Below are 72,089 nucleotides of genomic sequence, written 5' to 3'. Positions count from 1 at the left end.
AAATATGTACAATTTATTTGTAAATGCTTTGTAGAGCTGTCAAATTACAAGGTATGTCTTTCGGTTCCTCGAAATATCAGTCCCTCTTTGAAATTTTAGGATCTCGCTTCTGGATTCCTCTGAAGGAGTCACTGTGGCCTGTTCTCTAAGCATTATATTAAATGTCTGGGAGCCCTACTCACTCGGATGGAGGAAGAACTAAAAAGAAAAAAAAATCCTTTTTTCCCAGAATTGTTTTCAGAAGTCTGGTGTCTCCTTTTCTGTATCTAATTTGAAACTCAAGATTAGTATTGGTTTAGTACCCTTTAAAGCCCTAATGTGTCTTCTAAGAAATACCTTCCCATCGTTCTTCTTAATCATCTTTTTTCGTTTTTCACTTTTCCAACAGCCTCCAGCTCCTCCCAATTTCCTAAGTAAACCTAAGTCTGATCGACACATTTTTTGAGCAACAGCTTTTAAAAATAACATCCTTGGGGCATCTGGGTGGCTCAGTGGTTGAGCCTCTTCCTTTGGCTCAGGGTGTGACCCTGGGGTCCTGGGATTGAGTCCCGCATCAGGCTCCCCACGAGGAGCCTGCTTCTCCCTCTGCCTGTGTCTCTGCCTCTCTCTTTGTGTGTCTCTCATGAATAAATAAATAAACTCTCAAAAAATAACAACATTCTTGACTGCTAGGTTTACAGTCAATTTAGTGACTTATTGAACTGCCTCATTTCAAGAAAAAAGCTGTATTTTGTTTATAATGAGCTACTGTTTTGAAGTTTTTAACGAGATAGAACTTAAAGGGAAAAGTACAGTTTTTAACATTGTAAACTTCTGGCAACAAAAAAAAAAAAAAATGGCAAATCTGGGAAATGGGCACACTGTGTAATCCCCCCTGAAACCGAATATAGACGATTCCCTCACCACAGAGCCCACTCTGCTTCTCCCTGGTCCATCTCTGATGCCCTAAAGTGAACTAGTGGCCCTGAAATCACACAACATTGCTGCGTCTGTTCTTAAGCTTCAGCTAAATCAAGCAGGAAGTACTTTGTCGTGTCTACCCTACTTCGCTCCGCGTAAAATTTGTGACTTTCATGCCTCCTTTTTCTTTCTTTCCCTGAGTGGTATTCTCTGTTTGCTCTATTTCTTTATGTATAATGAAGAATACCACTGTGTATAATTTATTATGTATATCTGTAGTTTTTGAGGATTCTCTCTATAATCTCGATGAAATCTTATTTCAGTGTAGGTTTGCTCATTTTTTAAAAATCATAAATGGCTATTGAATTCATCGAAGATTTTCTGCACCTACTGACACAGTCATATGATGCATGTTAATTTGAATATATTTTTGCTTTTGATTTGCTAATATTGTAGGTAGAATCTTAGTTTCTGTGTTTGTGAATATTCTGTTTTTTCCTTCTTATAATCTTGTCAGATTTTGGTGTGTTAAACGGATCTCATAAAATGAGTTGGGAATATTCTTGCATTTCTGTTTTCCAAGAAATTTTTGTAAGACTTGTATCCTTTCTTCATTAAATGTTTGCTATAATGAAGCAGTAAAGCTCTGTAGGCATGTAGTTTTCTCTCTTGGAAGTTATTTATTTAGTATCTTTAGTAAAAGTAGTACAATTAAGATATTGTCCTTTTTCAGGTGTATGTGTGTTTGTTTATTTGTTTTTGTAATTTGTGCCTTTCTATGACTTTTGTTCTTTTTATTGAATTTACTGGCAAAAACTTTGGACCATTTCCTTATTATTAGTTTCAGGTACACAGGGTTTGAAGTGATGTATTTTTTTCTATTCTCAGTATGTATAATTCGTATTTTCTCCTTGTGTGCATCTATCCATTCATGATAAGCATTTATCAATTTAATAAATTGATAAATTTTATTGTTTTTTAAAGCATCAAATTTTATTATATTTTCATTACTTTTCTGTTTTCTATTTCATGGATTCTTTTTCCTTTCATCCTTTTATTCCTTCTACCAACCTTTAATTTTCTTCAGTTCTAAGATAGAAGCTTTGCTTTTTGATTTTTGTAATTATATAAGCATTTACAATTATTAATTTTTCTCTAAGAACTGCTTTACTTGCATACCACAAATATTGACATACTGGGTTTATATTATCAGTCAGTTTAAAATTTTTTTTTTTCACCTGCCTTTTGAGGTCTTTGATCCAAGAAGCTATTTAGAAGATCATGGTTATTCTTTTCATTTGTTGGGGGAGGGGTGGTAATGTATTTTTTGCTCTTGATTTCTAACTAAATTCTTTCTTGATTGGAAAACATACTCAATGTGATTTCAATTCTTTTGAATTTATTGAGATTTATTTTGAGGCCTGGCATTTCTTTTCTCTTTTTGATTATCACTTGTACTTGATCAAAGTGTTCTGAAGTTGATTATAGAGTTCAATACAAGTAAGTAGGTTAGGTTGGTTAACAGTATTATAGAAGTATTACATTATGCTTCCTCCCTTATTTTAAATACTGTGGAAAACAGTCAAAATCTATAATTATAACTGAGTTTTGGTCTATTTGGCTTTCTTAAAACGATTTATTTATTTGAGAGCATACACATGACTGGGAGGGAAGAGCGGAGGGAGAGGGAGGGGCAGGTGCCCAGCCCAGTGCAGAGCCCATTATGGGCTCCCTGCCCAGACTCCATCCCAGGACCCCTGGATCATGACCTGAGCCAAAGTCAGACGCTTAGCTCACTGAGCCACCCAGGCACCCCTCCATTTGTCTCTAATTCTCAAGTTGCATTTCATTTAAAACCTTGTTAATAACATATATTTAGGATTTTTCTTTTTAAAATTGGTATTTTTAGCTTTTGAAATATCCTTCATTTTAGTAAACATATCTCTCCCGTCTTAGTCTACAATCAACACATTCGCATCCATCGTCTTGTATCTGTGCCTAGATCCATAAAATTCATACTGTGTATGCAGTGTGTCAGCGGGTGTTCCTGTTTTCAGCACCAAATTTTGGTGGTGGTCTGCTGGTCTCAGTCTCTCTCAGCTTCATAGCTTCACTTTTGCATCATAATTTGACTGGATGTAGAATTCTATTCTGACTGGTTTTTATTTTTCTCCTCTATCTCTCTCTCTCTCTCTCTCTTTTTTTTTTTTTGGTTTGGTCTTTGGTTTTTGATGGTGTTTCTGCTCTGCACATGAATGATTTAGTTCCTTGTTTTACGGCTATACTATTTTTGGATGAGAGGCCAGCCATCCTTTTACTTATTCCATTAAATATATTTTGTCTGTCTTATGTTGCTACTTATAAAATACGAGTTTATCTTTCATTTTCAACAACCTAATTGTGAATTGTCTTTGTGTCCTTTTATTTTTTATTCTTCCTTGTGGATTTGTCTATGATTCTTGAATATAAGATTTGACATTTTCTTCAGGTAAGTTTTATTATTTTTTTTTCAGGTATATTTTCTGCCTATTCTTTCTTTCACTCCTGTCACTCGAGGACTACAAATATACACAGGCTACATGACATTTCACACAGATACAGATACTCCATTAATTTTTTTTAAAATCTTACTTCCTCTATGATTAATTTACAATAATAATAATTCTACTATTTACTTGTTACCAAGTTAATTTAGCCATGGTTCTGCAATATCTAATTTGTTGAAATTCATCCAGTAAATACTGGTATTTTTTCATTTCTACTACTTCATTCTTGTTCTTGTTTATTTCAGAATACAAATGGAGGATCTGTCTCCTCACCCATTTACAGCCATCTTTTCCTATAAATTCTTCAAAATATTTGTAGTTTTTTTTAAGTTCTTGTCTACTGATTCTCATAATTTCGTCATCTGCAGTTTTGCTTCTATTGACTTTTTTTTTCTGATTATGGGACACATTGTCCAGCTTCTCTGCATATTTTTAAATTTTTCTTATTTTGTATGTAATGAAACAGTAAGAATTGGTGTTTATTTTTATCTTATTTTGTTATTTTCATGGGGTACAGTTTTTTTTTTTTTCCCTGTGTACTGTTTGGTATTTACAGTGAGTAGAGTAGTTCAGTTTGTGTCTTTAGTTAGATTGAGTTCACCTTTGATTAGCTCAGTATTTATTCTTCTAAGCCTTCATATTTTTAAATGTATCGGTGTTTAAGCAGAAAAAGGTTATCTACTGTTTCAATTATTTTGGGTTCACTTTCAGATTTTCTTCTGGCTGGGCCCCTGGATTCAGCCACTGTGGGAATGTTCATCAAATCATTGCTGTTTCCTAAACATTTATTCTTCCCATCTGCTTTCTTATTGTAATTTCAGCCATGTGGGAGATGAGGTGGGAGGACTGACTTTATTGTTATTGTTTTGTGTTTATATCTCTTCAAGATTCTAGTCCAACCTGCTATCCCATATTGTCTGCTAAGACTTGGTTCATTTTATATTATTGCTGTTATCTCTGTGTCTATGACAAGTACAACAGTTCTCAGACATGTACACTTATCTCCAGGGATGAAAACTTCCCTGGCTCTCTGCTTACCAATGAAGGAATTCTTTCTAGAATTCAGCACATCAAGACTTGCCTACCACCTTTCTACTAGCCCTGTAAAAAAGCATGAGTTTTATTTTGTCTAGGGTTTACTTTTTTTAATAACATGGGAATAGTGTTCCTGCAGATGCATCTACAGCCTAGTAAGAATTAGAAACTCCTATTTCTATTTTATTAATAAGATCATTTATTAATTTGGATGAATGTTGGGTCTTTGAAATCTTAACCCATGGGCAGAACTTGGTGAATTAACAGATTGAATCCCAACTCAAGACTATGTGTGAGATGATGACTAAAATTCATTGCACTTAAATTTAGTTATTCAGTGCTGCTTTCTGTTGGCCCTGAGGGCAATTCTGAATGGCACTTAAAATATAATGACAGTAGTCCTATATCCACAAAAATTGTACACTCTTTTAATTTGAATATAATTAACAAACAATATTCCATTGATTTCCCATGTACAACCTAGTGATTGGACATTTGTATGCTTTGCAAACTGATCACCATAAGTTTAGTTACCGTCTGTCACCATACAAAGTTAATAAAATGCTATATGCTGTGTTTACCATGCTATGCGTGGTGACTTACTGTTTCGTAAACAGAGGTGTGTTCATCCTGAACCCCCTTCAGCTGTTTTGTTGCAACCTCTTCCCTTCTGGCAATCACCACTCTGTTATTTGTATGTATGAGTCTGGGTTTTGTTTTTTGTTTTTTGTTTAGATTCCGCTTACAAGTGAAATCATGTAATATTGATTTCAGTTAGCATGATACATCAAGCTCCATCCGTGTTGATGCACATGGCAAGATTGCACTTCTCTTATGGCTGAGTAGTAGTTTAATGTGTGTGTATAAACACACATGCACCATGTTTTTTGATCCATTTATCTATTCATGGACACTTTGGTTGCTTCCATATTTGGCTATTCTAAATAATTCTACAAAGAACATAAAGGTGCATATATTTTTTTGAATTGGTGACTTGTTTTCTTTGATAGATACCCAGAAGTGCAGTAACTGGATCATATGGTAGCTTTATTTTCAGTTTCCTTAGTAATCTCTATGCTATTTTCCATAGTAGTTACACAAATTTAGATTCCCACTGACAATGTACAAAGATTCTCTTTTCCACATCTTCTCCTATACTCGTTATTTCTTGCTTTTTGAGTACCAAAAAGTACTAGCCATTCTGACAGTTGTGAGGCCGTATTTCATTGTGGTTTTCCCTAATAATGTATATTTCCCTGATGAGTGGCATTGAGCATCTTTACACATGCTTATGTCCCATTTCATTAAGATCTTTTTCTGAGGTTTTGTCTTATTCTTTAGTTTGGAACATATACTCCCCTATGTCTTCATTTTGCCTGGTTGTCTGTGTTTGTTTCTATGTAGTAAGTGACACAGCTGCCTCTCTCAGTCTTGAAGGAGTGGCCTTGTTAGATGATGACCTATGTGACTCAGAACCCAATTCATCCCCCGATCCCACCACCACTATCAGCTATTCAAGGGCATCCCCTATGTGGACTGTATGTGCCTTCTGACTATGGCTGATGGGTACAGAGCATGCCCAGTGGTCCTTACAGGTTAAAAAGAGATGACCAAAATGGTACCCACCAAGACTTCTGTTTTTGGAGAAGGTCCCAAGAGTTTCTTGCCTCTCCAGCAGTTGCTTTTAGATTAATAAGAGGGTCTTCCTCACATATCTATGGTCTTGCATTTCAAATTGTGGCTCTTGCTCTGAATTCTGGGATAAATCTCTGTGCATAAGCCTTTTGAGAGAGGGTTCTCTGTAACCTATAGTTGTCTCATTCTCCTGGAAGTACTACTCAGTTTTTGGGGACCAAAGCCAATGCCGAACATTTTGGGGACTCCTCCCTGGTGTGAGATCCAAGGGTTATTGTTCATAATGTGGGGGAATAAACCCCTCACTCCTCAGAGTGCTGCTGACATTGCTTCTGATTGTGAACCACCATGCCTGGAATGAGGTTTTTGGCAAGAGCCTGTCTGTGCCTCGTCTACTTGGTCTCAATGAAATCTTTTGCCCTTTGCTGCAGAGGTGCTAATTTAGTTTTTTTTAGGACTTTTATAGTGGAAGATATTCCATATATAGCTGTAGATTTTTTGTGTTCATGGGAGGAGGTGAGTTTGGGATTTCCCTATGCCTCCATTTTGAACCAAATCCCTGTATAGTTTTTCTTAATGTTTTCTTGAACTGTTAAAATAAAACTTATCTATTTTTCTCTAGTTTAAGTAAAATGGTAATAGCTAGTGCTTATCTATTTGTGACTTTTTAAAGTGCATTTGTGGCTTAACTCCTCTCCAAGCAGCCCTAAAGGTATTTAATATTGTTATCATCATTTCTATTTTAAAGATGAGGAAAATAACATGTCTTCATAATTTGCCCAAGGTCACAGTTCAAAATGACAGAACTAGAATTTGAACTCAGGCTGTCTCTCTCCAGAGGCTGTTATTTAAAGAACTCCACTTCCAGAATTTACCCACAAGACTGAGAAACACAGTAAATAAGTAAGCCTCATCATTATCTGCTTTTTAAGGAGACACTTTAATGAGACTGAAATGTTTATTTCCATTTAAATGTAATCTTCCTGAAGCTTCAGATTTTAGTAAAGCTCTGCCCAAGAATTTCAAGATAAGCTCCAGAGTTTGTAGTATAAAACCAGCTTGTACTTGTATTACCAAAGGCCATCTCTCATTGGGAGTCAAAATATTTATTCCTGCTTATATAAAATAGCCATTCCACCTGTAAAAACACAAGATTTTACCTTGAAAAAGGTGAACCGCATTGTACAATAACTGCAAGTTAAAATGTCTGCTGTTAAAGTTAATGCTTATGGCGATTGGTCCTGGAACTACTCAAGGCCTCTCCCTTATTTTGATTCCCACTTTCACTCACTGTGATACTAAAGGGTCCACCCTATGCCTAAGGTGTGTGGGTTTGATGCCCATATTTCCTACACAAATTTGGATCAACTAAGAAATGGATAAGAATCCAACAAATTACCATTATTACTGTTAAAGTCTGGGTTGAAAGATGATCTTTATGCATTTAGATTAATGGGTCTCCTACTTTGTAATCACAGGAATACAGGGAATGGCCCTCCAGTGTCAGGAAAGCCTGGGAAATGACAGGGATCCTCACCCAACTTGTGTTATACAAAGGCTGGCTCTGAAAAGCATGCACACAACAGCAGTGTGGAGTGTCTACGACCTTAGCAGGGTCATCCCAAATAAAGATAGGAAAAGATGAGATTACATAAGTAACTCTTCCTCTTGTGAGAAAAGAAGAATCAGGGTCAGGAAGAGTAGGTGTGTCATTCCAATGGAACTCCTCCACCTAAAAACAGTGAGAGTTAAGCATAATTCACAATAATCTTACATCTGTTTCACATTTGGCCTGCTTGATTCTCAGAAAGTTTCTTTTGGAAAAGCTTTAAAAAATATATTAACTTATTCCACTGGTATAATCCAAGGACATCGTTAGAACACATATAAAATACATACTGTGTGGGAATTGATGTCCTATTTAAGAATTTAGAAGATTTTCATTCTTTCTTTCTTTCTTTTTTTAATTCTTTAAGATCCTAATCTTTTCAATTCCTACTTTGTTACACACTTGACCCCAGGGATTCTAAGAAAAGTTGCCAAGCACTGAATTTCATGGTGAATATTTGCAGATTTTCTGGTTTGAACACTTGGAACTGTATATATCCAGATTATTATCCCAATTATTTCCTTTTAGGAAAGGATAAAAAATCATATTAGGCTTAATGTCTAATGCCATCTGAAAGTGTTAATCTTCTTAGATTTATTTGAATTTAAAAGAAGAGATTGATAGAAAATGGCATTAATTGGGAGTTTTCAGGCATCGACAGTAAATGAGAATGGGATTGTCTTCTTAACTTATTTTTAAGTATAACTGACGCACAGTGTTACATTCATCTCGGGTGTACAACATAGTGATTCAACATTTCCACACATTATGTTATGCTCACAAGTATAGCTGCCATCTGTCAGCATACAACACCATTACCATATTATTGACTGTGTTACCTATGCTGTACCTTTCATCCCATGACTTAAATATTCCATAACTGGAATTCCTTATCTCCCACTCTCTTCACCCATTTTACCCATTCTCCTACTCCCCTCCCCTTTGGCAAACATCCTAAGATATGGAAATAATCTAAATGTCCGTCAGATTAATGGATAAGGAAGATATGTGTGAGATATATAATGGAATATCATGCAGCCATAAAAGGACAAAACTTGGTTTTCTTGATCTCCACTAAATCTGAATCCTCTCCTCAGTCCTCTTACGTTTTTTGCTTTGCTATTTTAATAAAAGCCATAGAAGCTTTACACTTTTAACTCAGAAGTCTAAAGTTTAGATCTTACAAAACGTTTTATGGAGTATTACTTGGGTAACTATTAGCAGATTAGACTATTAATTATGTGTTAAATTTTAAGATATCACATATTTGGATACAATAATCTAATATATAACAAATCCTATTTAATTTTTTAAAGCTATAATTCAAGGTACAAATAGCTAAAAAGAGTGATTGCTCCACTTAGTATTTTCTTTATAGATGATTAGTGTAAGAGCTGTCTGGATGAACAGTGTTTTGTTTTTATTGCTATGTTGTTATAAATCTTCTGTAAAAATATTTGTGGTAGGGTTCTCTCTGTCTCTCTCTCTGTCTCTCTCTCTCTCTAACTTTCCATGGGATAATTTCTTGTTGAATTGTAGCTAAGCTTTTTTTTTTTTTTTTTGACAGATCAATGGATATGATTTATCTATGGAAAATAATATGTAATATAATTCAATGTCTCTCTTTTATAATGTCAGAAAATGTAAGATTTTTAATTTTATTTTTAAAAAATAATCTCCACACCCAACATGGGACTCAAATTTACAACCCCAAGATCAAGAGTTACATGCTCTACTGACTAAGCCAGTCAGGTACCCCAGAAAATTTAGATCTACAAATTCCAGTAATCTCTGGTGTTTAAGCAAATATACTTTGTGTGTGTATCTGTGAGAATGTGTTTGTGGGTCCATTAAATAGGCTTTATTCTATTTTACCTATTTACACCTGCATACATTCCTGCATTGTTTTAATCTGTATACTACCTTCCACCTTTTTGGAAGACAAAAGGGTACAAATTAAGTAAAATGATAAAATAAGGCAAAAATTACAAAAATTTAATTTCTAAAACTTATTCTGTATTTACAAAATTTCTAACTTGTGAGTTATTAGATAAGAATCAGTTCATTTTTACACTACTAAACCTTGAAACTATCAGACTTAAATGAATGTCTCTCAGAGATTATTATATGTAGCCTTTCAAAATGACTCTTTGTCCCTGGATTAAAAGCCTACCTGATTTTATAATATGCCATAAATTCAATTTAAAAAATACTACACATTCCCTCTGAAAAATTTACCCTTTGTCCTATAGCTTATTTCAAAAATCAAAACAATTTCTATATCTCAAATGACTTGTTCTTTCCTATATATGTGATAAAATGCTTTTAACTTTCTGAGTAATTTTTGCCTTTGTTTTTCATTTTTTCATTAGATACTCTGGGTAAATTCATATGATGACTGTTTTGACCTCAGTGCAATTTTTAAGGCCTCAGTAACCACTTTAACATTTCCTAGTACAGTACATAGATATGTGCAGAGAATCCTTCTCTGAGCTTTTGAATTAAAGCAGGGGGGAGGCTTTGTCCAGTCATCAAACCCGTGCTTAGTCCTTGCCCTATAGCACTCATAGCTTCTAAAACGCTGCTTCCATTGCTTTGTTTCATAGAAACCTGAACTAAAATAAAGTTGGAAATGTGTTTACATAATTCAGAGGTAATTACACTGAACATAATGGACTAAAAAACATGAACATATTGGATTCTGTGATTCCTTGACCTGAACTTATGTTTAAGTTGACCACACAAAATGTGTAGTTGAAAGATTTATATAACCAGCAACATGAAAGGCATCATCCCTTGCTTATTACTTATTTACTTAAAAGATTAAGGATGGTGGAGGTGTGGAAAAGTTCGCATCTTTAGAATTCTTTCTTTAAAACTAGAGACAAAATTCATATTCTTGTTTCCTTTATTGTTTTTTTAAACTTTCATGTGATTTACCATAACACATTGTGAATGGTGGTTTGAGAAACATTTGGGCATTATAAAATCAATCCACTAGACCGGCAGGACATTTTAAAAATGAAACAGAGTGAAACCCAAATAGAGTAGAATAGAATAAAATACAGTACAAAGAGTGGGAATACATGAAACATAGAATAAATATTTGGTGAACAATTCAGTTATGTGTGTTGATGCAGACTTTTGCATAAATGATCATGTACTGATAAAATATATCTCTGCATATGGAATAGAACAAGAATTAGAGAACTAGTGATTTACTACAAATGATACATCCTTGTGTTATATACTCAACCAGCAGTTCAGTGTCTTCAGAAGATATTGGTCTACATAATATATTAGCATTATCAGGATTATTTATCCATAGTATCAGAAATGCATCTAGTTTTACATAACATATCAATCATGTTCTTAGCTCTACCCTGTGCTGTAATCTTAAGTACTTCAGGTTTTAAAACCAGGCAGGCTAGATCTCTAAATCTTGCTACCTGAGGCTCTAGCAGGAGGGCTGGAGTAAACCCCGGGTTTGTATCAATGTTCCTTTGAAAAATATCGATTGAAAATATTCTTTTCAGGTACTACTTTAGATACTGAGAGTATAGCTGTAAATAAATCCTTGTCTTTATTGAATTTATAGTCTAGTGAAGAAGACAGGCGAATAAATAACACCAACCAAACTAATTCCTGATATGTATAGTGATATAAAAAATAAAGGTAATACATAAATATGCTACGAAGCAAGGTAATAGAAATGGCAAGTATTTTATTTTTAAAATATTTAGTTTTTAAAGTCTGGTAAAATTAGCGCACAGTGTTATATTATTTTCGAGTATACACTACAGTGACTAGACAATTCTATACATTACTCATTGCTTGTGGACAAGAATTTTAGATAGGATACTGTCTGTGTCTCTACAAAGATAATATTAAGATGAAAATATAATATCATACACAAGAAACCATACATACAAATGTCAAGTTTGAAGTAAGGATGATTTATTTAGGGCAGATAAAAACATAGACAGAACCCACAGCAAGTACAGTTTGCTCTAACTTGGAAAGATTTTGGAGACTTTGAACATTCTAGGATTGTGCTCTGTGTATTCGAATGATCTTCATGAAGATGGGAGGAACAGACCATGGAAGAGCAAGTGTTAAAACAGGAAGACTAATAAAGAGTGTATAAACTATCCAAGAGTGAGTAGAAAATGCTCTAGAATGAGGTGGGAAAAATGTCACGTTGAAGCCCTAGAAGTTGGGAGAAGTGCTCAGATTTGACATCTCTTGTGTGGGTGGAGCTTGATTTGGGATGAGAGGGGAGGATAGAAGACAAGAGTGTTTCATGTATATATTGACCTGATTAAATGGTGGCACAATTTATTAAGACAGAGAAGCGAAAGGTTTTAGTTTTTTAATATTACGTGATGAAGAAAAGACATGGAGTCAAGAGTTCTATTTTAAACTTGGGAAGTTGGAGATGTCACTGAGACTTGTAAGTAGAGATGTCAACTAGACAGTTTCGTACACGAGTAGAGATGATTTCAAATTTGAGAGTCAAGATTATATGCATACGATCATTTGGTTCCCAAGTTTCAAACTTTTGTTTCTGAATTATTCATCCAGAACTTCTTAAAGTAGCCTTTCTTCCTACTATCTTAACCTACGGCAATGGCACAAAAGTGACTTTTTGATTAATTCTACCTTAATTTCTTATTAATCTGTCCACTCATTCATTCGTGCATCAAATATGTATTGAAATGATATTTTTAAATGTGTGAAGAGATAAACTGAAAATGAGAGGAGAGAGAGAAGAGCCCTAAACCCTAGAGGACTCTGACATTTAAAGGTCCAAATCGGGGGATGAGTCAACAGAGAAGACTGGAAAGGATAAGCCAGTGTTTTAGGCAGAAAACCTGAATAAGGTAGAAAATATTTCAAGAAGACATGGTGATTAACTGTGTCAAGTGATTATCTAATGGTGGCCACTGGTGATGTTGACAAGATCAGTTTCAGTGGAATAGTCTTAATTGGGGTGAGTCATGCAGACGGTGGGCGGTGAGGCTATAGAGATTACTATTATAGACACATTTTTTTAAGGAGTATTACTCTTAATGCAAATGAAATCAGGCTTCAGCCAGCATCTGCAGAAAATTAAGAGGCCAAGGATCGTTTTTTCTTTAATGGGAGATTTAACATTTATGTTTTGCCCCACATTGTCAACATTTTCTTTTTCTGCTTCAGTGTTCCCATCGACACTGAATATTTTTTTTTAAAGATTTTATTTATTTATTCATGAGACACACACAGAGAGAGAGAGAGAGAGAGAGAGAGAGAAAGGCAGAGGGAGAAGCAGGCTCCATGCAGGCAACCCAACGTGGGACTCGATTCTGGGATTCCAGGATCACACCCTGGGCCGAAGGCAGGCACTAAATCATTGAGCCACCGCCACCCAGGGATCCCAACACTGAATATCTGTATTAAAATCCTCCAGTATGACTCCTCCTTTTTCTCCACTCACATTTGGCTGTGTGGCACAAAGTAGGGTTAAGTGTTGCTAGATGAGAAAGATAGGGGCAGAAAGGCCGAAAAAAGTTAAAGCTGCACGTTAAACACCACAAAATGTGAACAAATAAGTGAAGCGATTTCAAGAGGAAGGTATTGACAGTGTAAAAGAGAGATGGAGTTAACTTGAGGAAGGTAAATTTTGAAGGTAAAATTGGGATTTTGGGGTTCCTGTCGTAAGTGAACTGAAAAATTTGAGAATCACACAGTTGTGAATTACATGACTTATCGATAATGCCAAAATTTACATGTTGATAGAGATGTGAGCAGAACATTTCGTGACTGACTTGAGACTGAAGGAAAAAGGAAATTCTCTGGAGGAGACTTAGGGGAACTTAGTGGCTGGAGTGTTGGGTAGATTCTTCCAGATGTGGACACCTCCAGGAGTGCTGAAAAAAAAAAAAAAATAGAGCCAGAAGCATGGTGGTGATCTACGTGCTGGTACATTCCCAGGATGAAGGGTCTGTAAGTTATTGCACAAGAACAGGTTTGGTTTGGTACCGTGTGGAAGAGGCATTCTCCTTCCTTCCTTTTGTCCTGTTTGCCTTTGGAAGAGGAGACAGAGAGGCTCTGTACAGAACAAGGGGAAACTGGGACACCTTCTACCTCTAGGCCTTTCCATAAATGGAGTTTAGGAGAGAAACCAGAGAAGCAAAAGAAGCCAATCCTCAAATAAAATAAACTCTGGAGAACTAGTGCCCCCCCCCCTCCCCCCCGGGAAATCCACTTGGATTGATTTTTTTCCCACCTTTACAGGTTTAATTGATAAAATTGTAAGGTATTTAAGTGCATATCTTGGTGATTTGATATAGATGGTGAAATGATTCCCACCATCTAGTACTAGATAAAAAAAAAAAAAATCCATCACCTCTTTATTTCTCTTGTGAGAGCATTTAAGTTCTCAGCAAATTTCAGTTACAGCGTACACTTATCAATGATAGTCACAAGGTTTTCCATTAGACCCTCAGATCTTATTTGTTTCATGGCTGAAAGTTTGTACATTTTTACTAAAGTGTCTCTGTTTTGTGCCAACCCATGGCAACCACTTTTCTGTTATTTCAATGAATTTGTTTGTTTTTCTGATTCCATGTATACAAGAGGCCATGCAGTATTTTTTTCCTCTGTTTGGCTGATTTCTTTTTTTTTTAATATATTTTATTTATTTATTCATGAGAGACACAGACTGAGAGAGAAAGAGAGAGGCAGAGACACAGGCAGAGGGAGAGGCAGGCTCCATGCAGGGAGCCGGATGTGGGACTCGATCCCGGGACTCCAGGATCATGCCCTGGGCCGAAGGCAGGCGCCAAACTGCTGAGCCACCCAGGGATCCCCTGTTTGGCTGATTTCACTTAGCATATGATCTCAAGGTTTTTCCATGTTGTGGCAACTTGGAGAATTTCTTTCTTACTCACATATGACTAATTCCACTGTAGCGTGTGTGTGCACGCATGTGTATGCATGTGTGTTCATATATATGGAGATAGAGTATATGTGTGTGTGTGTGTGTGTAAACACACTTTATAAATTCATCTATCGGTGAACACTTAGGTTGTTTCCTTATGGTGGCTTTTGTGGATAATGCTGCAATGAACGTGAGAGTGCAGATAGGTCCTAGAGAACTTGTTTCCTTAGAATATATGCCCTGAAGTGAAATTACTACATATGGTAGTTCTCATGTGATTTTTTTTTTTTTTTTTTTTGAGGAGCCTGCATATTGTCTTCCATAGTGGCTGGATCAGTTTACACGGCCAACGGTGTACGAGGGTTCCTTCTTCTCCAGTGCCAGTGTTTGTTGGCTTTTGTCTTTTTGATGGTAGACATCCTAAGAGGTATAAGAGGATATCACACTGGATTTCATTTGTACTTCCCTGATGGTTAGTGAGGTTGAACACCTTTTTATATACCTGCTGGTCATTTGTACATCTTTTTCAGAAAAATGTTCATTCTGGACCACTGCCCACTTATAATCAGATTATTTGCTTTCTTATTACGGAGTTGTGTGAGTTTTTTGTTGTTGTTGTTGTTGTCTTTTTTTTACTTTTAAAACGTATTATATGATTTTCGAATATTTTTAACTATTTTGTAGGATGCCTTTTCTTTAAAAAAATAATTTCCAGTTAGTTAACATACAGTGGAATATTAGTTTGAGGAGTACAGTTTAGTGATTTAACACTTAAATAAAATACCTGGTGCTCGTCACAAGTGCACTACTTGATCCCTACCATCTCTTTAACTCATCCCCTACCCACCTCCCCTCTGGTAACCATCAGTTTCTTCTCTAGAATGAAGTGTCTGTTTCTTGGTTTGCCTCTTTTTTCCCCTGTATTCATTTGTTTTATTAAATTCCATATATGAGTGAAATCATATTGTATTTGTCTTTGACTGACTTATTTCACTTAGCATACTACTCTCTAGCTCCATCCACGTTTTTACAGATGGCAAGATTTCCTTCCTTCTATGGCTGAGTAATATTCCACTGTGTGTGCTGTTTACATACATACACACTGCTGCTTCTTTATCCATTCATCAGTCAATGGACATTTGGGCTCTTTCCATAATTTGGCTATTGTAGATCATACTACTATAAACATCAGGGTCCATGTATCCCTTCCAATCAGTAGTTTTGTATTCTTTGGGTAAATAGCTAGTAGTACAATTGCTGGATTGGAGATGGTTCTATTTTTAACTCTTTGAGGAACCATACTGCTTTCCAGAGTGGCTGCGCCAGTCTTCATTCCCAACAACAGTGTAAGAGGGTTCCCCTTTTTCCACTTCCTTGCCAATACCTGTTATTTCTTGTGTTGTTGATTTTAGCTATTCTGATGGGTGTGAGATGATTATCTCCTTGTAATTTTATTTTGTACTTTTTGCTGATGAGTGATATTGAGCATTTTTTCATGTCTGCTAGCCATCTGTATATCTTCTTTTGAAAACATTTTCTGCCCATTTCTTAACTGGATTATTTGTTTTGGGTGTTGAGTTTTATATGTTCTATATACTTTGAATACTAACCCTTTATGAGACATGTCATTTGTAAATGTCTTTCATTCCATAGATTGCTTTTTAGTTTTGTTGATTATTTCCTTCATTGTGTAGAAGCTTTTAATTGTATTTATTTATCTTTTTTTTTAAGATTTTATTTATTTACTCATGAGAGACACAAAGAGAAAGAGAGGCAGAGACATAGGCAGAGAAGCAGGCTCCATGCAGGGAGCCTGATGTGGGACTCGATCCTGGGACTTCAGGATCATGCTCTGGACCAAAGGCAGGCGCTCAACCACTGAGCCACCCAGGTGTCCTTAGAAGCCTTTTATTTTGATGAAATCCCAATAGTTTACTTTTGCTTTCGTTTCTCTTGCCGCATATATGTCAAAGATATTATTGCCTATATTCTTTAGGATTTTAATGGTTTCCCCTCTTAATTTAGGTCTTCCATCCATCTTGAGTTTATTTTTGTTTATGGTGTAAGAAAGTGGTCTGGTTTCATTTTTTTTGCAAGTTGCTGTCCAGTTTTCCCAACACTATTTATTGAAGAGACTATACTTTCCCTGTTGTATATCATTGCCTTTGTCATAAGTTAATTAACAATATATACAAAAGTTTATTTCTGGACCCTCCATTTTTTCTGTTGATCTGTATGTCTGTTTTTATGCCAGTAACAGACTGTTTGATTACTATAGCTTTGTACTATAGTTTGAAATACAAAACATATGCTATCTCCAGTTTCATTTTTTTTTTTTTGGTAGATTTTATTTATGAGAGAGAGAGAGAGAGAGGCAGAGACACAGGCAGAGGGAGAAGCAGGCACCATGCAGGGAGCCCGACGTGGGACTCGATCCTGGGACTCCAGGATCACACCCCGGGCTGAAGGCAGTGGTAAACTGCTAAACCACCAGGGCTGCCCTCCAGCTTTGTTTTTTTTAGGATAGCTTTGGCTATTTGCAGTCTTTTGTGATTCCATAGAAATTTTAAGATTGTTTGTTCTATTTCTTTGAAAAAAATGCCATTGGAATTTTGATAAGGATGACAGTGAATCTGTAGACTGCTTTGGGTCATATGGACATTTTAGCAATATCCTCAAAATTCATGAGCATGGAATATCTGTCCATTTAATTGTGTCTTCACTTCTTTCAATGTTTTAAGTGTTCAGTGTACAGATTTTTCACTCCTTGGTTAAATTCATTCCATGATATTTTGATGCAATGGTAAATGAGATTGTTTTCTAGATTTCTTTTTTGGAACTTATTGTTAGTATGAAAACATTTTTTGTCTATTACTTCTGTATCCTACAAATTTACTGGATTCACTTATTGTAAAACTTTTGGCAGAGCTTTTAGGATTTTCTATATATAATATGTCATCTGCAAATAAAAAGTTTTCCTTCTTTCCTTCATATCTGAATGACATTTTTCTTGACTAATTGTTCTGGGTAGGACTTCTTGTATATGTTGAATAAAAGTGGTTAAGATTGGTAATCCTTGTCTTGTTCCTCATCTTACAGCAAAAGCTTTCGAATTCTCATTGTGAAGTATGATGTTAGTTGTGAGCTTGTCACATATGGCCTTTATTTTGTTGAGGTTCATTTTTGCTGTACTTTTTTTTTTAATCTTGAATGAATGTTGAATTTTGTCAAATGCTTTTTCTGCATTTATTGAGTTTACAGGATTTTTACCTTCATTTTGTTAATGCAAGGTACCACATTGTTATGCAAATGTTGAACCATCCTAACATTCTTGGAATAAGCCTTAAATGATAAGTGTGTGTGATCCTTTAAAAATATTGTTGAACTTGGTTTGCTAATATTTTGTTGATGATTTGCCTCCATGTTAATCAAAGACATTGTCTTACACATTTTTACTTTTTGTGTTATCCTTTTTTGGCTTTGGTATGTGATAATTTTAGACTCATAAAGAGTTTGAAAGTTTTCCTTTCTCTCTCTCCCTCTTATTTTATTTTATTATTTGATTTATGGTAACAGTTTGAGAAGAATTGGTATTATTTCTTCTAATGTTTTGTAGAATTCACCAGTGAATTGGTCTGGTCCTGAACTTTTTTTGGGTAGGTTTTTGACTACTGATTTGATCTCTTAACTAGTAATTACTCTGTTCAGATTTTCTCTTCCTTCATGGGTCGGTCTTAGTACCTTGTTTGTTTCTAATACTTTATCCATATCTAGGTTTTCGATTTGGTGTTATATGATTGTTAATAGTAGTCTTTTATAAATCTTTCTAATTGTATATCAATTCTAAAGTCTCATTTCTAGTTTTAAATACTCTTTTTTCTCGAATCTGGCTAAATATTTATTTTGTTCATTGTTAAATAAAAACTTCTAACTTTAGTTTCATTGATCTTTTCTTTCCAGTCTCCATTGGTTTATTTCCCTTCTAATCTTTTCTTTTTTCCTTCTGTAGTTTTTTTTTTTTCTTTGATCTAAGTCCTTGAGATAGAAAGATAGGTTGTTTGAGTTCTTTGTTTTTGTGTAATGTAGGCTATGAACTTTTCTTTTAGAACTCTTCATCTTGCATCCCATTTGGTATATGTTGTATTTCCCATTATTATTATTTCCCTATTGATTTCTTCATTGTCTCATCAGTCATGCTGTTTAATCTCCATATATTTGGAAATTTTTCACTTTCCTTCATATAATTACTTTCTAGTTTCATATCATTGTGACCAGAAATGCTTTATATGATTCCAGTCTTTTAAAATTTATTAAGACTTGTTTTGTGACCTAACACATAATCTATCCTGGAGAGTGTTTCATTTTCACTTGAGAAGAATATGTATTCTGTTGCTTTTGGATGTAATGTTCTCTATATATCAAGTCCTTCTGGTTTAACATGTGATTAAAGAAGGATGTTTCATTATTGATTTTTCTCCCTGGATGATTTTTCCATTGATGAAAGTGGTGTATAAAGGTTTCCTACTATTACTCTATTGCTGTCTACCTCTCCTTTTCTGTCTGTTAATATTTGTTTTGTACATTTAGGTGCTCCTATGTTGGATGCATTAATATTTACAAGTGTCAAAACTTCTTGAAGGATTGGCCCTTTTATCACTATAAATGATCTTTGTCTCATTACAATTTTTGTCTTAAACTCTAGTTTGATATAGTATAACTAATCCTTCTTTTTAAAAATTTTGTTTACATAGAGTATTTTTCCATAATTTTACTATACTCTATATGTACTTAAAGCTGAAGTGAAATAGTTTATAGGTAGTATATAGTTGAGTCTTGTTGTTTCTCTTCATTCACGCACTCTGTGTATTTTAATTTTTAAATTTGAATATAGTTGACACACATTGTTATGTTAGTTTTAGATGTACAACATAGTGATTCAACATCTGTACACATTATGCCATGCTCACCACAAGTGTAGTTACCATCTGTCACTATACAACCTATTATGATATAATTAACTGTACTCCCCATACTGTACCTGGTAGTCCCATGATATATTCATTCCATAACTAGAAGCCTATATCTCCCTCTCCCCTTCACCCATTTTGCCCATCCCTCCACCCCCTTCCCTCTGGCAGCAATCAGTTTGTTCTTTATATGTCTGATTCTGCTTTTTGTTTATTCATTTGTTTTTAAGATTCCACATGTAGATGAAAATATGGTGTTTGTCTTTCTCAATCTGATTTATTCCACTTAACATAATACCCCTAGGACCGTTCATGTTGTCACAAATGGCAAGATCTCATCCTTTTTTATGGTGGCATAATATTTCATCATATGTATATGTATATACATGCACATATATACATACACATGCCACATCTTCATTATCCATTTGATGTATACTTATGTTGCTTCCGTATCTTGGCTATTTTAAATAATACTGCAATAGGCATAGGGGTGCATATGTCTTTTTGAATTAGTGTTTTCATTTCCTTTGGATAAAAATCCAGTAGTGGAATGATTGGAACGTAGTTTCTATTTTTATTTTTATTTTTTTTAAGAAACTCCATACAGTTTTCTGCAGCACTATACCAATTTACATTCCTACCATCAGTGCACAAAAGGACCTTTTTCTCTGTATACTGGGTAGTAATACTTGTTATTTCTTGTCTTTTTGACCCTAGCCATTTGAAGACATGTGGAGTAGTATCTCACTGTGGTTTTGATTTGAATTTCCCTGATGATTAGTGATGTTGAATATTTTTTTCATGTGACTGTTTTTGCTGACTACCTGTATGTTTTTGTTGGACAAATGTCTATTCATATCCTCTGCCCATCTTTAAATCAAATTGTTTTCTTGTTTTTATTACTTTATATATTTTGAATATTAATTCCTTATCAGATATGTTATTTGCAAATATCTTCTACCATTCAGTAGGTTGCCTTGTGTTTGTCAATGATTTCATTTACTGTATAAAAGATTTTATTTTGATGTAGTCCCAGTAGTTTATTTTTGCTTTTGTTTCCCTTTGTCAAGAGACATATCTAAAAAAACGTTTTTTTTTCCTGCTAAGGCCAGTATCAAAGAAGTTACTGCCTATCTTCTTTTCTATAATTTTTATGGTTTCAGGACTCACATTAGGGTCTTTAATCCACTTTAAGTTTATTTCTGTGTATGGTGTTAAAAAGTGGTCCAGTTTCAGTCTTTGGCATGTAGCTGTCCAGTTTTCCCAGGACTATTTATTATAGAGACTAACTTTTCCTCATTGTGGTATCTTGCCTTGTTATATGTTAATTGACCATATAAGAATGGGCTTATTTCCTGGGTTCTCTGTTCTATTGATCTATTGTCTATTTTGTGCCAATATCCTACTGTGTTTATTTTTTAAAGGTTTTATTTATTCATAAGAGAAACAGGCAGAGACACAGGCAGAGGGAGAAGCAGGCTCCCTGCAGGGAATCTGATGTGGGACTTGATTCCAGGACCCCGGGATCATGCCTTGAACCAAAGGCAGATGCTCAACCATTGAGCCACTCAGGTGTCCCCAAATATCCTACTGTTTTGATTACTATAGCTTTATAGTATATATTGCAATATGGAATCGTTATACCTCCAGCTTGTTCCTCTTTGTCAAGTTTGCTTTGGCTATTTGGGTCTGGTGATTTGTTAATTCCTCTGTTCCTTTTTCTTCTTTTCTTTTTCTTTTCATAATTTGCTCATTTTCAGTACTGGCAGGTTTGAATTCTTTTCTCTTTAATTTTGTGTATCTGTTATAGGGTTTTGATTGTTGTTGTGATGAGACCTATATATAAAACATCCTGTTTTTATTAGTCTAAGATCTAAACATTGTAAGTTTGAACACATACTAAAGCTTTATATTATCCTCTCCCACCCACATGTTGTATGTTTTGAATGGTAAAATTACATCTTTTTACCTAATGTATCCAGTAACAAATTATTGTAGTTATATTTATTGCTTCTGGCTTTTAGCCATCATACTAGATTTATAAATAATTTCCCTACCATCTATACAATATTAAGGTATTGTGAAACATATATTTGCCTTTACCAGTGAGATTAAGTTTTATATGCCTTCCTGTTACTCATTAGCATTCTTTTGTTTCAACTTGAGGAAGTTCCTTTAACATTTGTAAGGCTGGTCTAGTGGTGGTGAACTCCAGGTTTTGTTTGTCTGGAAAATCATCTCTTCTTCAATTCTGAAGGACCATTTTACCCAGTGGAACATTCCTGGTTGGCTCCCCTCCACCCCTGCCGCATTTTCTTTTTTATTTATTTTTAGAGATGTTATTTATTTATTCATGAAAGACACCCAGAGAAAAGCAGAGACATAGGCAGAGGGAGAAGCAGTCTTCCCACAGGCAGCCTGATGTGGGACTCAATACCAGGATCCCGGGATCATGACGTGGATCAAAGGCAGATGCTCAACCACTGAGCCACCCAGGTGCCCATCCCTCTACACTTTAATATATCATGCAAATCCCTTCTGGCCCACGAAGTTTTTACTGAAAAATTTGCTGAGAGTCTTATGGGGGTTTCCTTGTATGAAACAAGTTTCTTTCTTGCCGCTTTTAAGATTCTCTTTTTGTATTTAAGTGTAGATAGCTTACTTATAAAGTGCCTCAGTGTGGCTGTCTTTGGATTCATTTTGTTTGGAATTTTTTGGGCTTCCTGAATCTGGATGTCTTTCTCCAGGTTAAGGAAACTTTCAGCAATTATTTCTTTGAATACATTTTTTGTCCCTTTCTTTTTCTCTTCTGGGGCTCCTTATAATGTGTATATTGATATGGTCCCATAATCCTTTAATCTATCTTAACTTTTTAAAAACTTTTGTTTTTCTGGGTGAATTCTACTGCCCTGTAGTTGAGTTCATTGATATTTTCTTCTGTTTCTTCTAGGCTGCTGTTGAACCTATCTACTGAATTTTTCAGTTTAATCAGTGTATCCTTCATCTATGTGGTTTGTTTTGTACTTCATTATATTTTCTATGTCTTTGTTGAATTCTCACTTTGTTCATCTGTGTTATTCTGACTTTAGTGAGAATCCATATGACCATTATTATTAACTCTTTATCAGGCAAATCACTGAACTCCTTTCCATTCAGGTATTTTTTCTGTCTTTTATCTTGTTCTTTTGTTTGATACATACTTCTCTGTTCTTCATTTTCATTGGCTATTTGTATTTATTTCTGTGCATTAGATAAAACTGCCATCTTTCCCGGTCTTCATAGAATGGTCTGGTGTCTCAGAAAAACTTTACTGCTCAGCCTAGCCCTAGCTCTTGGTTATTTTTCAAGCCATTGAATGTCCAAGCTGCTCCTTTGTTCTTAGTGGCTCATGCTAGTTGAGGACATGCTCAGACACATAACTGAGTCAAAAGGGGTGATTTTGTTCAACACTTAGGTGCTTGGGCTGACTGGAAGCTGGCCTCTAAGCTAGAAGCATTTAACATATGCACATAGAACTTTTTCAGACAAAGAATGAAAAAAATATATGTTTCTCTGTTTCCTCTGCACTGAGCCATTGGGGATAGCTAATTAAGAACTGCTTTTTGTTTTTTTTGCTTGCTACATTCCATTGGGCCCTATTAATACAATTCTTGTTTCCTACCAAAGCCAGACAATCAATGTTTGTGCCTCTGAGTGGCAGTTTCAAAAGCTGGGGTGCTAGATATGTGTATAAGTTCCAGGGAACTATTGGTGATTTGGAGCAGGCTGCAGGGAGAATGAGGAGATGGTGTCTGGCTGTCATTGTCTCAGGGGAAGATCACAGTCTGTCCCTAGTTGTATGCCAAATTAGAAGCCTGACCCTCAGGCAGTAGCTTTTAAAGTATGCAAATAACCATTTTCAGGGAAATACTGGAAGATAGGTATTTCTGTCTACTGCTTCTGTGCTGAGTCCTGGTGGATACCAGCTGATTAAAACTTGTTTCTTGGCTGCAGTGTTGTTAAACTCAGGAATGTAAGCCCCATTGGCCACCAGAGCTAGGATTTCAAGGGCTGTATCCTCTGACTGGCAGTCATAAATGTGAGGCATGTGCACAAGCTCTTATCAGGGAGACCTCTATTACCTGGAATGGGGCAGAGGAAAACCATGAATATGGCACTTGTAACCCTCCCTTGCCTCTGGAGAAGATTGTTGAGGGCTTCTAGATGTATGTTAAATTATAATCCTGACCTTTAGACTGTAGCTTATAGAGTACACAAACAGGTCTCTTTCAGGGAAGGACTGGGATATGAGCCTTTCTGCCTGCCACCTTTATAGCAGGCCCTGGGGGATGGGCATGGCAGTCCTGGAGCCTGTTATGAATGAATTATTTCTTTGTTTGCTATTATCTTATGGGCTCATGGACATAAACCCTAAGGTGTTTTGAAGGTCTTCCCTCAGATGGAAGTCTTAAAAGTTGGGGTGCTATATGTTAGGTTTAAAGCCCTCATTCCTCATGCGGAAGGTGGGTATTGAGTACCATCTTGATTGTTTGTTAGTGTGTCAGGATTGGGGTTGATGGTGAGAGTGTGGCTAAGTTTTTTTTTTTTTTTTTTTTTTTTTTACCTGCTATGATATGAAATTATTCTTATTTGCATGGTATATAGGAATTGCTCATTTAGTTCCTGGGTTTCATTAACAGGGAAATGTCCCATAGCTGTAGATTTGGTGTGTCCATGGGTAGAACAGAGTTTGGAAGCCTCCAATATTGCCACCTTGGACTAGAACCCCTCTAGTTTGTTTTGAGTGGAGCAAGAACATGGGGGATACTTTCAGAGACAACATGGTGCTCATGGGGGACCATGGTCTTCTCTGGGCCCTGTAGAAAGATGAGGGCTTTGGCACTGGGTGAAGGAGAGGACACACAGAAGGAGGGATATGGGAACCAGAAAGGAGGCTTTGAGGCAAGGCCTTGGAGTCATGAGTTTCTAATGGTGATTGAGGTACAGAAGACTGGGAGTGTTAGGATTTTGGGGGGAATATGAAAAAATCATTTGGTATTACAGATTTTTTTTTCTTGAGCTACCTCTTTTCCTAACAGAAGGGCCAGAGATAAGTCAAAGCTAAAGGAAGTCTTATTAGGAACTCATGTTGCTTACTAGGAAAATGGTAGTAGGAAGGAAACAAAAAGGCTTTAGGTAAGCCTCTTCACTGTATTTAAAAAATAATAAAACATGGAGTTTTTACAAACCAGAGCAGCAAACTCAATTCTACAACTTGCAAGTCCTAACTAATACTCTCTTATGTAAGATTCTGTGTCTTTATGGATTATCACCTCTGATTTTTAGACTTTGTAGTCACCTTAGCTATTCTGTATTTTGTCTCTAAGTCTTGTTTTGAATTTCACACTTTTCACATGTCTTATCAACTTAAGCTCATTAGTAGTTAACACAATTTTTTTTTTATTTTTAGAAAACAAAGCATATGCAGTGGTTTCTATATACTGACATAGGTATGATTATAATACACGTAGGATTTGAACGGTTATTATTCATTTAATCTTCAACTTTGACTTCATGTTAGAATTACATGCAGAGTTAAAACATATTTCCTGGGCTCCAACCACCAGAAAAATGAATCTCTGATGGTCTAGCCCAAAAGATACAAGTTTAAAAGCTCTCCAAGTGATTTTATTGTGGAGTCAGTGCTTAGATTACCTGAATTATCTTTTCAAGCTATGTAGACCTCAGAAAATCCATGTGACTACAGTTTTCTTTCCTTTATAGAATTTAGTAAATTATAAACTTACCTGTTTTAACACTATGTAAATAAGATATACTCAAGACAAAAAAAAAGTGAAATCCTTGATTAATCTCTTACATCTGTAGAATCAAATTGAAATTTCTTGATGTAAGGACTTTCTGTGAGTTGGCTTTTCCTACTTACCTAGTTTCAGTGTATTCAAGTCTCCCTGTGCTTGATCAGCCTTTGGCTCAGTGCAGTTGCCCCTTTTCTTTCTCTGATCATTCTCCACTTAGATTGGTTGATGAGGATATGTTCATGCAGTGGCCAGGCTCTATAGAAAGTCCATTTTTATAAGTTCATAGGGTTTGAATTCAAACAAGTGTATTTATCCCCAATGTAAATAGATTACTTTTTCATCCCTTAAATTTTCCTGCTCAAAATAACGTAACATTCCTAATTAAAATCTTCAGTGATGAATAGGAATATTAATGGGCTATGAAACTATTTCAATGTAAAGCAATTTTTACATTTTTCTTCATGATGCAGTCTAAATTCCTACAGTTCTAAAACAACTTTTTGCAATTACTTGTGCAAACCCTATTACGTATACAAAAATGCAGTACATTTACCCCTTTCCAGACTTCTCAGTAAACCTAAATGATTCTTTAATTGAATGCCTACAAGATGCACAGGCATAGTTTTTTGTGGAAAGGCCATGGAGTAAATATGTAGGTTTTAGTATCCACATATAATTTGTGTTGCATATTCTTTCTACTTCCCTTCTCTTCCTCTTCCCCCTCATTTTTCCTCACCTTTTATTCCTATTTCTCTTCTTTTCCTTTTCAACCCTTTAAACATGCAAAAAACATTCTTAGCTCAAGGATTATATGAAAACAGACTTTCGGCTAGATTTTACCACGGATGATACTTTGCCAATCTCTGGCTTAGAATAATGCCTGGTACATGGTAGACAATATATATTATCTGAGATACTAATATTTTTCTCCTGTTTTATGGAACTTCTGTTCTTTGTTTTTAAAAGGTATGAAATTGATCACTATTAAAAATACATTATACTATACTAATAATATACTAATAATAGTATACTAGTACACTAGATAAGACTTTATTTATTCCACAAATAATACTTAGAAATGTTAATGATTTAAACATTGCTAACTAATGGTCAACTTGTTAGCACTTATAGCTATTAAATATGTTTTAAAAATCTTTAGTGTCTTTATTAACCTTTTGCCTGAGACTTCCCTAAAATTTATTGTTTCTCACATTCATTAAGTTTGCTAGGATATTTGAACATTTTTATTCTTTCATTCAAAGTCTGGACAGCTTGTCCACCTCATGACTTTTTTTTAGTATCTTAATTATTCAAATATTTTTAAGAATATTTCCAAATTCTTGCAAGCAAAAACTAGACAGATTCTCATAGTATCTGATTCTGATTACAATGAAGACAACACTTTTGTAAATTTTATTGATTTATATATTATGACTATTGGAATAGACATATTCATTTTGTCAAAAACATTAGTTCACACATAACATCATATGCAACATCAACTTGAAATATTTGCCCAACAAACTTATTTTTATGTGTATCACTTTGCTCATGAAACAAAATCAGCTCAAATAAACTCCAGTATTTTTTATTCAGTACCTAAGCTTCTACTTTCCTTCAATAGAGTTTCTCAGTTGTTTCATGTTTAGCCATTATCTGTTACTCATAATTGGACATTTATGTTTTTGAATCCTAAGGTAATTGTATTTAACATCTTTTATGCCATGGACCCTTAGGAGAGTCTAACGTAATCTCCAGGCCCTTTTAAACGACTAAGCTTGCATCTAAATTGCCAATAACACAATTACAGCAAGTTTACAAGTACTTATGAATTCTATCCACATACTACTTAGGGTTCAGAGATTGAAGTTTAATGACATCCTTCTTTAAGACTACATCTCTAAAACACTATTACAGCTTTCCTAAAAATTTGTTCTAATTAAATCCATTTCTCACAGGCCTCCATTTGACATAACATTATCAATGAATGAAACTTTGATTTCATCTGAATGTCATGGTCAGACATCTCATCAAACTATTCACCAGTACTTTAATTTTTTCTTCCATTTAGATACTGTACAATTCCATCAAACCTGGATGATATTCATAATCCAATTTCCTTATGACTATTCATTGATTGCCAAACATGGTGGGAGAAAGTCATCAAATCTTTGATTGAGTTCATGTTATTTTTCATGTTAATCATGTTAATCAATTATCATCTGGGTCCTCCCTGAGGATTAGCAAATCTTCCTTTCCTTTGCCACATTTTAATACATTAGTTGTTCAAAAGTGTTTCTAGTCTTCTTAATGATTTTCATATTTAGAAAATTATTAGTTATTGGTAATAAAAAGAGAAGAGAGATGTAGACTTATTTCCATTATACGCACATTCTAATTGGGGACATAGTTGGGAGGAGAAAAACAAGAAAATATAGAGGGTTTATGAGAAAGCAGCTGGAGCAATTCATTCAGTTCTTCAGAAAAGATATATTGAGGGTTTACTGTGTGCCAGGTATTCTTCTAGGATATTTTTCTAGGAACAGATTCACTAATAAATAGGATAAACAAAAATGCTCTCCCTGTTACGGCTTATGTTCAAGTCACATGTAGAGAGGGACAGAGTGGGTCTCAGCAGAATGCAAGTCTTTATTTTAGGTGAAAATAAAGCATGTTCTGATGATAGTAGCACCAGTCATGAAAAATTAAGAATACGATGTTCCAAGCAGAACTGAAAACTATGGAAAGGCTTTGAGTGCAGTCATAAGCAGGGTGGATTCATGAAGTTCTGTTTGGCAGAATCAGGGTAGGGGAGAAGTGTACAGGACTAAATGAAAGGAAAGAGGAAGCAAGATCACACAGAGCTTTGTGAGGCAGAGCACAGAGTTTGGATTTTATTCTAAGTCAATGACAATGTACTGGAAGATCTAAACAGGCTTTTGATAGTATTAGTCTTAAAATTTAAGAGGATTCATTTGATTGTTCTATACAGAATAGAAATAATTCCTAGCTGTGTGACTGCATACTTCAGTTCATCTCTAAATGAGAGTACTGTTAGTACTTAGATGATTTTTAAAAAATGAATTCATGTGTATATAAAAGCATCTTAAGCAGTGTATTGTGCAAATCAAGTACTTCATGAGATTAGGTATTAACTAATTTTAAGAAGTCTAGTGAGAGAGAAGAGAGAGCATGCAAAAAGTTATAATATTAATCCAGACTAAAGATCATGGTATTTTGCACTAAAGTGGAAGGTATGGATGTAAAAGCAATTAATTGAATGAAGATTTTTTTTTTTTTCCAGCAGAGCTGGGGGTGGAATTGATAGGCTTTCATTGATGATTATGTCATGGGTGGAAAGGGAGGAATGTAAAGTCAAGGATACTCAGAGGTTTTGTTTTTTTATTTAAACTACTCTATGCTGGTACCATTTATAGGTTGAGGAATACATGGGAAAGGAGATTTAAGAGTTTTGCGTGATGGTATATTCGTTTTCTTTTTTCAGTATATTCATTTTCAGAGCTGTATTGGATGATAATTGAAATATGTCAGTATGAAATAAAATTTATCAGTGTGGAGTTCTGGAAAGTAGTAAAAAAAAAAAAAAAACCCACAAATTTTGAAGTTGTTTCTATTTAGAGGCCAAGCAGACAAGGGAGACTCAGTGAAGGAGATTGTGGAGAAGGCAGCTGGTAAGATCAGAGAAAAAACATTTCCTGAGGTCTATGTAATGAAAGTATTCCAAGAAGGCAGAGTGGTCAGTGGCATTAAATACAACTGAGAGGTCAAAGAATGGAGAATGGACTAGAGAAGTCATTTATGATCTTGACAAGATAGTCTCAGTTACACTGTGACGAGAGGAGCATGATTGATGTGGATTGTAGAGTGAATAGGAGTTGGGAAATTGGATATAGTAATTACAAACCACATTTTTGTTGGTGAGATTGAAAAAAACAGGCTTATGTTTATTAAATTTATCATATCCTTCCCTGAGGCTACTAACATATTTTTTAAACTTTATGCCATCATGATGATTTTAAAGGAGGTTGTTTTTATTTTTCACTAACATCTCCTTTGATAATTTGACAAGTATCTCTAATTGGCCTGTTGAAATTGTTCTCTTTAGGGCACAAAATATCTTATTGCCACAGGTTTTTTAATTACTATTTTCTTTATTGCCCTTAAACAGATCAGGAATGTTTGACATTTTGGGAGGTATATATAAATATATATAGTTTAATTTATTATAAAAAGACCAGAAGTTCTAAGATTAAGTAACCATACTTTATTTTAATTTTTTTAAGGCTTTAAGAATGCTAAAAAACAGAAAATGTCTCTAATGTATGGCTACACCTTTATAGTATAATAGTGAATAGCTAAAGAGGCCAAGTAGTCTAGGCTGAGAGAAGATGATGGTTGATAATGATGGTGACACACTGAAAGTGCTGATAGATAAAGAAAATGAAATTTGGCTTAGGAAAAAGGAAATATCATTGTTTATATTAATTTATAGAGTTTGGAGGCTGAGATGGGACACTACAGCTAGTGATATATACAATGTTCATCTTTTTCATAGAACTCTACAATAGTCTGAATTTGGTGTTTGACTTTAAGCAATATTATGAAGCTCTATATATCATTTTTTTTTTGAAATTATAGAGCTTTTTGCCTTATTTTTTTTTTCATGGAATGTACTGAGTAATTTAAACCATTAGAAGAGAAATACTCAAGTTTTGGAGCATTGCATTTGTCCATTCCTTGCTTTTGGCACTGTTGTTTCTGAACAGGATGGTATAGATGTTGCTATCACTGTCTACCTTCATTCCTATTCGTGTCCCTTGGATCTAATTTGATGCAGTGAACTTCTCATCAGTGAAGGAAATTTCTCAGAATTACTAGTTAATTGGGCAAGCTAAGGTAGTTGACTTTCTGTTTCATGACTAACAAAAAGTCTCTTAAGCAATTAAAAGCAAAGCAGGATTACAGGATAGTTATAATGGCTAATATTGACTATGCCAAGAACTTTCCATGCATCATCTCATTCACTGCCCACAGCAGTCCCATGAGGTGAACACTCAGTTTTTGTATTTTACAGCTGAGGGAAATGGTACTTAAAGAAGTGAAGTATCTTGCCTTATATCATCCAATAAATTACTGGGAAATTCTGCTCAATAAAGTGGTAGAATTAACTGGAATTCTTGACTGTTTGAATATGTAGTCCTCACTCTTGAAAATGCTTTCCCATATTGGAAAAACCTTTCTAAGTTCCAGTAATAAATTCAATGTGACATAAATAAATAGAAATTTGTGAACACAGTTTATAGTTAGGGAACGTTGATGGTTATGGGTTTTATTTGTTGTTCATATTGCACAGTTGTGCAATTTTTAAACTCATTCTCTAAAAATAGTCTCTACTATAGGGCCAAATGAATATTTTTGGAATAAACTGAAGGAGTAATTTTTTTAATATGAAAAAGTATTCTTGTTTGTCTGATTGATTTTCCTATGTTGTGAAATGGTTACATAATAGATTCAGCTAACATTCATTTTCTCATATAGATACAATAAAAAGAAAAATAATTCTCCTGTAATGAGAATTCATAGGCCTACTTTCAACAACTTTCTTAGATATCATAGAACAGTGTGATTTGTAGTCATCATGTTGTGATTACATCCCTAGTATTTATCTCTCTTATAATTAGAAGCTTGTACTTTTTGACTATCTTCCTCCCCAGTCTCCACCTTTTGTTTATAACCACAAGTCTGATAATTTTTGCTATGAATTTGTATTTTGTTTGTTTTTATAGATTCCACATATAAGTGAGATTACATAGTATTTGTCTTTCTCAGGCTGATTTCACATAGCATAAGACCTTCAAGGATCCTCCATGCTGTTGCAAATGGTAGGATTTTCCTTTTTTATGGCTGAATAATATTCCTGTGTGAATGTGTGCATAGTATATATATGTATGTATGTATGTGTGTGTACACCACAACTTCTTTACCATTTATCCACTAATGTTTCTCTTTCTTCCATTCCCAAATCAGCATTTGTTTTCTCTTGCCTTTTTGATAATGACCATTCTAACAGGCATGAGGTGATATTTCATTGTGGTCTTAATTTTCATTTCCGTATTGACTAGTGATGTTGAGCATCTTTTTATATATCTGGTGGCTTTGTATACCTTCTTTGGAGAAATATATGTTTACCTCCTTTACACATTTTTTTAAATTGGGTTGTTGGTTTTGGTTTTTGTTTTTTTTTTCCTTTTGAGTTGTATGAGTTCTTTATGTATGTTGGGTATTAACCCCTTTCCAGGTATATGGTTTGCAAGTATTTTCTACAATTCCATAGATTGTCTTTTTACTTTGTTGATGGTTTCTTTTGCTATGCAGAGGCTTTTATTTTGATAAGGTTCCACTTGTTTATTTTTGATTGTGTTGCTGATGCTTGAGATGTCATGTTCAAAAAATCATTACTAAGACCCATGTCAAGGAGCTTTCTTCCTGTGTATGTGTGTTTTGTTTGCTTTTTTTTGTAGGAATTAGGGTTACATTTAAGTCTTTAATTCATTTTGAGTTAGTTTTTGTGAGTGGTATAAGATACGGGTTCAGTTACATTCTTTTGCATGTGATTATCCAATTATCCTAGCAGCACTCATTGAAAAGATTATCTTTTCTTCATTGCATATACTTCACTGTCTTGTCAGATATTATTTGTCCATATATGTTTAGGTTTATTCCTGAGATCTCAATATTTTTTCAAACTGTTGGTATATTTTCTGTTTTTATGCCAGTACCATAGTATTTTGACGGCTATAGCTTTGTAGTGTAGCTTTAAATCAGGATGAATGAAGCCTGCTTTGTTCTTTGTCAGGATTTCTTTGGTTATTTGTATTCTTCCGTAGCTCTATACAACCTATAGGAGTGGGGTTTTTTTCTTACTTCTGTAAAAAAATGCCATTGGAAACTTGAAACTTGATAGGGATTACATTGAGTCTATAGATAAATTTTGGTACTATTGACATTTTCATAATATTAATTCTTTCAGTCTGTGCACACATAATACATTTCCAATTATTTGTGTCTTTCTTAATTTCTTTATACCAATGTCTTATAGCTTTCAGAGTAAATCTCTTTCACTCTCTTAAATTTATCTCTAATCACTTAATTGTTTTTTTGATGCTATTATAAATGGGATCAGTTTTTTCCTTTTTGGGGGGGGAAATTGTCAGTGTATAGAAATACTACTGACTTTTATGTGTTAATTTTGTATTCTGCAACTTTACTAGATGTATTGATTTAGATCTAACAGTTTTAATGTCAAATCTTCAGGATTTTCTACATATCAAATGGTTCTCTGCAAATAGAGGCAATTTTACTTCTTTCTTTCCAATTTTTTTTTTTTATGATAGTCACAGAGAGAGAGAGAGAGAGAGGCAGAGACATAGGCAGAGGGAGAAGCAGGCTCCATGCACCCGGGAGCCTGATGTGGGATTTGATCCTGGGTCTCCAGGATCGTGCCCTGGGCCGAAGGCAGGTGCCAAACCGCTGCGCCACCCAGGGATCCCGTTTCTTTCCAATTCTGATGCATTTTTATTTTCCTTGCCTGATCACTCTACCTAGGATCTACAGAGTACCATCTTTTTTTGTTTTTTTACATGCATGAAGAATTTTGTTTTTCAATATCTGCTACCAAATGTTTGTAAAGACCCTACTTTGCTGGGTAGAAAGGATAGTATACTTACCAATCAGTGACCTCTAAGTCTATTCTAATAACTCTCCCATTAATTCTAGCTTAAACTTTGAAACTTTATTTAAGACCATTTAAAATGTCCTCTCAAGAAGCCCATGTCAAATTGTCCACAGTGAATGAACTGTTACCTGCAGAAAGACCTGAGGGGGGGGAATATTTCTTGGTATCTCAAAGGTAGACTTTCTTTGTTATTGTAGAGTAAAATGCTATTCTTTGATGTGACCTATTAAAAGGCAATTGCACTCACAGTACCATCTTGAATAGGAATGCTGAAAGTGAACACCATTGTTTTGTTTTGTTTTTCTTCCTGGATCTTAGAAGAAAAGCTTTTAAACTTTGAACATTGAGTATGATGTTAGCTGTAGGCTTATCCTATGTCATTTTTATTATGTTGAGATATGTTTCTTCTCTGCCTAATTTAAGAATTTTCATCATTAATGGATTTGTCAAATGCTTTTACTGCATCTACTGAGATAAGCATATGATTCTTCGATTCTGTTCATGTGATGTATCACATTGATTTATTTGCATATGTTGAAATATCCGTGCATCTCAGAGATAAACCCCACTTGATCATGATGAATGGTCTTTTTAATATGCTACTGAATTTGGTTTGCCACTATTTTGAGAATTATTCATCAAGGATATTGGCCTATAGTTTTCTAGTAGTGGGTTTTTCCTTTTGATATCAGGATAATACTGGCCTTGTAAAATGAGTTTCTTTGGGTTTTTTTGGAAGACTTTGAGAATAGTGTCAATTCTTCCTTATATGTTTGGTAAAGTTCACCAGTGAAGCCACCTAGTCCTGAGCTTTCCTTTGATAGGAAATCTTTGATTACTGATTCAATGTCCTTAGTAGTAATTGGCCTATTCAGATTTTTCTATTTCTTCCTATCTAATTTGATAAATTGTAAGTTTCTAACAGTTTTTTCATTTCTTCTATGATGTCTAGTTTGTGTTCAGTATTATTACTTCTTATAATCCTTTGAATTTCTTTAGTAATCACTGTAAATCTCTGTTCTCATATTTTTCTTGTGTTAGATCCTTCTTTTTCAGTTTGGTTATTCTAGCTAAGGGTTTGTCAAGCTTGTTTATCTTTTCGAAGAACCAACTATTAGTTTGATTTATCTTTTCTATTGTTTTTCTGTTCTCTATATCATTTATTTCTGCTCCAACCTCTATTATTTCCTGAACTTTGAGTGCCCAGATCAAAATATACCCCCAGCTTGGTTCTGTAGATGAGCAAAGCTTCAGATAGGTAGTGGCTGCTGTGAAGTGCTTCCACAATAGTGGAGAGACCTGCCTGTCCCTCCTGGATTTTCCTTTCCAGTTGGAAGAACAAGAGTCTCAGGGGAGACATCTCCATGTGGTGCTCTGCTGGCCTGGGGGAAGGGCAATGAGGTCAAAGCATAGCCCCTTCTATTTCCTTCTAATGCAATCTGTCTTGGTCTCTGTAGTGTAAGGGGGTGCTTCAGCCTCACCCCTGGTTGTAGGATTCTCTCAGTGTTGTCTTATTCTTGAATAGTTGTTAGTCATTCTTCTTGTGAGGTGGGAGCTAAGTCAGGAACAACCACATCACTACCTTCGTGATATCAATCTCTATTTGTCATCACTAAAGACTTCCTTGATATGTTTTTCTCTAACAATTCTTTTTCTATTACAAAAATTTCACCCATTGAATTAACATTTGTTTCATTGTCTCAGTTAGCATTGGATACCCTATTTAGGTTTTTATTAAAAAGTAACCCAGGATAACTTCGCCCAAAATAATTTCTTTCAAGTTATTATTTTTTTTTAAATCTTTTTTTTTTAATTTTTATTTATTTATGATAGTCACAGAGAGAGAAGGAGAGAGAGGCAGAGACAGGCAGAGGGAGAAGCAGGCTCCATGCACCGGGAGCCCAATGTGGGATTCGATCCCGGGTCTCCAGGATCACGCCCTGGGCCAAAGGCAGGCGCCAAACCGCTGCGCCACCCAGGGATCCCCAAGTTATTTTGAAATTTGCTTAAGACCCCAATACCTTGACTTGAAGATGGCACAAAATCTATTTCTCCTTTGGAGTACTTTACTCTATTGGATCATCCTGTGAGTTTTCTGAAAACCAAAACCTGCTCCTGAGTGGGCAGGTTACTGGGTCAGCTTATTGTTGATACTGTTGCCCTTATTCCTTGTGATCCTTGACACCACACTGAATATTACCCCCACTTGTTTTTCTGACCTAGTTAATCTCCCCTGCATTGATGTCACAGCATCCTCGTTTTTGGACAGAGGGAGCATCTATGAGGGATGCACCTATAGTGCTCTGCTCTAACTAGAATGCCAAACTAGCTACACTTGACCCTTAAATAACACAGGTTTGAATTATGTGCATCCACTTATACACAGATTTTTTTTTCAGTAAATGTATATCCAGTCCTATAAATGTATCTTTCTCTTCCTTATGATTTTCTTAATATTTACTCTATTGTAAGAATACAGTATATAATGCCCATTACATGCAACTGTGTGTTCATTCACCATTTATGTCATTGGTAGGGCTTCTGGTAAATAGTAGGGTATAAATAGTTAAATTTTGATGGAGTCAGAAGATATACATGGGTGACTTTGGGGGGTCGGCACTCCCAATCCCTGCATTGTTCAACAGTCAACTGTATCTTCAATCAATTGTGGTAGTAAGTATTAGAAATTTAAACCTTTATCTATCAGTTTCCAAGCACAGGATTTTAACCAGTACATTTGATGAACTCCATGTTTTTAAGGAGATCCTAGTTCAGCAGTACACAGTGAGCAGCCTTAGTCTTCCAGGAGGTAAAATGGGATTTGGGGGATTGGGAAATGGCAGTTGGATATTGAAAGAATAACATTTCAGAAGCTGAAACTCATTGATCCTACTCAGTACTACTACCACTGATCCTCAAATGAGAGACTCTTCTTTCCCAAACTTTTAGTCAGAGACCTGAAATAATTGCTTTTGGTGAGGGAGTAAACAAATCATAAGTGATAGGTACAAAAAATAATTTTCTGATTATGAAGCTGAACTCTTTTCAAGATTTGATTCATTCATTCATGTGAGACACACGGAGAAAGGCACAGAGACACACAGAGACACAGGCAGAGGGAGAAGCAGGCTCCCCGTGGGAAGCCCCATGCAGGACTTGATCTCAGGACCCCAGGATCACAACCCAAGCCAAAGGCAGACACTGAATCACTAATCACTGAGCCACCCAGGTATCCCTGAACTCATATTTCAGAGTCAGTTCTCTTTAGCCAACATATTACTTGTTTTCTGTGCAGAAGGTGTCACTTCTCTTTCAGCCTCATCCTTGACTTCCCCACGGAAAACACATTCAATATTCCTACTTTTTTACTTCTAGAAAATATGCATTTGCCTTTGTATGTACACTGATTCAAAATTATTATGTTATGTAATGAACAAGTTTGTCTCCATTCCTAGTCACGTGAGCCCCTTTACCATGTGGATGTATAGGTCATGATCCTCTTTTAAAATGAAATAACATAATGTATGTTGTTTGTATTTTTAATTTCCAAATGTTTGAATTCTGTTTCTTTTTCACCACAAGAAAATATTAATTCAAGTCAATTAAAAACAAGATTTGGCCCTGTGCTGAGTAGAAACTTATCTAATAGTAACTTACTTAGTGCCCTTGTGAATACAGCTTTCTAATACACCACCAGGGAGTAGATTCGACTTTGTGATAATTTGGATTATTAGGTATTTAAAAAATAAAACCTCAGCTAGAATTGCACTTTCAATACAAACAACATTCTATTATGTTGTCAGTTCCCTAAGGAGAGTTACCCTTTATTAACTGGAAGTACCTTTTCCATTTACACAATTGATGTTCAAAAAAGAATTTTAGATAATGATAGTAAGAGTGTCATAAAGGAAAGGTTAATGCCTGTATCTATGTAAAAATGTTTTGAGAAGTGTACGATTTGGGGAGAATGAAAAGTCCCAGTCTCTGATGCTAGAAGGAGCTGGTTTTGAATGTATGAAGGTTATTTCATTATTTCTTGTTCAGCCCAACTATGGCTTTGGAGCACTCCGGTAGGAAGAAAGGTGCATGGAGATATTTATCTGTCGGATAAGAGTCTGTTTAAGTTGGAGGTTCATTTTTTATATTGCTACTGTAGAAATTCAGTTAAGTGCAAGATCTAGTGATGGAGACAATAAAGAATGATGGGAAATTTACATTTTCTTTCACTTTTCTTATATTTTCTATAAACACACAGATAAAGCATAATTTCATATAAGAAAAGGAAATAGACTTTCTCTTGCTTTGAATTCTGTGTCAAAATCATCATAAAGCACACTTTGGCCCATGCAGCTTGACACTGACTTGCAAATACTTTTAGCAACATATTTTTTAGTCTTTGATCTTGAATCTATTACCAGAATCTAGAATCTTTTGATTGTGTTACTGGCAAAAACATACTCTTTCACTAAAAACTACTCATAAAATTTCCTTAATTGAGTATTAATTTTCTTTTTCCTAATCTCTAAGATATTGTAGAAGAAATGTACAACATAAATGAAAGGTGTGATTATATTTGGTCACCTGACTGGGTTTGATTTTTCTTTCACTTTTTGCACTATTAAAAAGAAAACATGACATACTAAGGAAAGAAAGCTAAAACTTAAAATATTCTCCCAGTATTTAAGGGAGAATGAAAATGGATGCATAAGAAGAAAGGTGAATAAGTTAGTAATTTTATTAAACTAAGTTGAAATGACTTAAGCTGAATTTTACCTTTTATATAGCCTGTTCCCTATAAATGTCAAGGAATTCTCATACACATACTTGTGAGGTAAACGGGTAAAGTGTAGTACTATTTATGTAGAAGGAATAAAGTCCAGAGATGTTGGGATAAGTTGCCCAAGGTCACACAGATGGTGTGTGGCAAACAATCTAGGTCTTCTGGTTCCAAAACCAAGTGCTATTTTTATTAACTACAGCTGCCACCTCACCATCTAAATTTGGGGGAATAATTGAGAATAATTGAGATTATTGTTAGTATATCTTACATATACATGGAACTCTAATTCTGTGTGTTTCCCCACCATTAAAACCAAACAGTAAAATATGTTCATCCTTCCCAGGGATATTTTTGGATTTGGGAATTTTAAGCAAACAAGTAACTTGAAAAGTATGATAATAGGAATTGCTGGTTGACTTTTACTCTTGCTACAGGCAGCAGTTTGGCAGGTGCACAAAAGTCTTGATGAGACTGTCTTATTAAATTATAGGGCCAATTAGTGCACCTAGATATATTTTGACTGGTTTTGCACCTATGGAAACTATAAATTGTAATTGGCTGTTGATGGTTATTACTTACTGTGTCTGGGACTGATAACCACACATTGTAATTTCATATAAACAATAAAATAATTATAACCCAATAATCAAGGTGATTGATTCAGCAATAGTCTTTTAGAAGTACCATAGATATTTTTCCCAAGAGATTATAATGACCTTGACTTCATTTAATAAGATATTTAAATAGTTCAAGAAAACGCATTCATTTTTATTATCCACACCGTGCCTAAGACAAATAATCCATTTTCCATTCATGAGTTTTCGGAGATACAAAATCAGTTGTGGAACTGCAGACTGAATTTTTATGACCACAGAGAAAATAGGCATTAAAAGAGAAACAAAAAATCTGTTAACTCCGTATAAGCAGACAAATCTTAGTATCAAGAGAGACTGGGGGAAGGGTTCAGTCTTCCAGTTTAAGAGGCCCTGATAGTTTTTCAAAGATAATGACTGTTAGCAACAAGAGAAAAACTCTTATTTAAGAATAAGTGGTAATGTTAGAGGCCTAGCAGGTGAGCTAGTTCTTTAAAAATCTGTTGTCAGCATTACTGTATGTGGCTTTCTGATCTTCTCTGGTCCATGGCTGATAAGAACAGACTCTCTTTGTTCAAAAGCCCTGTTTCTTTGTTTCTAGTCTTTTTTTTTTTTTTTTTTTTTTTTTGTTTTTTAGGATCATATGCACCTCGCATCATCAAGAACCTTTATGCATGTTATACAGATCAGTGGCTCTCAACCTGGGTCATATATCAGAATGACTGGACAGGCTTATTTCCATAGACTCCAAGAGGTTTTGTTTTAGATTGGGAATGGGGCCTGGTGGTATACACGTCTACACTAATAATAATCCCAATTATTCCCAATTATCCTCCCAAATTTAGATGATGAGGTGGCAGCTGTGGTTAATAAAAACTTCCTAGAGGGTTTTAATGATTCTGGTCTAGAGCCCACCCTTTGATAATTACTGCTATAGAGTAATAGTGACCAGCAGGGTCTCTAGCACGAACCTGTCTAAATCCAGATTGAATTCTATCACTTGATAGCTGGTTTACCTTCAGCGAATCTCTTGAGTCTTCTTGTGGATTAGGGATTAGTTTCCTGATCTGCACTGTGGGTCTAACACTAGTACCTATCTCATAGAACTATCGTAAGATAGTGGTAGAAACAGAGGAAACGACTAATACATTACTTATTCTAATTATTTTCACAGATCCATTTGACTCTCTCCTCAAGAGAGAGAAAATGCTATTTTCTATTTTATTAATCGATATACAATGCTCACGATGAGTCCACTTGAATATGAGGGAGATGACATCTGGATATATGTACGGTTGACCCTTGAACAATGGGGGATTTAAAGGTACCAGCCCCACCCCAAGCATCTGACAATCCATCTGTAACTTTTGACTCCCCCAAACTTAACTACTAAAATCCTGCTGTTGACTGAATTGACATAAACAGTAATGAATACATATTTTGTATCTTATATGTATGATATGCCATATTCTTAAAGTAAGCCATAGGAAAATAAAACATTATTAAGAAAGTCATAAGAAAAAGAATACATTTACAGTACTGAAAAAAAATCCACATATCAGTGAACTCTGTGTCGTTCAAAGGCAACTGTATTTACCTTTAGCAAAAATATTTTAAGAAGACTTTGATAAACTGGTACGCATTCAGGGAGAGTGAAGGGATTTAAAATGTCGCATGAGGGGTGGTTGGAGGCATTGCTAGAGAGGGGAATCCATACTGGAGACACCCTGTGTTAGAGAAACCAAACAACACAGAACGTAGATATTCTCTTTTTTTTTTTTCAGAGATATTCTCTTCTGTATATTCCAAATTTTGCTTTTAAATAACATTTTATCAACTATACTTTTATGAAAGTGTTCATTACTCTCTGTTATTATAAATTTCTTGTTGGTGTCAAAAAAGGAAATGAGGGACTCTTTATTAAAAACCCTGGAGAAGAATGTGCTATGTCACATAAAAGGCTGGGTTAGGCAATCTTTTGGGGTCTTTGTGTCTCTAAAACACTGATTCCTTGGTCCTACGAACTTGCTGTTACCTTTGGCCCCATAGATGATGATTCCATATGAAAGGCTATATTTGAAGTCTAGGTGATTATGATGGAGTTAGATATGCCAACAATATTTGTTGATTTTATTCAAGAAAATTTGTCTACATAGGCCCACAAGAAATGGAATCCTGATTATGTCAGTCCTGCTGCTTGAATACCAGTCTGGGACTATTGTACTGAGCTGTGACAAATTGGACTGTCCATAATTTTCAATCACTCCTGATTGTACTATTGTTGTGTGAACATGGACTGCATTATCTTAGTGCCACCACCTGGCTCGCCACAATGCAAAGCTGCTGTTACAGCAAAGACAAGACGAAGGCCGGCTGGTGAATAGGCTTTTCTGAAACAGACGGTGAGGGGAGAAGCAAGGACTAATGATTATGGAGGTGACTCTCCTTGAGGAATACTCCCTCTCACCAAACATTGCTATTAAAAGTACGTTTTTCCTCTGTGAACCATCGATCGATGAATGTTTGGTGCAGAATTCATTCAGTGTATTTCACACTCTTGCCAAATAACGCTCATATTTTCTGTTTGCCTCTAGACAAATGATTGTACGTTAAATGGTAAAACTTTGCGTGCTACACGGCATGGGTAGATGTTAAGCAATAAGCAGTGAAGGCAAGTATTGAAAAGAATCTCAAGGAATACATTAGCATCAGAGAAAAGGGCATGGAATCAGGTAGATGTAGTTTAGTGTCTGTTCTTTTATTTATTGCTGTTTGGACCATGGAAGATCCCTATCCTTGGTTTCCTGCCCCTATAATAGTGGTGAAGTGTGCCCTGAGCTGATGGTGTTTTGTATGTTCTAGGTGAAAAAATCTCCATGAGCTAGGGAATGAGGTGCCCCCTTTGACAGGTAGACTTTTACATCCCCTCCCACACACAAAAATACTTGGCAGGTAAAAGCAGTAAATAGCAGAATGGCTTTCTAGATACACAAGATTTGCTTGAAGCCTGATTGAATGCATTGGGCGTCTACAGAAAGAGCGTGTCTGCCAAAAGACTAGGTACGCAAGGGAAGCCCAGGAAGATTTGTACCCAGGTTTTGTTTATGGAACTGGGAGTGAAGTGCAATTACCATCAACTACTATTTTTCCATTTTAAACCAAAGCCTTTGTGGACATGGTTCTAAACATTAACAGTATTTTGTTTCAATTCAACCTTCAGCAAATACCATTTGATGACAAGTGTTATTTCCTGTGTAGGTCTGGGTATCTGAGACTATTAGTCCCTGTTATGGTTACAATTATCATTTTAAATGAGAACTAGTGGATTTGGCTAATGAAAGGCAACCTGAGAGACTCGTCTTGCTGTGTGCTATTAAGATGTCTGAGCCTGCAAGGATGAGAGCCAAACCTTGCATAAATTCGCCCGCATGACACGTTTTACCCTCTGAGGCCCTTTGGGAGATAGCTTGCCAGCTTCTTTTGAAGGGAATACCCCTGGACACCAGCTTTCCCACGTTCTGAAATTCTGAAAACTCTTAATCTACCTGTGTTGGTTCGAGACTTAGAGGCAATGTTAATGAATCAAGTGAGACTTAATGGGCATTCTTTATTAAACTTAACAAATATTGTTAAATAGAGACTTCTGAATTTAAGTATTCTATTGTATCTGAGACAGATTGTTGAATGGGGCACTGTAATAAGGGCAGTTACAGAAGGACTCTCCAAGTGAATCCGTGAAGTGGTAACCATATTTATGGAATAGGATGGCACGTGTCAGGAACTATTCAGGCTACTTTACATATATTAATTCAACCCTCAAAGCAATCATGTGAAGTGAGTTGTCATAGTCTCCCCGGTAGGGAAGTAAGCCACGGTAAGGTTAAAATAATTCACACAAATGTTTAGCAAGGAGTGTGGTAGAGACGCTGTGCTACAAGCACTCCAGAGTACTGTGGGACGTTAGGGGATTTTCAGAGATTAGAGCTGGATTTTACATCTACCTCCCAACTCTTCATGCCAATAGGACATCTGCATTATTGAGAATGCAATATGCCCAGCTAAAAGAGAACTCTGTGCTTAGCTGTGATCTTTCTCCCTGGGTGTGACTACATTCTGACCAATGGTAGCAAGACATTCAATGGTTGACATTCAAGAATAGCACGTTAAAAGGCAGATAGGTACTTGGTCAAATAATTGTACGTGTGCTCCTATGAACATATGTCTTTCACTGCCCTTCATCTTTTTTTCCTTTTGGCTGAAATTCAAGTGGGAAGGTAGAAGCTTCAGCAGTCATTTTGGATCTCAAGGTGACCTCAAGGGTGACAGTCATGCTGGTATGGTTATTTAGACAGAGCTTGATCTCTGAGGAATAGAAACTTCAGTATCAAACCCAGATATGTTTCACTGGGCCTCTTTTTCCTTGATAGAATAAACCTTGGTGTATTTAAACCAGTTGTAGGGATGCCTGAGTGGCTCAGTGGTTTGGCGCCTAGGGCGTGATCCTAGAGACCAGCAATCAAATCCTATGTCGGACTCCCTCTGTGGGGCCTGCTTCTCCCTCTGCCTGTCTCTCTCTCTCTCTCTCTCTCTCTCTCTCTCTCTCCCCTCTCTCTCTCTCTCTCATGAATAAATAAATAAAATCTTAAAAAAAATAAACCAGTTATACTTTGAGTATTCTGTTATAGGGTTTTATTTGGCTGCCTAACATCCTCTTTCCCTATTTATCTTTATCCTCTTCCATGGATATTTTGTCTTAATGGAACTTGAGTTTGGTAGTATTTCAGGGCACTTTTATAAAGGTAGAATGGCCTTCCCTGGGGCTTAAGGAAAGAAATCACATAGTGTTCCCAAACTGGAAATTGTGTGAACATAAAAGGAAGCTCTATTCATAATTATGTTTGTACATTGCGCCAAGACTGCCTTTGGTAACCCAGTGTATAAGGTCACTCTAGGCTTGAAGATGGGGAGACTTAAAAAAAGAAGATGGGAAGACTGAGGAAAGAGGGGGAATAATAGTCTAATAATGATAAAGATGTAGAGAAATAGGGAAGGACTGATTTCTTAATATGTTTAATATGTTTAATTTCCACAGTGCTTTGTAGTTTCAGGGGCCGTAAGTATGATAAAGATTAGACGCTGATAACGGTGCTCACTATGGTTGTTATTATTATTACAACGATGATTCCAATTATGATCTGTGAAGACCATTCAGTACGAACACCAAGTTTCAAAGGGAGCTGATGGAAAAACAAACCCTAAAAGAAATTTCAGAATTTTGCCAATCCTTTGCTCAAACAACGCATCAGGGGCAGATAGGAATAAGTGAATCTGCTAGTTACCATTTCTTTTCCCAGAAAACCATATGGGGTCTAGGTAAGCTTTAAATAGACATGCAATTCAAGTTGATGATTAGCCTGCTGATGATCAGGTTGCTGCTAGAATTCTGAGTTTCAGCTTTTTATGGCTAAAATGTGGGGTTTTCTCAGTGGCTCACAATATTGTAAACTCAAGCAGCAAAGTGAACAAACAGGTAACTTCTCCCTGAAGTCTCCTAAATTAATGCTGAACAAAGGCCACTGAAGCAGAAAATAAGAGCAGGTCTGCGTGAAGGATTCTTAGTTGGAGTGCTGGAAAAGTATGGTAATCCAGCAGTTTCTTGACGATGGACTTGTGGAGGAAAGTGATAGGCCCAGTGGGAATGAGAGAAGAGAATAGACACCGGTGGCTGATGGTAGAGCCAACTGAAGAAAAAAAAAGTCTAATTACTCAATCGAAAGAAAGAGAACCACAATATGAAAACTGAAAGAGGAAAACAATTTAGGATATTTTTCCTCTGGTGGGCAGAAGCTCAAATAGAAGAAAGTCTCTCCTTTTGAGTATACCTTGGTTGGTGATTCAGAGTAAGAAAAAAAAATAGACTTTATTGAGACTTCTAAAAGAATTTCTCCATTGTGATCCTGAAGCAGAAGGCCAAAAAGAAAGGAAGAAGTTGTAGGAGCATAACACCCACAGGACAACAACACCCACAGGACAACAGGTACCCAGCAATAACGAAAAGCAACACAACCGTGAAGACTATAGTATCTTCAGGATGAACACCTGCCTAGAAACTCCATTTCCAATGAGGAAAAAAAAAAAAAATCCACTCATTAAATTGTGTACAAGATGCCACAGCACACCATCTTCAGATGGTCTGTCATCCTTGGGGATTAGTCATGGATAAGGTGACCTCTACTTAAAATTTTCATTTTGCTCCCTGTCATGACATGCTTCCAAGCTTATTTTGTTTGCCTTTAAGTGAGATAGAAGTAATCTGTTTATATATGACATGTCAATGACCGAAGATTAAGCCCCAACCTGGGTGTATGTTGCCTAGAGAAGTGAACAGAAGCTGGGTGTTTTGAGTAGCATTGGGGGAAAAGGACAAAAACAGAAATTAGGTTTACTATCTTACACTTCGCTTTTATATGTATATAAAAGCAAAAAAATTCTATGTATAGTTTATATATATATATATAATTTGTGTCTTAGCTTCTAAATAATACATATATACATATATTTTAAAAACAAAGATAGAAGTTAATGTACGAAACCATTTTAAGATGTTCCACATTTTAAAAATTTACTAGATGTTGAAACTAGAGAATTGGTTCATTTTCTAATCTCTCATAATTTTAATCTTTTTTGTTAGAACCAATAAATCTACACCCCACCCATTCTTCCCAATAAAATCTTTTAGTTTTCTTATTTTTTGCACTCATTTTTTTATTTTCAATGTTATCTGATACATGCTAATGAGAATGTTTTATATGTAATAGAACACAATCTAAAAATGAGTGATAAAAATCAATGCTCAACCTCAGAGCCAGAATTATTGCATTTCCTCTGTGTTCTTCATTCTCTGACTCCCTCAAAAGATAACCACTGTCCTGAAATTTGTGTTTAATTTGTAGTGTCAATGAAAAACACAATTTTATTGCATATGTACGTATTCCTACATAAAATGTTATTAGTTTTACTTTTAATCTATATAATAATTGAATCATACTCTATCTGGATAATTTCCTAGATTAGAATTTTTTCACTGCATATTACATCTTGGAGAGTCGCCTATGTTGTGTGTAGCTGTGGGACATTCCTTTTCACTACTGTAAAATTTAACCCCGGGCATGGACCATAGTGTATACATTTTTCTGTTGAATAATATTTTTGTTCTCAGTTGATTTTGTTTTTCATTATGAACGATTCTGCTCAAAACATTTTTGTGTAGATCTTGTATTTCACACATTACTAATGTTTCTTAGGGGATAAACCTAGCATTGGAAATTTGTTATTCTGGTGTGCATGAATATCTGACTTTAAGGATAATTCTGTTTTGCTTTCCAATGTGGCTGTATCTACTTAGGCCTTTCTTAAGAGGATTTAGGACTTCTGGTTCATTTATGTACCTTCAACACTTGTTTTTTTTTCAGTTTTTTTTTTAATTAAAATTTTATTTATTTATTTGAGAGAGAGAGAGAGAGAGAGAGAGAGTGCGTGGGCAGGGGGCAGGGGCAGAGGCAAAGGGAGAAGCAGGCTCTCCGCTGAGCAGGGAGTCCAAAGCAGGGCTGGATCCGAGGACCCTGAGATCATGACCTGAGTAAACAGCAGATACTTAACTAAGACACCCAGGAACCCCAGTATTTTCAGTTTTCTTAATTTTGGATATTTAATAGATATAAAATTGTACCTCAAGGTTACTTTAATTTGTATTTTCTTTTTTTTTTTAAGATTTTTTTTTTTTTTTTCATGAGAAACACAGAGAGAGGCAGAGACACAGACAGAGGGAGAAGCAGGCTCCGTGCAGGGAGCCCGATGTGGGGCTTGATCCCGGGCCTCCAGGATCATGCCCTGGGCCAAAGGCAGGCGCTAAACCACTGAGCCACCCAGGGATCCCAAATTTGTATTTTCTGATTACTGATAAAAGTGAGCAAAAATTTACCTAATTGGTATATATAATTTTAAATATAAAACATATATCCTTTGTGGTTTCTCTTTTATGCCTGTTTATTCATATCTTTTGAAAATTTTACATAAGTTTGATTTTAATATTTTTCTCATACGGCTTGGCTTATTATACTTGCATAATGAGCGGGGTGGTTCCTGAGCAGGCCCAAACTGTGTCTTGACAGGACCAGAAAGGCAATGGTTTGGGGTGTCTTAAGTTGGTTAGAGTGTGAGCCACGCTGAACTTTCTCCCTGCCCAGGCTCTGTGTGTGTGAACATCCCACCCACATGTGGGGCAAGAGGAATAGGAGGGTCGGGGGTGAAAACTGTCAGCAGGGAAACATCAAATATGGAGTCAGATTCATATTATAGGTCATCAGGACAGGACCCCACTTCATGAGTCCATATGGTGGGCAACCGGTCTCCGTGCTCATCATAGATAGCTTCCTTTCCTACGTTCCTGGATGCCATCTCCTATTTCACAGTTCTGGAAGGCTGGGGCTGTCTACGTAGCTCCATTTTTCCCATTGGTCAGAGTGTCTCTATGTGTTCCCATAGTATTTATTATTCTGTGAATAACAGTAAATGCTGCTAATGGGTAAGGCAAGTTTCCTCTCACAGTTTTCCTTCTTCATTCATATCTCACCACTTGTCCTTACTCTTTCATACACATTTTAAAATCAGTGTGTTAAAAGTTGCACAAAAAGAAGTGTTTTTTTTTTTTTTAAAGAAATTGCATTAAATCTGTGAATCAGTTTTAGAGAAACTGACATAAGTACAGCTGTAAAATATCCTATCCAATAATGTTGCGGTGTTCTCCATCTATGTATTTTAAGGGTTTTAGATAAACTTTATTTCCATTTTTTAAAGATTTTATTTAAAAAAAAAAAAAAAAGATTTTATTTATTTATTCATGAGAGACACAGAGAGAGAAAGGCAGAGACACAAGCAGAGGGAGAAGCAGGCTCCATGCAGGGAGCCCGATGTAGGACTCGATCCCAGGACTCCAAGATCATGCCCTGAGCCAAAGGCAGATGCTCAACCGCTGAGCCACCCAGGTGTCCCTTTATTTCCCTTTTTGTATACAAACTGACTACATCATTTCATAATGTATATGTACATCAAACCATCAGGTTGTAGACCTTTAATATATTATAGTTTTGTCAGTTGTACTTCCATAGGCTTTAAAAAAAGTTAAGTTTCTTTAAAGTTATGAGTAAACTCAAGTTAACCAAAAATGAAAGTCAGATTTGACCTATAACTTTTAGAGAGGTTAAATAGCAGTTTATTTTTCTAGAAAGGTTATTTTCATTAAAATTTCATATTTATTGACAAAAAGCAGCTCATAATATTCTCTATCTTTTAAATTTCTGCTATAGTTCGGTCTGTTTTATGTCTAATTTATTTGTGACATTTTTTTCTTGATCTATTATCTTAGGCTTTAAAAATTTGTTTTCATGATTCCTTTCCATTTTTAATATTTATTTTCTGTTTTGGGGATGTATACTCTACACTGACCTATGTCATTGTTCTTTGTTTTTTTCTCCCTCCAACTTTTAAAAAGTTTACTTATTTTATTTCTCTTCTAACCTACACTTTCATCTAATAGTATAGTTCTTTAGTTTCTAGACTTTATACATTAAATGCATTAGATACAATGTTTAATTTGTAAGAATGTTAATATGTCATTTGCTCCTGTTTCTTTTATCTTATCATACACTCCTGGTATAATGATGTCTTTCCCTCTTGAGGCATATACCTTAGAAGGTCCATCTGCTGTCAAGCATCTTGACTTTATTCTGAAAACAAGCTCATTTTATTATCATTCATGAAAAATAATTTCTGATCAGACTGTCATTTTTTACAAATCATTTTAAAGATGAAGTTTCACTTCCTTCTTGCTTTAAACTTTGGTGTTGGGAAGTTGGTGATTTTATTTTTTATTTTTCAAAAGATTTTATTTATTCATTTGAAAGAGAGAGAAAGAGAGAGAGAATAAGGGGAGAGAAGGGCTGAGGGAGAGAGAGAAGCAAACACCCTGCTGAGCAGGGAGCCTAATGTGGAACTGTATCCGAAGACCGAGGCATCATGACCTGAGCTGAAGGCAGATGCTCAACCGACTGAGCCACCCAGGTGCCCCAAAGTTGATGATTTTTAAGTAATGATTTTTGTTTTCAGCCTAAAAGGGAAGAAATTTTGTCTGCTTCCAGTTGGATTCAGGAGAAGCAAGGCTTGAAGCAAAGTAGACCACCTTGAGAGTAACACTCAGGGTTATGAGGCTCAGCTTCCCCACCTTGTCACTGGGTCAGGATAACCATTGATCACAGGGCTTCTGTGTCTCCTTCTGTCCTCATCGCACCAGCTCTGGTCTCAGTGTGTTGTTTGCATGTTTTGATGCATTCATCCATTTACTCATTTTTGGTAGCTTGGGGTATTTTTTTATTTGTTTTTCCCTAGAGTATTTTTTATTTCCTTCCAACATGACTATAACAAGAAGTATTAATGTTGCTTATTAATGTAAGATCTAGTTGTTCAGTATTTTAAATGATCTGAGAGTTTCTACATCTCCATATCGCCAGAAGCAGATGTCCTCTCTAACAAAACTACTACCCTAAAAAGACAACCAGTAATTGAACTAGTGTTGTTTTTTTAATGTCAGTTTTGGATAATTGGGTATACTCTTCCCTGAGGAAAGCTGAGTGTATATCGTCCCATTGAGCCTACTATTCTTCATCCAAATAAAATCTCTCTGTAATACGTGCCAAGTAACAGATTATCATTGCAGTTTACATTATCTCTAAGTTCATAGTGGCCAGCAAACTATATCCCATAGGGCTACATCCAGCTGCTACCGTCTGTTTTGGTGAATAAAGTTTTATTGTAAAACATGCACACCATTTATACATTATTTATATATTTGTGGACTACAATGGTCCATATTATTATTATGATTATATATATTATATACTATTGATGGACTACAGTGGTGGAGTTGAGTAACCGCAACAGAAAACATGCGTCCCATACAGCCTGAAATATTTAAATATTTAATATTTGACCCTTTACAGAAAGCTTTTTTGTCACTCCCTTAGCTCTGTAGGACTAAACACAAAATTATGTGTACCTAATACTCGCTTCATTTAAGATATTCTTGGTAGCAAGCATCAGATCCTCACTTCATGATATTCCCAGACTTAACAAAACTGATCATTTCACTAATGCTTCAGTATTATTAAAGACACAGGTTCTTTCCATCCCTCCACCCCCCCTGCCCAAATCATCCCCAGGGTGCTAGCTTTGGGGCTCTGCATTACCTGTTCACGGTAGTGAGATGGTGGCTAGATGACCACACAGACAGGGATAAGAAATCATCATTTCTTGATGTTAATCTTCTTCATGGGGAAAGGTTCCCCCGAGCCAATTTCCCTGCACACTTCCCAGCAGGTGGAGAATAGCATTATGTGTTCAGGCTTACACCAACCGCTGGCTAGGAGGATAACGTTGCCATGATGAATGAAGAAGTCAGATTTCTGCCGCAGTAATGGTGGGAAACAAACAACCCCAATATTTCAGTGACTTCTGCTCTGAGGTCTTTCTCATTCACAGGACCACAGGTCAGATGATGTGGCTTTTCCTTCAGAGTCATTGCAGGTCAGGCAAAGGTCCTCCGCACATTTATGGCATTTTGGAGCTACTGGTTGATGGGCATCTGCTTTTCTAACGGTGGCAGGTGGAGTCCCCAGGAAGGGCAGCCCAAACCACACAGGCAGGCTCATTTAAGCCTCCTGATAATACCTGGCATGCATGATGCCTTTTGCCCTCATTAGCAAGACAAGTCACACAGAGCAGATTAAGGTCAGCTTGGTGGGAAGCAATCTCCTCCTACTACTGTAAAGTCCCACAGTAAAGGGTATGGTTGTGTAACTCTCGTATTGGAATAAGGTCAAGAATTGAGAATAATCATCCAGTCTTCATCAGTAGCTCAGATCAACAATGTTTAACCTTTGAATTGGGTGGAAGGTCAAACTCCCAGAACTGTTATCACTCCTTCATATGAACACAAAATAAGGGTTCTATTATTAAAAATAATCAAAGAATAGTTGCTTCTTTTTTCTTCCAGGCACAGTGTTCTATGTGCTATTATTTCCCGTAAACTGAGAAAACACAAGGGGGTGGCTTTAAAGCTATCACAAATGTAACTGGCTTTAGAGAAGGAAAGTAGATATAAAATATTCTCTGTGCTAAATAACACTTTCTTAGTGGTAAGAAAGCTCACAGAGCTCTGCACTGGTTATATTGTTGTTTCCTCTGGAAACAAGGGTCAGCCACACTCTTCTCTCTTGTTCTCATCAGTGAGAAACAGCAACTTAAATCTTTTCCACTCACCATGACCTAGAGACTCCTCTGTCCTCTTATCATTGTCATTATTCTTACTTAAAAGCTGTGCCAATTTTTGTCTTATGCATAATGCTGTTTGAAACACCCTAATTTCTCCCTGCTTTTGACAGACTTTACCAGAGATGGGAAAAAAAAAATGAATTTTTGGATACTAGTGACTCACTGCTGGTTGTTTTCCTGATTCGATCATATGACAAAAGAAATGATCTCTTAGGACACAGAACATTGAGAATATGTTTGGTTATTAGTGTCCTTGCTCAGACATAAGTCGACTTCATCCTTTAAATTTGTCTCCTACATCTTAAAAGTGTTGTTCATAATAAGTCTTTTAAAAAAATATCCATCCCTCCAATCATAGAGATAAGGAAGGGATTTTTTTCCAGCTGTATTCTTTTAATCAGCAGATCGATTGGGTCTGCCTCTGTCCTCATTGCACATGGGCCCCGAGCCCCGAGCACAGGGCTGGACAGGCAGTGTTGCCCGTGGTGAACCGCAGCCCAGGGAAGCATGAGCCGTGCTGGAGGCACCAGGGTGGGACATAAGGAAGATGGTTTTATGGAGCAGCCTATGAAAATGGCAAAAGGACAGCACACAGAAAATTACCAGGGAGAGGCAGATGGATGGGATGTCCAATAATCAAGAAGAAATCTGTGAAATTATTAGTGTGAGGGGATTGCTAGATAGAGTCCTTGAGGAAAAAAAGAAACAATAAAGGATGTGTGCGAGAGCTAAAGCTCTGGCCAGCAATCACCATGTGGAATGGCAGGCCAGTCCTCCAGAAGCTTGATTAGTAGGGCCCCGCCACCAGAGAGGGTCAAGCTAAAGCAAACTTTCATAACTGAGTAATATCAATTTAGCCAAGAGGCCAGAATCACACATCCTGCTTTCGGGTCACAAGTGACACTTTAGAGGCTGGAAGAAGGGAATGTTGTTTTCTGTTTTCATCAGGGCATTTTTACCCTGCTTTGTGGGGGTGAATTCTCTGCTTGTCTTGTACACAGAGAAGGGGCAGGCAATGGTATACACTGGCAGTGGGAATTCTTAAAGATATTTACCCTTTCTAAGATATTTATACCCGAGCTCTGTTAAACTGTTGTCAATACAGCTCTTCAATTGATCAGGTTTTCAACTGAAACGTTAAAGCATGTTATTTTCCCTGAGGACCTTTGGCTGTTAAAGCACTCGTGAGTGGCCCACCACTGGCCAGAATAAGCATCCTCAGAAATGAAGATAGAAAGCCCTGAGACGGTGTAAGGGAAGCCGACACACATGAGGTGGACTGGGGTGGGAGGGAGATACTCAGTGTTCTCACCGCTTGTCCTTATCAGAACTATAATCTGGGTTATATCAGAGCTATTTATCTGGTTTAAGGCATGTATTAGCTTGTTAGGGCTGCGGGACAATGTCAAATCAACTGGGCTGCTCAAATCACAGATGCTCCTTCGTGGTCCTGGGTGAGATGTCAGAGATCAAGGTGCCAGCAGGGTTGTTTCCTTCTGGGGATTCTGAGGGAGAACCCATCCCATTCCTAGCTTCTAATGCTCTGCTGGCCACATTGGACATTCCTCGGCTTGTAGATAACGTCACTCCTGTCTCTGCCTTCCTCTTCACGTTGTGTTCGCTGTGTACATCTCTCTGCTCAAATTTCCCCTTTTATAATGACATCAAGCATCCTGGATTTGAGCCTAATCTAAAGACCTCATTTTAACTTGAAAAAAATGTAGATAATATGCTGTTTCCAAATAAAGTCACATTCTAAGACACAGGGCTGAGGACTTGAGCATATCTTGGTGGGGGGGGGGGGCAGGCGGGCGATGGACACAGATCAAGTCCTACGGGTGCAGTAGACCAAGGAGTGAGTCAAGCAATAAAATTGATTGCATGTCTCTTAGAGATCATTTCCACTGTCTGTGTTTTAATGACGATAAAATTGAGGTCATGAAGGCAGAAAAGATTTGGCCAAGAAGGATCTTTAGAATAGTCGTAGATGGGTCTTGGTTAGAAGTAGGTCTTTTGATCTCCAGCACAGTGCTCTTAAAGCTTTGTTGTAAAGGCCACTAGCCATTACTTACCCTTTAGATTAGTGCCTCCAAACCACTGGGTTACATAGTTGCTTTGACTCTATGAAGAGAGCTTGTACCCTTTCTTCAGAAGATGGCAGTGAGCAGAAATGAACCCAGTGTCGCACAATTTCAAGAGCCTCTTTGTACTCTACTTCTAAAATCCTTTCTCTAAATGTGTTCTTTAGTCAGATAATCTTAAATATGTTTTGGTGCCACATAAAGAGTTTCAAATGGTCTAAAATAGCAAAGATATTATGTTGCCTTTAGGCTATGAAAAAAAAATGCATATTCACCCAGGGTGGAAATTGCCCACTTCAGGCTTTTTCACCTAACCCTGGGGCGTGGGGTAGGGGGTAGCCTGGGGGGAAAGAGGCTTTTTTCAGGAACATGATTTCAATCACTAATCACTTCCTTCAACTCTGCGAGTCGAGGAGGCAGCTTGTGTGGGCCTCTGCTTGATGCACTGTGGAAATGCTAACATATAGTCAACAAACTAAGGAAGAGCTCCAAAATAAGATTTTCTACATTGCTTTGCACACTGTGGATTATGTTGTCCAGAGTCCACTGGTATTTAAATGAGATTCACAATATCTAAGTGTTGAGCTATATATAAACTAATGTTTCAAAGTATGAAAGAACGCCATGAGAGTCACTCAGATACACGGGTGTTACATCTGGAGTTTTATTAAAATTTAACATTTTTGGCTGCTTTGCTCTGGCTTTGAGCATTGGCGCCATCCCGATGTGATAGTTCTCATCTGCCGTGTTCCTCAGCAGGATCTTTTCTGTGTTGGAAGCCTGGGGTATCCAATCTAGGCCTCCTGAAAGCTGCATGCTGGGCCAGAACTCCTTCCAAAATCCTAGCATGTCAATATGCTCTTGCAAACATCCCTGCTTCGCAGCTTACGCTATTATCATAGCTGCAGTGATGCTTACTTACAAGTGCTCAGAGCAAGGGGTTCTCATTTCAGAGCATCCCTCTTTCCATATTGCTCCTTCCAATGAATAACAAAAGAGTTGAGAACCCGGTTCCCTGATGCCACCTGTAGCTTCTCTTCCTTGGAATAAATTTCTCATGCAATCAAGAGCTCCTGCAAGCTCCTGGGCTCTTTTTGAATGGAAATTAGGCAAAATGTATTTTGATTCTTCTTTACATCTGTAGGTCATGGCGAGTGTTGGATGTAAAACTCCCTGATGATAGTCCCATCCTCATTTCCCATCTTTTTATAACACAACCTCTGACACTTTTAAATTCAGAATATTGACATAATTTTCTGGATGAAACACATGCTTTGAGCATGAAATGGGGATGTGTATGCTTTAGGTAATGCTTTTAAACCTGTAAGAGATTAAATTTAAATACAAAGGTGTTGGCAAGATGGCAATTATCATTTGAACTCGGACAAGGAGGCTGATTTGGCAGCTAATTTGGCACAGAAAAAAAAATTGTTCTAAACAATCAAATTTAAACAAGAAGTTTAAATAAGTAGTTCCCATTCTTAAGTGTACTCCTAAAGGCCTTTATAATCTGAACCACCCGACTTTGCCATTTTATCCTTGACTCTAACCAGTTATCCTCCCTAGAACAGCCACAGATATACTGTACTTGGAGCACACTCTGCCCTGAAAGACTGAATATTCACAGGGCCTATGGCCAGAACACACACGCTCACCTACAACCTCTGCAGCACGTACCCTGGGAAAACAAGCCCCCATGGCTACAGCACTCTGCCCAGAGCCATCAGCCTGTGGTCATTAATTGCCAGCTTCTTCATTTGTTGTCCTTGCTTTTAACTCGGGTTCAACTAGAGAATGCTAAATAGGCTCTCCAAACCAACCATGTAGGATTTTTAACATGAAGGCTATGCCTCCCCCCACCCCTTTAACCTTTTACTCTTCTTGGAATATTGTATTCCCATAATCCAAATTGGAGCAGAATGAGAGCTTGTTTGTGTAGGTTTTTTTTTTTTTTTATCTCTTCCAGGCTACACCTTTAACCAAAATGCATTATAGACAATCTGTGAGTGTTTCTTAATGTTTTTTTCAATACATATATTCCCTACGTTATAAAAGAGTTTCTGAGTTTTCCAAGAGTTCCTGAGTTTTCCCATTTGTGTGACTCTTGGCTTCCCACAGCTTGGAAGAACTTGGTTGGCATTGCACATCTCGTTGATATTTGAAATTGCCTGATCCTGGGTTTATCTGCTTATTGGTACCTTCTTGCTCCTTTTCAGTTCCTGGCTTTCACCTGATGTTCATATATTTGCTATTGCCATGCTCTCCTGATACATGGTCTACCATCTCTGACTATCTCTCAGCCACAAGATATCTCAGGTATCTGTGGACAGTGCTTCTCAAACATTAATGTTAGTATGACCCACCTTTAGATCTTGCTAAATTAAACATTCTGACTCAGTAGCTCTGGCTTGGGTTAATGTTCTGAACTTCTCATGGCTTCTAGCTCAAACACAGTATATTTTGAGTGACAAGATTTGAATTCAAACCTGACAAATTATTGGAAAAGAAAAGATACACACCACACACTCAGACACATGTATGTATCTGTATCTAAATATAAGTTCATATGTATATTCAGAGGGAACTTATGTGAGCAATTTTCATGTGTATATGAATTTCTGGGCCTAAACCCAGACATACAGACAGTCCTGGACAAATCTATTCTAATTATTCCTCTAATGATAATCTAACCCTAATTACCTTTCAAAGGTTCCATCTCCAGATACCATTACCTTGGGAGTTAGGGCTTCAAAATATTAATTTTTTTTTTTTTTCAGGAGTGGGGGACTCACAATTCAGGTCCATAGTGATAGTTGTCCAGCACCAAATACTAGCATTGTGAAGGCCATCATACAACAGAGTGCAACAGATAGGACTAGAGCAGTAGGTTTGACTTTTCAACTTAGAGACTATGGAAGTAAACCAGTCATGGTTCACTACTTGTTTCAAGGTCAGGAGGTAGGAATCAGGATCTCAACCCTGCACTTTGTTCCTGTAGTCCTAGAAAATTAATGCAAGGATGTTATCAGAGGAGTGAGGAGTTAAGTGGGGTAGAGAAAATGTTTTCTGAAAGTGAAGTCAAAAAATGAAAAGGCTACAGTATGGGATAGTTCATCCACATGCATACTGCTCTCACCTGTGATTATGATCTCATTCAATGTGGTGGAATGATCTGATCATAATGGCATGAATAAGGTGACTTAGCTGGTGCAGCATAAGGGTTTTTCCAGGAGTGGTAGAGTATTGATCTAGAAACAAGATAGAGGATTAAAAAATAATCAATCAATCAATCAATCCCAAGAATGTTTTTCCAGAGGACCCAAGAAGGGTCCAGAGGACTTCTACTTTTGTGGAGAGGTTTTCTGGGTAGGAGTGCATTTTGTTATTAAATATGGTTCCCCAACATCTCATCCATATTCTTAATTATGATGGATTCCAAACTTTATCTCTGGCCAAGGTCTCTTTTCTTAGTTACAGATTCTCTAAATTTCCACTCACAGATACTTCAGTTTCAAAAAACGAACCAATTATCAATGTCTGCTTCTAAACCTTATTCTCAACTGATTTTGTTATTGTTCTGATTTTGTCTTATCAGTGTATGGTGCAACTATATAATAGTTCCTGCTAAAAATATGTTGTCCTATATTATTTTCTTATTTAATCAGCAATCTGTGTGTGTGTGTGGGGGGGGTTCAAGTGGTTCAGCAAAATCTCTTGATGATATTGCCAGTTAAGACCAACATAATTCCAAAAAAGAAAAAAAAAAAAAAAAGACCAATATAATTCCAATGCAGACCTTGCTTCTGTTCCCTTTTCTGAATCTTAATAGTTTAAGGTACTATAATTTTTCAAAGGAACATTGCCATATTGCCCAGATTATCTTTGTCCATTTTTGCCCCTCTCTGAACCATTCTTCACTCCACAACAAGACTGGTTTTCTTCTAAAGGAAGAAGATTCATGTATTCCTCTTCTTAACATGGCCATCTATTCATAGAGTCTATTTGAACATAGGACAATCTTGTTTTTATTATTTTTCCTGGGCTTATTAACGTTTCAATTTGTTATTAATAACAAAATATTTATTAAGGAAGTGCTGTATGCTGAGAAGAATACTAGTTTTTCCTTGGAATGCAGCTTGATAAATACAACACTGGGATATATAAGTAATTTATTTTCTTTGTGAAGTTATTTGATAAAATTAGAATTTATTTGCCTCTTACATTTTCAAGTGTGATTCTGTAATGAAAGGCAATGCATTCCATACATTTACCACTTGTTGATTAACCGTTAATCACAGCTAGGGTAGATGTGGCCAGGAGGGTGCCCTGTACTAGGCCACTTACTGGGTAATTAAACGCTTTCATGAAATATCACAAAGGCTCTTTTTCTCTGATAAAAATAAATTTTGTAAGTAAATAAACTGCTGTTCAACATCCTCTGGTATTCCCAGAAAGCACGTATTATGCATAACTAGAAGTTCAACTCAGAAGCATAAACTAGCCTACTAGTAGAACTCTAAGAATTCAGACTTTTTGATGCCAAGGTGAAAGAGGTTGTAAAAACATTGTTCTATCACTGACAAGATTAAAGGTTTTTTTATATGTAATATTAAAATACTGGAAGAAGCAACAACGTGAATAACATTGTTTTAGAAAATGTTTTATTAATTTATTTAATCAGTAATTGTTTATGTAGCACCTGCTGGATTCTAGGTACTGCTCCAGACATCTGCAATACTTGTGGTACAACAGTGAACAAAATGTGCCTTGTGAATCTTACATATATATCTTGGCATGGGGAGAGAGATAATAAAAATCATAAATGATGATGTTAAGGAGTTATAATAATAGTGTAGTGAGGGAGATAAAATGTTCACAAGCTGAGGTGCTTGACAGCAGGATTAAGTAGGGTGATCAGGTTAAGTAGGATTCAAGGGAGGAGTTGAATAAAACTGGAGTGGGATATTTGACAATGAGTGTGCTGAGTGGAGGGCTAGAACAAAGGCCCTGGGGTAGGTAACCTGATAAGTATGTTTGAGGTACTACATGGATTGTTGAAGTGGAATGAGCTGTGAAGAGAGTATTAATAGAGGAGAGAAGGTGAGAATGGAGCAGAGAGCCAGGCTACTTATGGGCTTATCAGTCATTAGGTAATTGTAAAGACTTGGCCTATTGTTCTCAGTACAATAAGGACACCCCCAGTATAGAGCAGAGAAGCACACACTCTAAGTCACATAAAAATGGTGACTTTAGCTGTGATAACTATAGGGATGAAGGAAGAAATAAAGCAGTATGTTATCCAAGGATTGGAAATAATGAGGATGGGCCAGGTATTGATAGTGGATTTGGTGACTACAGTTGGTTTCTGAATATCTTATGAAGATTAAGGCAACTGATTACCTATTAGACTGGATGCAGATTATTAGATAAATACAAAGATTGCATTTGGCTTACATAATTTGGAAGATTTGAGTTGATATCTACTGAGATGGAAAGCAGTATATGGAGTAGTTTTTGTTTTTAGTGGAGGAAATAAAAAGTTCAGTTTTTTATTTCTTTAAGACACTTCTTGGACATTTGTCCAAAAAATACCTAGTAGGTAGATATTCATGGCCATAGTTTGGGAGAAAGTTCTGAACAAGAGATGGAAGTTTTGGAGTTATCAGCTTATAGATGGCATTTAAAATGAGGAAACTGGATGAGAATATCAACAAATGACTACACTTAGAGAAGAAAGTGAGGATAGAGCCCTAAGGTGCAACATAAATGGGGTTTAAGACAAAGAGGAGACATAGTAAAGATCATAAAGAAAAAGGGTAGGAGGAAAAGCAAGAGAATGTGGTGTTGTAAATACTCTCATGCATTCGATGACCGCATGATTCCTGTTGACAAATAGGAAATGATGACTATGCTAAGTGTATATGGGGCTGATGGGATGGAGCTGGGGAGGTGGGGCAGGCTTTGTGGGTATGTGACCTCCACGGTTGCTCAAGGCCCCACCTTTTTTTTTTTCTTTTTTTTTAACCAACTCAAAGGAGAAAGCAAATAGCATGGGAGAGGCGCCAGGATCCGCAAAACTTCTTAGGAAGAGAGAAGAAAAGGCAGATTCCAGGAAACGCAGGGGAGCAGACATGGAACCCAGTGAAGTCGTAGGAAGAACAAAAACCTCTTGCTGGGAGCCCCCTGGGGTGGGGGGGTTGCAAAGGTCGGGCGGGCTCCACGTGGGTCCACTCAGAAGGTCCTTGTGCTTGGTTTCATGCTCCGCTGTTACCATCTTGAGAGTATTGATTTTTTTAAAGATTTTATTTATTTATTTGAGAGAGAAACAGCATGAGTAGGGGGAGGGGCAGATGGACAAACAGACTCCCCACTGAACGGGGAGCCTGATGTGTGGCTCCATCCCAGGACCCCAAGATCATGACCTGAGTGGAAGTCAGATGCTTAACTGATTGGGCCACTGAGGTGTCCCATCGAAATTATAGATTTTTAACAATCATCCCTCCACTTGCATTTTACACAGAGCCACACAAATTATATAGGTATTTCTATGTGTTGGGAGGTTGATGATAGGAAATGTGGAGTATGTATTTTGATCATTTTTAGGATGTGTTTTGGGTATCTGATATACAATATATAAACAGTTAACTTATTCACAGATGATTTTAAAAAAATGTGATTCTCTTTCTGATTAAATTCCCCCATCATCCCCTGCACTAAGAGCTTCTGAATCCTTTCCAAAGAAAAAAGCAATTCCTGTTGCTGAAAGACCTTGCATTGTATACTTTATTCTGCTCATTGCTTTCTTGATGGCAGATGTATCTAATTTGATAACTACACACTTTAGAGATATATTTGGATTAAAATATTCCCACCTCTGTTTTCCTATGCTATTTGTGACCTTGTAAAAATTATACAACTTTTTGAATTTCATTAACTTAATTCAAATAATGATTTATATCTTCTAAGAGTATAAATAACAAATTTAAACACCTGACAAACATTAAGTACTCATTAAATGGTAGCTTTATTTCTTGAAGAAAATTGCTCCATGTCTTCATTTTATTTTGTTGAAACTAAAGAAAACATCTATATGCACATGCTAAATGATACCATTTTAACAAATAAAATGCAAAATTTTATTTATCTACCAAAATAATTTATTTTTGAATAGGTAATACAGGTACATGTATAAAAGAAAATGGTACAAATAGTTGAATTACAAAAGATCCTGTTTTATAGCCTCCCAGTTAACCTCCCCAGATTTAACCATGTAGTGTTTTGCTATGTAGGCAGCAAGATTCTCTGCCTTTCAAAAATAGTAGCATACAAAATATACTTGTGCGCCTTACTTTTTTTAATCCTAGCATGTATTTGAGATTAAATCTTCATAAATACACAAAGAGATGCTTAGTTTTTTCCTCTAAATAGAAAATTTGTATTGAGATAAAGCAGGGGCCAGGGGGGAAAAAAAAAGCAGGGGCCAGGAGACAATCTCCAGTGACTCGCCAAAGAGTGTGTGCTTTTCACCAAGAGAACTACAAGTGAGAGATAACAATGAATTCCTCAAAGAGCTCACAGGAAGACTCTAAGAAAAAGCTAGAGACAAACATCTGCCTGGTGCAAAGAGGATGGTGCCAATTGGTCAAATAAAAATTCTTTTTCTTCTCATTCCTTTCATCTGCTTTGATCCTGGAGAAGTAAAAAATCGTGGTTAGCCAGACTGGAAATGAGCCCAACCACAAGACATAAAAAAGAGTGGCAACCAAACAAGTCAGTGAAACCCTATCTTCCAAATGCTTAGCAGTCAATAAGCTAAAGCTCCAAGAAGGGATAATACCTATAATGCTGAACAGTTTAAAGTTTGGTTATTGCTATGATTTGATTTGTGTCCCCCACCCCTAAATTCATATGTGGAACTCCTAACCCCCAGCACCTCACAATACCACCATAGTTGAAGATGAGGCCTTTGAAGAAGCATTTAAGGCTACCTGAGGTCACAATGGTGGGCCCTTATTCAATACGACTAGTGTTCTTGTAAGATATTAGTACATGGACAAGCATGGGGAGAAAACCATGTGAGGACCAGGGAAGATGGCCATCAGCAAGCCAAGGAGAAAGACTCCAGAAGAAATAATACTGCTGACACCTATATTTAGACTTCTAGATTCCAGAACTGTGAGAAAATTTGCTACTTAAGCCACTTAGAGGGGAGAGGGGTATTTTGTTATGGCAGCCCTAGCAAACTAATACAGTTGTTGTGCTAGATAGAATTTACTGATTACTAACCCAAGGATAATTTGTTACCAGAAGTAACAAGGAAACTAACAAAACTTCTAATTTCATCCAAAAGCAAGGAAAGAACTGGTCCCAGAAAATATATTCAAAGTCAGAGTGGAAACAAACAGTAAAGATTGTTGAAAACGGTATCTCATGAATCATGTCCAAGCATGGCTGGCACATAAACTCACTTTGGGAGAATTGAATATTTTATGATACTGACTTTTCTTGCCCTTATTTTAAGGCATCTTATGTCTCTCAGAAATAACAAAAACGTTTTATGTATATTCTAGCTGGCTTTAAAATTTATCTATTTTTATAAATTTAGTCTTTTTTCCCCATTATATCATTCATGAGTTTTTTGTGTGTTTTTTTTCCCCCAGAATAAAGATAGTCTATATTTTTTCAATACAATCAGGTTCTGAAGAGTCATGGCATTATGAGTAATAATAGCATTGTAATTTATTAGACATGAAATTAGCTAGGATTTATCAATAAAAAACCAAAAAGAAATTGTACTTGGGTCTGAATAGGAATCGATGACACATGTATACTAAAAAGTATCTTCACATGACTTGATTGAATAATAAACAAATAAATATGTCTATGCCTCTCCCCTTACTCATGATCCTAATCTTTCATTGAGAAACCACTATATCTCACATGGACTCATGAACTTTTTCAACTTCTTCCTTCTTTTAAAAAATTTTCATTTTTTTAAAATTGAGGTAGAATTGGCATAATAACAATTATTTAGGATATACAGCATTGAATTGATATTTGCATATATTGCAAAGCAATAGTTAACATCAGTTTCCATTTATAGTTAAAATATTAATTCTGAGAAGAACCTTCAAGACCCACTCTCCTAGCTACTTTCAAATATGCAATATTAATAATTATGGTCACCATGCTATATATCCTATTCCTTTGAATTATTCATTTTGTAATTGAAAATTTCTACCCTTTGATCCCCTTAACCAAATTTGCCAACCCCCTACTCCTCACCTCAAGGAATTTTTAATCTGTTCTCTATGTCCACTACCTCGTTTTTTTTGTGAAATCTAAAAAAACAAACAGAAAACACACACACAACAAAAACCCTAAAAAACATTTTAGTGAGATCATACAATATTTATTTTTTTCTGTCTTATTTCACTTAGAATAATGCCCTTAAGGTCCATCTACACTGAAGTTGTTTCCATGTCTTTGACATAGTGAATAATAGTGTAGTAAACATAGGAGTTCATGTATCGTTTCAAATTAGTGTTTTTGTCTTCTTTGAATAAATACTCGAGGAATTGCTGGATCATATGGTAATTATATTTTTAATTTTTGGAGGAACCTCTGTACTGTTTTCCTTACTGGCTGCACCAACACTACAGAAGGGTTTTCTTTTCTACACATCCTTTCCAACACTGGCTATTTCTCATCTTTTTGATAATAGCCATCCTAACAGGAATGAGGTGGTATTTCTTTGTAGTTTTGATTCGCTTTCCCCCAATGGTTACTGATGTTGAGCATCTTTTCATGTGCCCATTGGCCATCTATGTCTTATTCAGAAAAGTGTGTTTAGATCCTCCCTCCTTTTTAAATTATATTATTTGTTTTTTCCTACTGAGTTATGTGAATTCTTTACTTATTTTGGGAATTAACCCTTTATTAGTTAAATGATTTGTAAATATTTTCTTTCTATGCAAAGGTTGCCTTTTCATTTTTTTATAGTTTGCTGTGTGGAAGCTTTTTAGTTTGATACAGTCTCTCACTTTGTTTGTTTGTTTGTTTGTTTGTTTGTTTGTTTGTTTTGCCTTTATTTTTGGTGTCAAATACAAAAAATGACTGCCATAAGTAGTGACAAGGAGCTTAGCCCTTTACCTTCTATGTTTTCTTTTAGTTTTATGGTTGCATTTATTGCATTCAGTTCTTTAATCCATTTCAATTAATTTTTGGTTTTGGTGTAACATTGGGGTCCACTTTCATTATTTTGCATATGAATATTCTATTTTACCAATACTGTTTATTAAAGAGACTATCCTTTCCCCTTTGTCTATTCTTGGCTCCATTGTCATAAATTAATCAACTGCATATGCATGGATTTATTTCTGGGCTCTTTATTCCATTGATTTATACATATGTTTTTATGCCAATTCCTACTGTTTTGATTATTAAAGCCTTGTAATATAGTTTGGAATCAGGGAGTATGATCCCTCAAGCTTTGTTTTTCTTTCCAAGATTACTTTGGCAATTTGTGGTATTTTGTGGTTCCGTACAAATTTTAGGATTGGTGTATTTCTGTTAAAACTACCATGGGATTTTGATAGGTTTTGCACTAAATCTGTAGATTGCTTAGGTAATATGAATATTTTAAAAATATTAGTTCTTCCAATCCATGAGCACAGGTCTTTCCATTTACTTGTGTCTTCTTTATTTTCTTTCATCAGTGTCTTACCATTTTCAGTATACAGGTCTTTCACCTCCTTTGTTAAATTTATTCCTATGTATTTTATTCTTTTTGATGTCATCGTAAATGAGATTTTCTTTCTGATAGTTCATTTTTAGTCTATAGCATTTCTGTATATTAATTTTGTATCTTGCAATGTTACTGAATTTATTTATTTTGGGGGGAAGTGTAAGATTTTCTGCATGTAATATATTATTATTTGCAAACAGAGACCATTTTCCTTTTTCCTTTTTGATTCAAATGCCTTTTATTTCTTTTTCTTGCGTGATTACTTTGTGCTAGGACTTCCGGGACTATGTTGAATAGGAGTGATAAGAGTAGACATCCTTGTTTTTTTTCCTGTTCTTAGAGAAAAAGCCTTCAGCTTTTCACAGTTGAGTATGATGTTTGTTGGGGCTTGTCATATATGGCCTTTATTATGAGGTAGTTATCTTCCTTATATCCACTTTCTGAGAATTTCTGTCATAAACAGATGTTGAATTTTGGCAGAAGCTTATTCTGTATCTCATGATGATTATATGATTTTTATCCTTTATTAATATGGTGTATCACATTGATTGATTTGTAGATGTTGAACCATTGCTGCATCCCTGAAATAAATACCACTGGTACATAGTGTATGATCTTCTTAATGTATGATTGAATTCAGTTTGCTAATACCTGGAGGATTTTTACATGTATGTTCATTAGGGTTTTTGGCCTATAATTCTCTTTTCTTGTGGTATTCTTGTCTGGTTTTGGTATCAGGGTAGTGCTTGTTTCATAAAGAGAGTTTAAAGAGTTTTTTCCTCTTTTGAGTTTGAGAAAGATTGGTATGAACTGTTAGAAAGTTTGGTAGAATTCAGCATTGAAGCTCTCTGGTTCTGGACTTCAGGAGGTTTTGGATTACTGATTTAATCTATTAAATAATTACTTCGTTCATATTTCCTATTTCTTCATGATTCAGTCTTGAAAGACTGTTTCTAGGACTTTATCCATTTTTATAGGTTGTCCAATTTATTGACATACAATTGTAGTAATCGCTTATGATCATTTGTATTTCTGTGGTATCAGCTGTAATATCTCCTTTTTCATTTCTGATTTCGAGTCCTGTTTTTTCTTGGTGAATCTAGCTAAAGTTTTTAAAATTGTATTTTTTCAATGAGCCAGTCCTTGGTTAAATAAGTTATTTTTATACATAAGAGGGGTATTGATGTATTTATGTTAATATTGAATCTAGCTGCTGTAAAAATTTCTAAATATGTCTTTTTCAGTCAAATATCTTGAATTTTCTATTAAAGTAATGAAAGTAATGAAATTTAAGTTTTCTTTCTACCTTTTATCATTGTAATGCCTTGAAAACCTTAAATAAAAGTAGTTATAGTAGGTGGTGAATATGAATAAAAACTTGTTGGCTAAATAGATTTTTAAAAACTGTCTTAAGGAAAATATGTCTACTTGAAGCAACTTTTAAAAAATCAAAAACCAAGCTATTGAATAATATAATATGTATCTATGCATAATATGTATCTCAGTATCTATGGGTATAATCACACAATTTTCATTTTGTTGTTATTAATACTGAAATATGTTAATAGATTTCCTAATTTAAATCTATTTTTTATGTATGAGCTATGCTTCATATTATTTCTTACTGATTTTATTTTTTTATTTATTTAAATATTTGTACATTATTAACATAACTGATCTATGTTGTTTTAAATACATGTATTTTGGGATTTGTTGTAAATTTTGGACTTGATTCAAAAAAAGATTTTAGAGCTGTCACTCATGCTCATATAGTATTAACTGCCTCAAGGCCTGCCCTCCTGCAACTTAAAAAAAAAAAAAAAAGATATATGGAGCAAATAACCAAATATATGAAACAATTGTTTTCAGAAATTAAAAGGTAGTGTAGAACTATGATCTCTGAAAAAAAATGGGTAACAAATATGCCATAGGACCACCCCTACTTGGAGACTGGAACTATTTTCCTGGTCACAGAGGGTAAACATAATTAGAACATAGTGATCTCAATGAATTGAAGAGATGATCAAAGCTTGGGGAAATGGAGGCCAACTGAAATTAGGGTGGTACACAAATAGCTCTGGAAATCTGTCTGGGATTTGTTTAGATACCAAGCTGCCTATGGAAGAGTAAGACAGTTTCTTTCACAGAACTTTCTTGAATCATAAATGCACTTCCATGTTTTTTTTTTTTTTTTAATGGCTTTATCTTAGTCCAATACTTTTGGCATTTTTTCTGGAGTAGAAGTTTGTTTTTATTTTTCAAAAGAAACCATACTCAAATAAACATTGTTAAGACAAAGGTCTAGTTGTTCTGGCCAAATAATTTGAAAGGATATCAGCACATCATCCAATCCAGAAAAATGAAGTACTAACAGGTAGTGGCTTCTTGCCCCTGAGATAAGCACTCCAGAACTATCTCTGAGACAAGTGATTGTGCAGAAAACAGATTGAGACCCACAGTCTTATTCAGGGAAATTGATCTAAAATTGGAATCCCAGACACCATACAGGCACATGAAAAGGGAATAAATTTAGTTAAGCATCCTGTTAGGATATGTAAGGAAAGCTGCAGGACATTATGGAGATGTTCTCTGTGGGATCAAAGTACTGATGTTCCAGTTGCTGTGAGTTTGACTTCTGAGGGCTAACAGTGGATCACTCCTATTAATTTTCCCTGGCTGAAGGGAGCTTCTTTGCCCATAGGGTTATGGTGTCTACCTTGGTAGCAATACAGGGGCACAGCACCCTGGCTTCTGTTGAAGACATCTCTAAAAGGTTGTCGCAGCCTGTCAGGATGTCAGATGAGGCCTCTGTCACAAATACACTGCTGTTCAACTTCTTCTGTATGGTCTTGCTTCCATCACCTCCTTACAAATGTTGTCCCTGAAAGCATTGCCTAATAATCCACTGTGTGACTCCACTACTGTGTCAGATTCTCTTTTCTGGGAAAAGGACCCAGGACAGCATCCCCACAAGTTGAGATAAATGTAATTTTATATTACATTTTCAAAATGACCTGAATTAATATTGCACTAAATAGCTCTGGGCAGCTGATTTAAGAGGAAGATGGCTTGTACAAACTTAAGAAATACCAAATTTCAGTTACTGAAATAATTTAACAGAACCTGGAAATACTCAGATGAGTTAAGTAATAACTTTAAAATTGATCCAGTGGAGCTATGTAGTGGGTGGAAAGCATAGTTTACTCATACATACTAAGTACAGTACTATGATTTTCTGCTTGGGCTACAGACTGAGAAGAAAGTCAACTTAGATATTTGAAGTGGACACTCCACTATTAGCAAGAGGCAGGAGATCACTAATTCCCTTTTCAAATACTTTCTTTTGGATATGAACTGCCAAAGTCATGATTGAATTCATGCTTTAGTCTTGCAAAGCAGTTTTTCAATATCCATACTTCCAAGTCTACAATGTAGGGCTAAATCACATCTTTTAGAGGTACTTATTCTACAGTGCCTTTTTTAAAGATTTTATTTATTTATTCATGAAAGACACAAAGAGAGAGAGAGAGAGAGAGGCAGAGACACAGGCAGAGGGAGAAGCAGGCTCCATACAGGGAGCCTGATGTGGGACTCGATCCCGGGTCTCCAAGATCACGCCCTGGGCCAAAGGCAGGTGCCCAACTGCTGAGCCACTGGGCATCCCTAAAGAAGTATATTTTTATTCTGTGTTTTGAAAAAAAATTTTTTTTCTTTTTTTTTAAGATTTTATTTATTCATGAGATACGCAGAGAGAGAGTCAGAGACATAGAGGGAGAAGCAAGCTCCCAGTAGGGATCCTGATGTGGAACTTGATTCCAAGACCCCAGGATCACACCCTGAGCCAAAGGCAGATGCTCAACCACTGAGCCACCCCAGCAACCTGAAAAAAAAATTCTAAAGTATCCTCCCAATAAGACTCACTGTTTTGAAATGCTCCAAACATTACATAATACACACACAAAAATGCCAAAAGGAGCAAGAAAGATGGGATGCCTGGGTGGCTCAGTGGTTGAACATTTGCCTTCAGCTCAGAGAGTGATCCTGAGGTCCTGGAATCAGGTCCCCCATTAGGTTCCCTGCGAGAAGCCTGCTTCTCCCTCTGCCTGGGTATCTGCCTCTCTCTGTTGGTCTCTCATGAATAAATAATTAAAATCTTTTTAAAAAGGAAGCAAGAAAGAATGAAGGAATTGTGAGACACATGGAGTTATTCTGTAGTATTAATATGAACTTTATCAAATACAAAATAAATGACTTGAAGGGGAGCTTGTATTCAGAAGTACGTAGGATTAAAAGTATGGCATTAAGTTGTATTAATTTGTAAATGTACACGTGAGGCTCAATGATAACTGATACTCAGAGTGCTTGATTGGCAAGAGGATAGGTTTCAAGTGATTTAAAAAGAAAGCTAGGATTAGATTCAGGCTCTTCTATTTAACAGTAACACTGGGTGCAATTCACATAGCTTTCTGAGCAAGAGTATCTATGGTAACAAGGAAAGATAACACTAAACAGTACCTACCACTAGAAACCATAAAAATCACAAAGTGGTACAATAGGGGGTTCGAGATTACAAAATTCTCCTAGCGTAGTGAAAGATCTGTTGGATTTTATTTCACGACATGAAATCAGGTAGTTAACCATATTTCAGTTCATAGAATAAGTTCATGTTATAGTAAACCTTTTGGAAAGAGAGGATTCTGTTACCCAGAAGTCCCTATTCCTCACCCATAAATGATCAAAGGGTGGGTGCTGTAGTTATTTTAAAGGTGACAGCTTGATTCTAAGTCAGGGTCAGTTTTGAAACTGGATAAAACCCAGGATGTATGTGAAGAATGCCAGGCAGAAATCATAACCCAAAATCTTTATTGTCATGTGCATGAAAAGCAATTTTTCAGATTCATTTCTTTGGATCCTTCATTATATGTATCTCCTACTAGAGAGGCTATTGTCCTGAAACTTGGTCAGACTGGAAGAGCGGGAGCCTAGTTAGGAGCAGTCCTGTGGGAAGGGGACCCGGGAACAGAATGGAGAAGATGAAAAACAGGAGCGAGGGAGGGTGGCCAGAGCCTACTGAGGGTAAGAGGATAACAGAAGAAGTGTGGCCCGGTTCATAATCAGTACTATTTAATACTGTATGTTTGTGCTGAAAGACGTTTCTTGGTTGGTCCCTTTGAGAAAAAGTCACATATTATTTGCCCTAAAATGTCCTTAATACAGGACTTACAGGCAATTCTCATGTTTTCATTCGTGCTTTGCTGAAATCTTGAAGTTAGAAAAAAGATACAATTTTTATTTTTTATTTTTATTTTATTTTTTAGAGAGTGAAAGCAGGGTCGGGAGGGGCACGTGAGACAGGGAGAGGGAGAGAATCTTAAGCAGGCTCCATGCCTAGCACAGAGCTTGATGTGGGGCTCCATCTCACAACCTTCAGATCATGACCTGAGCCAAAATCAAGAGTCGGGTGTTTAACTGAGCCACCCAGGAGCCCCTAAAAGAGACTATTTTTGAAACAAAAGACAAATACTAGAAGCAGAATAAGTGCAATAGTCCACTGTTGTTAATGTAGAAAAGATGGATGTATTTAGAGGAAGTGAACAAGATGGCCCCAGATGGGCGCATAAGCAAGAAATTCAATAAAAAGGCAGAAGGAAAGGCAGGGCAGCAGAAGGAGGAGGGGGGGGGGTCGGGTGGGAGAGTGGGGGACTAGTGTCAGTAGCAATGTCTTTCTCCAAGAAAAGATCTCAGTTACCCATGTGGATCTGGAGGCCTTGATTTGAGGAGGAAGAAAAGGTAAAAGGTACGTGGCGAGTGGAAGCCTTCAGCAATGGAGGGAACATGGAGAAACCTGGATTTATGGTTCATAATCTAGGGACATAGGAAATAATCCCTGGAGAACAGCCTGGCATGGGTGTCATAACGACTGATGAACAGATGGTGATGACCTTGAGCCTCCAGCAGCAGAGTGTCCCCTAGCTTCCGGCTGAGGCTCTGTGCACCTGCCGTCTGCCTGTATCCCTGCAGACCTTGCAGTTCTGTCTGAACTCAGTCCTACACCTAGCTCCTCGGCCTGACACTCAATCCCTCACCTTGATGCATCCTTTTCTAGACAATATTACAGATAAATGATTCATTAGAATCATACCATTTATAATGAATGCTATTTTTCAAAAAAAAAGCTTTTTGTTTTAATTTTAGTCAATGATATTGGGATATAATTTACAGAAAATAAAATTCACCAGATTTACATGTATAATTTGATACATTTCAACAAATGTGTACTGTCAAGTAACCAACACCACAGTTATGATACGGAATTTCTTCTTTACTCCCCAAATTTCCTTTGTAGTCATTCCCTTTCTCTCACCCTTCAATCCTGATCTTTTTCTGGCTACTTACCAAAGTATTGCCTTTTCTAGAATTTCATCTGAGTAGAATCATAAAATTCTTTTGTGTCTACCTTCTTTTACTTAGTATGATGTTTTTAAATTCATCCATGATGCTATTTATTTCTTGCTAAATAAAATTCCATTGTATGGGTGTACCACAGTTTGCTTGTTTATTTACCAGTTGATAACATTTGGTTGAGTTCTAGTTTTTGGCTATTACAAAGAAAGCTGTTTCAATATTCTGGTACAAGTCTTTGTGTGTGAATACATTGTCTCAGTAAATATGTAGTAGTGGAATTGCTGGGCCATGTAGTAATTATATGTTTAATTTCATAAGCAACCACCAAAATATCTTCCAAAGTGACTTTGCCATTTTGCATTTTTACTAGTAAATCCTCCAATTCCTTTGCCATTTTGCCAATCTTTAGCACTGTAGATTTTAAGCCACTGGGTAATGTGATAGTATCTTGTGATTTCAGTCGGCATTTCCCTAATGATGTTGATCATCATTCCACATGCTAATTGGATTTTTGTATATTTCCTTTGGTAAATTCTCTATTTAAATAATTTGTCTAGTTTAAAATGAGGATATTTATGTTAGTACTGGCTATGTGAGGGTTTAGCTGTCTCTTACTTCTAATCAGTGAAATTGACCTTACTATGAAGCAAAGTTCTTTACGTATTCTGTATAAAATCCTTTATCAGATCTGTATTTTGAAAATATTTTCTTGTTAGTCTGTGGCTTGTATTTTTATTATTACTTAAAACTGGATCTTTTTTCTTTTTTTAAGGTTTTATTTGAGAGAGAGCACAAGTGTGAGTCAGGGGGAGGAGCAAAGCAGGAGTGGGAAGCAGACTCCTCACTGAGCAGAGCGCCTGAAGTGTAGCTCAATCCCAGGACCCCAAGATCATGACCTGAGCAGAAGGCAGACACTGAACTGACTGAGTCACACAGGCATCCCAAAACTGGGTCTTTTGAATGGAAAATTTAAATTTTGATGTGTCACATTTTTAACAATCTTTCCTTTTTGAATATATTTTTTAAAACAATATTTTCTATGAAATATTGTCTTAACCTGAGGTCGTAAGATTTTTCCTATGTTTTCTTCTAGAAAAGTAATACTTTTAGTTCAATGTGTTAGGTGAATTCATTACTTTTCATAAATGGTGTGAGGTAAGGAGTGAGGTTGACTTTTTTTAGGGATTGTTGATTGTTCCAATACATTTTTCTGAAAAGAGCTTCCTTCCTTCACTAAAATACCTAGGTTTCTTGATCAAATATTAATCAATACATGTTCATGAATCTATTTCTAGGCTCTCTCTTTAGTTTCATTTGTTTATATATCTCTCTTCACATCAATATCATACTATTTTTGTCTGTCTGGAGTGTAAATTCTCCAACTTTGTTTCTTTTTACAAAATTGTTTTGGCTCATTTTAGAGTATTGTTTCCATTATTACATATCAGACATTTAATAGTCAGTATCTGGAGAGAAAAGAGTCTTGCAAAGAAATTAAAAGAATCTGTTTAACTATGAGGTAGAGATGTCAAAATATGTTTCTATTGGTATTATGTTTTGTTCTGTTAGTGATTTGTGTAATGCTTAAATAGACTTTATTTTTTATAGCACTTTTGGGTTTACAGCAAAATTAAGAGAAAGACACAGAGGTTTCTTGTACGTCCCCTGTTCCTAAAAATAAACAGCCCTCCCTCACTGTGAAAATCCCACACCACATTTGCTACAATTGTGAAACTACATTAACACATCATCATCACCCAAAGTCCATGGTTTACATCAGTATTTTCTTTTTTTTTTTTTTTATTTATTTATTTTATTTTATTTTTTTTATTATTTTTTTAATTTTATTTTTTTTAATTTTTTTTTAACATCAGTATTTTCTATTAGAGTTATGCATTCTGTAGGTTTGGACATGTAACCTCACA

At 36.0% G+C, this 72,089-nt stretch overlaps 1 long non-coding RNA gene across 1 annotated transcript; it reads right to left on the bottom strand.

Annotated features, from left to right (window-relative positions):
- Positions 1-13,104: 13,104 nt before the first annotated feature.
- LOC119874681 lies at positions 13,105-50,632 on the bottom strand. The gene is made up of 3 exons (XR_005371666.1): positions 49,848-50,632; positions 25,544-25,673; positions 13,105-13,637 (listed from the first exon to the last, which is right to left on the bottom strand). It is a non-coding gene; the product is annotated as an uncharacterized LOC119874681 (long non-coding RNA).
- Between the last annotated feature and the right edge of the window lie 21,457 nt (positions 50,633-72,089).

Source organism: Canis lupus, chromosome 16, assembly GCF_011100685.1.
Source record: "Canis lupus familiaris isolate Mischka breed German Shepherd chromosome 16, alternate assembly UU_Cfam_GSD_1.0, whole genome shotgun sequence".
Classification (NCBI taxonomy): Eukaryota; Metazoa; Chordata; class Mammalia; order Carnivora; family Canidae; genus Canis; species Canis lupus.
Note: the sequence above shows the minus strand (reverse complement) of the source record. Positions and strands in the feature narration are given on the sequence as shown.